General features: G+C 53.0%; 3 protein-coding genes across 3 annotated transcripts; 1 reads left to right on the top strand and 2 right to left on the bottom strand.

The window, feature by feature from the left end:
- Positions 1 to 22,790: 22,790 nt before the first annotated feature.
- Positions 22,791 to 24,659, bottom strand: TMEM270 (transmembrane protein 270). Its single transcript, XM_033192914.1, has 3 exons — positions 24,554 to 24,659; positions 23,260 to 23,688; positions 22,791 to 23,104 (listed from the first exon to the last, which is right to left on the bottom strand). Exons 1-3 carry the CDS (start codon positions 24,623 to 24,625, stop codon positions 22,808 to 22,810), a joined length of 798 nt encoding a protein of 265 aa, XP_033048805.1. The 5' UTR covers positions 24,626 to 24,659; the 3' UTR covers positions 22,791 to 22,807.
- A 44-nt stretch (positions 24,660 to 24,703) lies between these two features.
- On the top strand, positions 24,704 to 46,584 carry METTL27 (methyltransferase like 27). Its single transcript, XM_033192131.1, is given in 6 exon segments — positions 24,704 to 24,869; positions 29,310 to 29,409; positions 42,879 to 43,032; positions 43,321 to 43,414; positions 46,004 to 46,124; positions 46,126 to 46,584. Coding segments are annotated over 6 exon segments (762 nt in total). The 3' UTR covers positions 46,253 to 46,584.
- Positions 46,585 to 48,404: 1,820 nt separating this feature from the next.
- Positions 48,405 to 52,487, bottom strand: CLDN4 (claudin 4). Its single transcript, XM_033192844.1, has one exon. It carries the CDS (start codon positions 49,881 to 49,883, stop codon positions 49,254 to 49,256), a length of 630 nt encoding a protein of 209 aa, XP_033048735.1. The 5' UTR covers positions 49,884 to 52,487; the 3' UTR covers positions 48,405 to 49,253.
- Positions 52,488 to 69,682: the final 17,195 nt, after the last annotated feature.

The raw sequence follows: 69,682 nt of genomic DNA, 5'->3' as shown, positions 1-69,682 counted from the left end.
GAGGCTCTGTGCCAAAGAAGCCATCTTGATGCAGGGCAAGTGAGCCCCAGAATTGAGGCTTAGCCCGGGAGCACTCTTGGCTTCACCCAGGAAAGAATTCAAGGGTGGGCCAGGCGCGCTGGCTCACATCTGTACTCCCAGAACTTTGGGAGGCTGAGGCAGGCAGATCACTTGAGGTCAGGAGTTTGAGATCAGCCTGGCCAACATGGTGAAACCCCATCTCTACTAAAAATGCAAAAATCAGCCAGGTGTGGTGATGGACGGCCTGTAATCCCAGCTACTCGGGAGGCTAAGGCAGGAGAATTTCTTGAAACCAGGAGGTGGACGTTGCAGTGAGCTGAGATGGCACCACTGTATTCCAGCCTGGGTGACAGAGCAAGACTCTACCTCAAAAAAAAAAAAAAAAAAAAAAGGCTGGGTACAGTGGCTCACACCTGTAATCCCAGCACTTTGGGAGGCCGAAGCAGGTGGATTACTTGAGGTCAGGAGTTTGAGACCAGCCTGGCCAACATGGTGAAACCCCGTCTCTACTAAAAATATAAAAATTAGCTGAGCATGGTGGTGCATGCCTGTAATCCCAGCTACTCAGGAGGCTGAGGCAGGAGAATCGCTTGAACCTAGGAAGCGGAGGTTGCAGTGAGCTGAGATCACACCACTGTACTCCAGCCTGAGCGACAGAGTAAGACTCTGTCTCAATTAAAAAAAAAAAAAAAAAAGGAATTCAAGGGTGGAGCTGGTGGTGTTAAACAGCACCTTTCACTGAAGCAGCAGTGTACAGAGACAGCAGGGCTGCTGCTCCTTGCAGAGCAGGGTTATCCTATAAGCAGTGTGTCCAGAGGCAGGCCTGCACTCTATTTATACCCACTTTCAATTATATGCAAATTAAGGGGTGGTTCACGCAGGTATTTCTAGGATGAGGGTGGTAACTTCCAGGTTGCTGGGTCATTGCCATGGAAAGGGGCGGGAACTTTCAGGTGTTGCCACGGCAATGGCGAACTGACATGGCACAGGGGTGGGCGTGTCTTAGGGGAGGTTCTGCCTCCGACATGCTTTAGCTAGTCCTCAATTTGGTCTGGTGTCTAAGCCCCGCCTCTGGAATCAAGTCCCACCTCCTACCTCATTTTGAGGTAGAGGTGGCACTATCTGCCACTAAGGGATAGTAGATGCCTCTTTGGCGAAGACCTTCATCTCAGGGTTCCCAAGACCTGTCCACCTGCCTGCCCCTCCCTCCCCCTGCCCAGTCCAGCCACCTAGCTCCAGGCCAGAGCTCCTGCAGTGGCCCCCTGGCAGCCCTTCACATTCCAATCCTCTTGACACGGCTGCCAGTCCAGGTTTCGGGAGTTCAGCCCAGCTCCCAGGCACTGAGCTTCTCAGATAGGGAAACTGAGACCCAGAGAGGGCCCAGGTGCTCTCTGGCACACCCTGTGTCCTCAGGCCCTGCACAGGCATCAAGGCACATTTTGCTGGAGAGAGAAAGCGACTGAAGCCATCTCTTCACCCACCACGCCCACCCAGTCCCAGCCGGTTGTAGGGGCTGGGGGTGCAAATATAGGAGGGACAAAGATCGCCTTCAACACACACCTGCCCCCGTCAGCTCCACACAAGTAGCCTGTCCCAACACACGCTGATGTCCTAGTCTGACACCATCTGAGCCTTGAACCCAAACCCAGAGCGATACCAACATCCAAGCCAGCTAAGCTCAACTACAACCCCAGACAGAGCACCAGCCATGGCCCCTGCAACCCCAGACTAAACCTGACCCTGACCCCAGACTCAAGGCTAACCTCTACCCTGGACTGAATCCCGATTCCAGCTCCTCTCGGAAACCATCACCTGTCCCACACTGCAGTCCAGCCATGGCTCCAGGCTGAGCCCTGACCCGACCCCAATCTTAGATCCAGTCCTGACCCCTACCCCAGACTGAGCCCTGACTCTGGCTCTAAACTAACCTTGGCCCCGACCCTCGACCAAACCCAGTCCCTGCCCTGGACAGAGCCCTGAGCTCCACACCAAACCAAACCCCAACTCTCCACTCAGACTGAGCTCCAACCTGGAAATAGTCTGGTTCCTGAGCCCACAATAGGCTGAGCTCTGACTCCAGTGCCAAGCCCTGATCCTCACCGTGACCTCAAACTAAATCTGACCCCAAGGCAGAGCCCTGACCTAGCACAGACAGCCCAGGAAAGGCTCTGAGGACAGCAGACACGAGCCCATCCCCTCTGCTGCCAGCAGGACTGGGGCCACCAGGTACTGGGGAGGAAGAGAGGATACAGGCCACTCATGTGCTGTCACCCTGGCCAGCCCCGCCCTCCCTGGCTCAGGCTTATCAAATTGTGGGGTGGGGGCTGCACAGCCTGCCTGCCTCTGTGTGGATGAATGAAAGGCTGGCAGAGGGGATCTGGATCCTTCCACGCTGCTGCAGACGGGTCTTTCAAGGAAGAGAGATGGACCCAGGGGAAGGTCCTGGCCCAGATGGGACCAAGGAAAGCCTGGCATTGGACCACTGACCCCAAGAGAAGCAGAAAATGTCCTGAGCCTACTGGACAGGGGCCATGCTCTGCAGAGGATACAGCCAATGCAGCCACCACACCAGGGCACAGGGCTAGGAGGCTTAGCAGTGCAGGACCCCCGACCTCCTAATATCAGGAGATGAAGGACTGGAGGGGAAATGGTCCAAATCCTCAGGGCTAGCTGGGTCTTGGGGAACTCTGAGCCTCAGGGGCTACTGCTCCTTCCCATCCAGGTGCCCTCTGGTCTCCAGACACGGGGCCAAGGCCCCCAGGAAGGCCACCTGAGCCCCCCTTCCTCATGGCCCCAGTCCCTGGCCCCAGTCCCCTCCTTGCTGTGAGAACGTGCACTCGCAGCCGCCGGGAAGAGATCAGCCTGAAGGAATGTGCTGTCTGGGGGCCAGCGGACAGGATGGGCCGCCGGAGAGGGAGCGAGTGAGGAGAGCCGGGGAAGATCGGAGCTGGGAAGGAAAACTGAGATGAACGGGGGCAGCAAGCCAGGCCGCGCCGGCCCAGCCATTGTTCCCAGCCCCGCAGGTCAGGTGCACCGGGCCCGCGGCCCGATCCCAGCCTCTGCTCAGCACCAGCTGCCCAGACTTCCCCAGGCCTGCCTGCCTCCCTCCTGTCCCAGAGCCTAACCTCTGGGGTCCTGCCCAGCCTAGGAAAAAGACAAAGCCTGTCCTCTGTGCCCCTAGACAGCCCTCTGGGCCTCTGTCTGCTTCTTGGCAATGTTTCCTCTCTCACCCCCAAGGCCCTGGTCCTTCCACAAGCCTTACTCTGTCCAGACCTCCCTTGTGGGAGGAAGTCTTTGGTTTCCATGGTCTGATAAGCTAATCCACACACTGGTGTTAATAGCTGATAATGACTGAGATCAGCTCTCAAGTGTGGTCCCGGACCAGTAGCTAGCTCCATATCACCTGGAAACTTGTTAGAAAGGCAAATTATCAGGCCCAGCCCAGACCTACTGGATCAGAAACTCTGGAAATGACACCCGGTGGTCTGTTTTATGTTTTTGTAGCTTTTGTTTTGGAGACAGGGTCTTGCTCTGTCTTCCAGGCTGGAGTGCAGTGGTGCAATCATAGCTCACTGCAGCCTCAAACTCCTGGGCTCAAGCAGTCCTCCTGCCTCAGCCTCCCAAGCAGCTGGGGCTACAGGCATGCACCATATTTGGCTAATTTTTTTAACAGCTTGTAGAGACAGGGTCTCTCTATGTTGCCGAGACTGGCCTCAAACTCCTGGCCTCAAGCCATCCTCCCACCTCAGCCTCCCAAAGTGCTGGGATTGAGTCGCCATTCCTAGCCTCAGTGGTCTGTTTTAACAAGCCTTCTAGGAGATTATCATGCACATTCAGGTTTGAGAACTACTGACTTAGAACTCAACATATGTCCATAGAAATAACAACAGGCCAGGCATGGTGGCTTACACCTGTAATCCTAACACGTCAGGAGGCTGAGGCCAGAGGATCACCTGAGGCTGGGAGTTTGAGACCAGCCTGGGCAACATAGTGAGACCCCATCTGTACAAAAAATTTTAAAAATTAGCCAGGCGTGGTGGCGCATACCTGTTCTCTCAGCTACTTAGGAAGCTGTGGCGGGAGGATTACTTGAGCCTGGAAGGTGGAGATTGCAGTGAGCTATCATTGCACCACGGCACTCCAGCCTGGGTGACTGAGTGAGACCCTATCTCTATTTAAAAAAAAAAAAAGAAAAGAAAAATTAAAAAAGAGGCCAGGCATGGTGGCTAGTGCCTATAATCCCAGCACTTTGGGAGGCCGATGCAGGTGGATCACTTGAAGTCTTGGCCAAGAGTTCAAGACCGGCCTGGGCAACATGGAGAAAATCCATCTCTACTAAAAATACAAAAATTAGCCAGGCATGGTGGCACATGCCTGTAGTCCCAGCTACTCAGAAGGCTGAAGCAGGAGAATCTTTTGAGCTCAGGAGGCGGAGGGGGCAATGAGCTGAGATTAAGCCACTGCACTCCAGCCTAGGTGACAGAGTGAGACTGAGAAAGAAGGAAGGAGAGAAAGGAAAGAAAGAGGGAAGAGGGAGAGAGAGGAAGGAAGGAAGGAAGGAAGGAAGGAAGGGAAAGGAAAGAAAGAGAGAGGAAGGAAGGAAGGAGAGAAAGAAAAAGAAGAAAGAGAGAGAGAGAAAGAAAGAGGAAAGAAACAGGAAAGAAGGAGAGGAAGGAAGGAAGGAGAGAAAGAAAAAAGAAAGAGGGAGAGAAAGAAAAAAGAAAGAGAGAGAGAAAGAAAGAAAGAGGAAAGAAGAGGAAGGAAGGAAGGAAAAAAGAAAGAAAGAAAGAAGGAAAGAGAGAAAGGAAAGAGGAAAGAAGGAGAGAGAGGAAGGAAGGAAGGAGAGAGAGAAAGAGAGAGAGAGAAAGAAAGAAAGAAAAAAAGAAAAAAGAAAGAAGGAGAGAGAGGAAGGAAGGAGAGAGAAAGAAGAAAGAAAGAAAAAGAAAGAAAGAAAGAAAGAAAGAAAGAAAGAAAGAAAAGAAAGTTGAATGAATGAATGAACAAGTGAGTGAATGGGTTTTAAGAAAGCCCAGTCTTATCCCCAGACTTGAGTAGAATGGTTTCTTCTTGTCCATCTGGTGTCCAAGTCCTGTGGATAGTTGAGAGCTACAGACTAGAACAGAGAAAGACTGACAGCTGACTCCCTCAGAGACACAGCAGGTCTCAGCAACTTCACCTGCCAAGAGCCCACTCAGCAGGTGGGGCCTGAGCCAGACTCAAAGAGGCCCAGTGAAAGCTGATGGGAGGAGGTGGTCTACCAAGCCAATAGGAAGTAGTGACAACAGTCTGGGACTGGGGGCTCATGCCTGTAATCCTGTAATCCCAGCACTTTGGGAGGCTGAGGTGAGCCCAGGAGTTTGAAACCAGCCTGCCAACATGGTGACACCCCATCTCTACTAAAAACACAAAAATTAGCTGGGCGTGGTAGCACATGCCTGTAACCCCAGTTACTCAGGAGGCTGAGGCAAAAGAATTGTTTGAACCCAGGAGGTAGAAGTTACAGTGAGCCCAGATCGCACCACTGCACTCTCAGCCTGGGCAACAGAGTGAGACTCCATCTCAAAAACAAACAAACAGGACGGGCGCAGTGGCTCACGCCTGTAGTCCCATCACTTTGGAAGGCCACGGTGGGCGGATCACGAGGTCAGGAGATCGAGACCATCCTGGCTAACACAGTGAAACCCTGTCTCTACTAAAAATACAAAACAATTAGCGGGGCGTGGTGGTGGGCACCTGTAGTCCCAGCTACTTGGGAGGCTGAGGCAGGAGAATGGTGTGAACCCAGGAGGCGGAGCTTGCAGTGAGCCAAGATCGCACCGCTGCACTCCAGCCTGGACAGAGCAAGACTCCATCTTAAAAAAAAAAAAAAAAAAAATGGACCCAAACTCGGATTGCCAGTCCCCTGAACATTGAACTTGGCTCCTTCAGAAATCTCCTAAGATCAGGCTGAACCTCAGGGACGGGGACAGAGCTGAGCCCAGCAGTGGGGTCCGGGGACTTCTGCTGCAGGGAGGGGACCAGAAGCTGCAGGGTGAGAACCCAGCATGGTCTGAATCTTGTGAACTCATCCCTGAATCTAGCGCTTTTTTTGTTTTTGTTTTTTGTTTTTTTTTTGAGACAGAGTCTCACTCTGTTGCCAGGCTAGAGTGTACTGGCGCCATCTCGGCTCACTGCAACCTCTACCCCCTGGGTTCAAGTGATTCTCCTGCCTCAGCCTCCTGAATAACTGGGACTACAGGCACATGCCACCATGCTCGGCTAATTTTTGTATTTTTAGTAGAGACGGGGTTTCACCATGTTGGCCAGGATGGTCTCGATCTCTTGACATCATGATCCACCAGCCTCGACCTCCCAAAGTGCTGGGTTTACAAGCGTGAACCATGGCACCTGGCCTGAATCTGACCTTTGAATCAGGTCTCTCCTGAAGCTGGCATTGCCCTTTCCAGAACTTCAGAGCAACGTGATGCCTACAGTCCTCTTGGCTTTCCCAGCTGCCTGGGTCTTACCCAGGCTTGGCCACCTGTGACTTAATTGTAGCTCCTGTCTCCAGAATAAATTAGAGAGATGGACAAGACCTGTCTTAACCTCCTTTTGCTTTGTTTTGTTTTTCTTTTTCTTTGAGACAGAGTCTCGCTCTGTTGCCCAGGCTGGAGTGCAGTGGTGCAATCTCGGCTCACTGCAACCTCCACCTCCCAGGTTCAAGCCATTCTCCTGCCTCAGCCTCCCCAGTAGCTGGAATTACAGGCACCCACCACCACACCCAGCTAATTTTTGTATTTCAAAGCCCCTATTAACAATTCAAGATAGCCAGGCATGGTGTCATACACCTGTAGTCCCAGCTACTCTGAAGGCTGAGGCAGGAGGATCGCTTGAGCCCAGGAATTCCAGGCTGTAGTTTGCTATAATCCCACCGCTTCATTCCAGCCTAGGTGACAGAGCAAGACCCTGTCTCTAAAAAAATAAAAATAAAAATAAAAAATAAAAAATAAAAAAAATTCAAGGCTCTGATAAGTCCTGCAAGATCATCGCCTGTCTGACTTGTGTTTCCTAGGCTTCTTGGATCCAGAAGATTTTCCCCCTCCCAAAGTAATAGTCGATGGAGCATCACTTGGGAAACACATCCGAAGTGCAGAGGGCATCCTTCCAGAGTTCTGAGGAGGAAAACAGGAGTTGGAGAAGCATCTTGCTAAGGAGGCATAGAAGGCAGGGCATACTGGAGATCCACAAAGGCTCAGCCTCTCTCAACCTCCAGAAGCCCCCATCTCCAGAGCCACTGTCCCCAGAAAAGGTGTCATTGAGCAGAAACCTCAGACAAGGGGCACGATCCCTTAGCTGTCTAAGAGACAGCCTCGGGTAGGCTGGTGCACCCAGCCAGCAAGGGAATGATGGGCATCTCCCAGCATGCCCAGGGGAAGGTACAGCCTGGTCCTCTGGTTGGACTTGAATTCTCAGACCAGCTCAACTGTCTACACCTGACTCCCCAGCTCTGCACAGCAGGACATCCGACATCTGTCCACTCCCCCTCCCCTGATTCTGTCCTCTCCTAGCTCTTCTGCATCTGCCTAGGGTGTGAGATGACCCCTTAACCCCCCACCTGGGGGCTTGGAGGCTCCCGTCCTCTTTGGAGTGGAGGGGAGAAAAAAAACTCCTGCTTCAGCTCCCTCCCGCCTGCTTAGACTCTTGGCTGCCTTCTGAAGCTAGACAATACAGGGAAATGTTTGCACCCAAACAACTTTGCTGCATCAGGAACTGCTTGACCCTGCCCAGGAAAGTAAACTCCTAGAGCTCCACCCTTCTGCTCCCTCGGTCTGCAAACCAGGGATCAAGGCCGGAGGGGCAGCCCAGCAAGGGGTTATCAGAGCCAAAGGGGTCACAGGTGTCCCAAGGTGGGCAAGAGGGGAAAGCTCAGGGGTTACCTCTCCCTAGGGACCCGGGCTTGCCTTCCTGGCTAATTCAGAAAAGGAGTTCTCTCCTTGACCGTGAAATATGCAAAAGCCAGATTGCCAGTATTTTTCTGGAGAGCTGTGGCTCTGAATTTAATCTGGCCTAAAGATAATGAAAATAGCACTTTGACTTGATTTGAAAAATGTATTAATTCATTCCACAAGCATTTGCTGCTCTTGGGTTCTGTGCCAAGCCTAGCATTGGGCACTGGAGATCCAGTGTGGGTCAGCTAAACGCTGCCCTGGAGAGACCCACGGTCTAATGGGGGGAAGAGACACACAGTGGAATCGGAGGGCAGGGGGCTCTGCTTGGTCCCCAGCTGAAGTTCCCCCTGGGAAATGCCAACCTTGGCTAAACTAAAGGTTCGGGAGATTGGCACACACATGGCTGGGACAGGTTAGGGGGCCTGTCACCAAATGCACCTGCAGCCGTGTGACCACCCTACCATGGAAACTATAGGGTCAGTGCATAGTTTGCAAAACCGGAGGTCCTGTCCCCATATTTGATAAAGACTCCAATGCCCTCCAGGGTCCCCTCCCGGCAGCCCTTCCCTTCCTCTCCGACGGGAAGTCCCTTTGCCAACCTCAACACAGCCCTGAGGTGATGAACATCAGCTGTGAGCCAACAGACCATTGAGAAAAGTAACATGGGGTAAGAGAAGATCGGCTTCTCCTGGCTTGTGGGCACAAACACAAATACGTGGACACTCCCAGAGGATGACCTCCGGGCATTCCTGTGCATTGACCTTTGGGACATGTCAACTTCCTGTTTCCAGCAGCGTGGTGTGGAGGGGAGGGAGAACCAGTGAAACAGTCAAACAATGACTGCCCACCCCACCCAGGCTTCCAACTCAATCCTAGTGGAGCTCGGACCGTCTTAACCTTTGGGGACATCAAGCATGAGGTGGAAGGGGCCAGGAAGATGGAGAGCAGGAGGCCAGGGGCGGCTAAGGTCAAGACAGTCAGTCTGTTTGTCACGGCCCCTCACGCCCACCTTGCCCGTGTGCCAGAGACTGTGTGTTTTCATCTTTTTCTTGGAGGGGGAGGGCTGCGGCTCAGAGCTTTGAGTGATGAGTTAAGTGACAATGAATTTGAACCACATGGAGCCCGGGCTTAAGGGGAAAGTGTTTTGGTGAAATGCAGCTGGGATTTCATCAGCCCCCACCCCCCAGACAGTACAAAAATAGTCCAGGCCAGGCAGGCTGTGACCCACAGGCCTGGCCCAATTTCGCCACCCCCTGTCCCAGAGAAAGGCTCGGAGTGGCCTCTTTCCCTCGATCTGGGTTTCGTAATCTGCCTTGTTGTTTTGGTTGCCGGTTTGTTGATGGGCTGGGTTTGTCTGGGAGAATTTGCTCCCTCTGGAAGAGAGGGTGACGCCAGGAGACCCTCTCTTACTGTTTGTAACAAGTCCCCTTGGGGTGTCGGGGAGGGGCCAGAGCTGGGCTTGCTGGCCCCAGGCGGGGAAAGAGTGACATAGTCAACAGCTTGGGACCAAGACCAGCTCAGGGAGCCCTGCAACTTTGGGGATGTGGGTGGGTCATGCGTGACGGGGCAAGAGGTGGACTTCACTCAAGCAAGAGCTGAAAGGTATATCACCCTCTCAAAGCCAGCGCCACCCTTCAGAGGGGGAAACTGAGGCAGAGGCAGGGTATGAGTGATCCCAGGCACTGGAATCTGTTAACAGCACAGAGGAGGCATCCGGAAGTGTTTGTGGGTTGAGAAAATGACAAAAGCCCTTTGCACCCATCCCTCTCAGCTGAGCCCAGGAAGGAAAGGAAGGCAGGGTTCCCTGAAACCCCCACCCCAGGGCACACCGGAAGGTGGACAGGCCCCACCTCCCTGAGCCCCACCTCCCATCATCTCCTTCCCTCCTTCCCCAGATGTGAACGGTGGTAGCCACTCCTGAAGCCACCTCCCCGGCTTGGGATGAGGGGAGGAACCGTGCCCTTGCAGGCTGGTGGCAGCAGGACCACAGAGCGGCAGCTCCCAGAGGGAAAGAGAAGCATCCGCTGTGAGGCCAGGGGCTGCTGGGATGGGGAGCGAGCCTAGGGTACAGGGCCACTGATTTGATAGTCAAAAGTCACATCCAGGCGGGGCGTGGTGGCTCACACCTATAATCCCAGCACTTTGGGAGGCAGAAGTGGGCAGATCATCTGAGGCCAGCAGTTCGAGATCAGCCTGGCCAACATGGCGAAATCCCATCTCTACTAAAAATAGGAAAAATTAGCAAGGCGTGGTGGTGGGCACCTGCAATCCCGGTTACTCTGGAGGCTGAGGCAGGAGAATCGCTTGAATCAGGGAGGCAGAGGTTGCCGTGAACCAAGATCACACCATTGCACTCCAGCCTGGGCAACAAGAGCGAGACTCCGACTTAAAAAAAAAAAAAAAGGAAGAAGAGGAAGAGTCACATCCAGAAACTCGACCCATCCTGGCTACCTAGAACAAGGCTGAGGCTTGCCATTTTGTCCGTTGGTATCATGTGTGACAATCCCCAAGTGAGCGCAGCCGCAGGGACACAGGTGTTCAAGGCCACTTTGAGAACTAGTCTCCCATCTCACAGGACTCAGGCAGGACACATCCTCCCGGGTGACCGACCAGAGCACCGAGGCCCAGAGACACACACTCCTGGGGACCAGGGGTGGAACAGGGCAAGTGGCCCTTAAACACTGCTGGACATGTGCCTTAGGACCATAGCAAGGGACATCAAGGATGACCCAGACTGACCCGGGTTGCCCATCTGTACTCAGGCCCTCAGGGTGGGGCGAGGGACCAGGAACGGCCACCCTGAGAGACTGTGGGGGTAGCCAGACTGGCCGGGGGTAAAACCAGAGCCTTCTGTCCAGCACCAGGCAGGGGTACTGAACCCATCACTCCAACTCCCTGCCCAGGGGCTGAACCAGCAGCTTCCCCCTCATGCCAAGTTCAACAGTGTAAAGTCAAGTTAATCTCAGCCTTATCAGAGTCACAACACTTTGGGAGGCCAAGGTGGGAGAATCGCTTGAGGCCAAGAGTTCAAGACCAGCCTGGGCAACATAGCAAGACTGCATCTCTACCAAAAAAAAAAAAAATTAGCCAGGCGTGGTGGTATGTACCTGTAGTCCTAGCTACTTAGGAGGCTGAGGCCAGAGGATCACTTGAGCCCATGAGTTGGAAGCTGCAGTGAACTATGATCATGCCACTGCACTCCAGCCTGGGTGACAGAATAAGACCCTGTTTCCAAAAAGAAAAAAAGAAAAATAAAGAGGCCGGGCATGGTGGCTCATGACTGTAATCCCAGCACTTTGGGAGGTCGAGGCAGGCAGATCACCTGAGGTCAGGAGTTCAAGACCAGCCTGGCCAACATGGTGAAACCCCGTCTCTAATAAAAATACAAAAATTAGCTGAGTGTGGTGGTACATACCTGTAATCCCAGCTACCTGGAGAGCTGGGGCACGAGAATCTCTTAAACCTGGGAGGCGTAGGTTGCAGTGAGCCAAGATCGTGCCACTGAACTCCAGCCTGAGTGACAGAGCAAGACTCTGTCTCAAAAACAAAACAGAAAAAAGAAAAAGAAAAAAACCGTCTCCACTGACCCCGTCAGGCCATAGCTCCCCAGGGAGAGCCAGGCCCCTAGGACTTCAAGACAGGGCCCATGTTGGTCCTTCCTGCCTCAGTCTCCCCGTGCAGGGCAGGGCCAGAGCACCTCAAAAGCACACAGGAAGCATGGCCGGGGCGCCCCCTTTCTCCCCGCCTCTGCCCCCTGCCCCAGGGACCCGAGGACCCAGTCTGTATGGAAAGCCCTGCTGGCCTGGCCTCCTTCCCTGCTCTTGCTACCCGGAGAGTTTCTGCTCCCTCCACTCCATTGTTCTCCCAGCACTGCTGATCCCCTCCACTGACCTTGGCCCTGGGCCAGCCCCCACAGGCCAGATTGAGCCCAGCTGAGGCACAGGGACATCACGCCAAGGCTCTGGGAAGCCTGATCCCACACCCGGAGTTTGGGGAATGCGGGAAGTTGCCTCTCGGCCCTCTTGGCTGAGCTGTGAATTAGGGGCTCAGTGGGGCAGCACCACAGAGACACACCAATGGAATCGGAGGGCAGGGGGCTCTGCTTGGTCCCCAGCTGAAGCTCCCCCTGGGAAATGCCAACCTTGGCTAAACTAAAGGCTCGGGAGATTGGCACACACATGACTGGCATGGGCTAGGGGACCTGTCACCAAATGTACCTGCAGCCGTGTGGCCGCCCACCATGGAAACTAGAGGATCGGTGCATAGTTTGCAAAACCAGAGGTCCTGTCCCCATGTTCGATAAAGACTCCAATGCCTCCTGGGGTCCCCTCCCGGCAGCCCTTCCCATCCCCTCTAATGGGACGTCCCTTTGCCAACCTCAACACAGCCCTGAGGTGATGAAGTCACCTGCACTGGAGTCCCGGCTCTGCCACTTCTCAGCTATGTAGATACATGACTTTGCCTCTCTGAGCCTCAGTTTCCTCATCTGTAAAATGGGGATGACACCGGGGCCTTCCAGCCAAGGGTGTTGTGGGGAGTATGTGGGTTATCACATCATGTAGACGTCCTCTCTGTGTGCCTGGCACAAAGAAAGGAAGGGCCTCGTGAAGGGCACCTCTCATGCTTCCTAGAGAAGATTGGGGACTCTGGGTGACGAGAGAAGTTGCTAGAGCATACCTGCGGATGGAATGAGATGGGAAGGTCCATCAGGGTGGTCCAAGGATGATGCCAATGGCCCCGGAAATGCTCGTTCTGTCTCTGTAGGTCTGCTAGCAGGTCAGACAGCTACAGACACAGAGGGAAGCCCCCTCACACACACCAGGGGAGACCCCTAACCCCAGCCTTGGAAGCCCTGGTGATCATAAAAACAATTAGCAGGTGTGGTGGCACATACCTTTAGCCCCAGGTACTCAGGAGACTGAGATGAGAGGATCACTTGAGCCCAGGGGTTTGAGACTAGCCCTGGGCAACATAGCAGGACCCAATCTCTATAAAAATTTAAAAATTAGACAGGCATGGTGATGTGCACCTGTAGTCCCAGCTACTTGGGAGGCTGAGGTGGGAGAACCGCTTGAGCCTAGGAGTTTGAGGCTGCAGTGAGCGGTTGCAGTGAGCTATGACTGTGCCACTGCACTCCAGCCTGGGCAACAGAGCAAGACCCTGTCTCAGAAAAAAAAAAAAAAAAAAAAGGCATGGGCCAGGCACAGTGGCTCACGCCTGTAATCCCAACACTTTGGGAGGCTGAGGCAGGTAGATCACCTGAGGTCAAGAGTTCGAGACCAACCTGAGCAACATGGTGAAACCCCGTCTCTACTAAAAATACAAAAATCAGCCAGGCGTGGTGGCGCGTGCCGATAATCCCAGCTACTCCAGAGGCTGAGGCAGAAGAATTGCTTGAACCCGGGAGGTGGAAGTTGCAGTGAACCGAGATCGCACCACTTCACTCCAGCCTGGGCAACAAGAGTAAAACTCCATCTCAAAACAAAACAAAACAAACAAAAACGTGGAGGTACCCAGGCTTTGAAGTCAGACTCTGTGGTTTGAATCCCAGGCAGCACCCTCACCTCAGGATCAGCTGTTCCCCCAGGAGACTGGGCCACAGTGGGTGGGTTCTCCAAGGTTGACCTCTTGGCCCTGCGCAGCCTCAAACTCCCACCTTTAGAAGAGCCAGGGGAACCCAGCTCCATCCCTGGCCATCGGGACCAGATCATGCAAAGCCCATCTTTGTTTGACTTTGGAAGGCTTGATAAGGCAGGGCACTGCCCTTCCACACCTGGACACCTCGTCTGATGGCCTGGGGGAGATAGGACAGATGGCCCTGGTAACTCAGCCAGTTCTGCTTCTCCTCCTGGGCAGAGCCCAGGGACATCACCTCTGAGGGCCTCAGTGCCATCCCTCTCGCTGTCTGGCTCTGTCTACCTCCGTCTCTGCTCTTTCTGTCTCCCCCACCCCACCCCAACACTCAGAGAGTTCGAAGGAGCAGCAGTCAAGGACACAGATTTGACCAGGCATGGCGGTTCATATCCGTGATCCCAGCACTTTGGGAGGCCAAGGCAGGAGGATCGCTTAAGTCCAGGAATTTGAGACCAGCCTGGGCAACATAGTGAGACCCCACCTCTACTTTTTTTTTTTTTTTTTTTTTGAGATGGAGTCTCACTATGTCACCCAGGCTGGAGAGCAGAGGTGTGATCTCGGCTCGCTGCAACCTTTGCCTCCCAGGTTCCAGTGATTCTCCTGCCTCAGCCTCCTGAATAGCTGTCGCTACAGGCATCCATCCGCCACCACACCCAGCTAATTTTTGTATCTTTAGGAGTTTCACCATGTTGCCCAGGCTGGTCTTGAACTCCTGAGCTCAAGTGATTTGCCCACCTCAGCCTCCCAAAGTGCTGGGATTACAGGCATAAGCCACCGCATCCAGCCAAGAGATTCCATCTCTTAAAAAAAATCATATATATATATATAAAAGCCAGGTGTGGCAGCTTGCACCTGTAGTCCCAGCTAATCAGGAAGCTGAGGCAGGCGGATTGCTTGAGTCCAGAAGTTCAAGGCTACGGTGAGCTATGATCATGCCACTGCACTCTAGCCTGGGCAACAGAGACTTTGTCTAACAAAAGGAGGTGGGGGACACAGACTTTGGAGCCAGACTTCCCAGTTTGCATCCCAGCTCTGCTACCCAATAACCAAGCAGAACTTAAGCCTCAGGTTCCCCATCTGTAAAATGGGTTACATGGTAACAACAGTGCCTCCCTCCCAGGGAGACTGGAAGGAGTTAGCACAAGCAAAGTCCTCAGAACAGTATCTGGCCCATAGCGAATATTTAATAAATGCTAGCCCTCATTATTTTTTATTTGTGTCTTCATCCTGCATGTTTGCTGACTCAAATTTTCCATGGGTAAGGAGGTACAGGAGAAGGCATGGGGCTCTGTGGTTTGAATTGCCTGTTGCTCCAGGCCTCCGGGCTGCAGGCTAAAACAATAAAGAACTTCTTTCAATCAGAGCCAATGATGCCTCGATAAAGCTTGACCACAGAATGCAGGATTGCCAGGCTCTGCAAACACACCCCAGGTCTCGGAGGCTGGGCCAGCACCAGAGCTGAGACCATTCCGGCAAGCAGGCAGCAAGGTCCCTAGTTCCAGGCCACGGGCTGTGGCCGTCCCCTGCTTCCCTCCTTACCCCCACTCACCCCAGCCCTGCACGCCAACTCTCCGGCCTTCACCCCAAGGCTATTCACGTCCCCTATCCTAGGAGACTGAGAATCTGGGAAGGCAGCGTTACAGAATCCTTGAATCTTGGAGTTACAATGCTTTAGCGTAGTGCTAGGAGGTTGCCTCACACAGCCTCAGGCTCCTTGCAAGAATAACCTCTGCCGGCCACGTTCAGTGGCTCACGCCTGTAATCCTAGCACTTCGGGAGGTCGAGGCAGGCAGATCACCTGAGGTCAGGAGTTCAAGACCAGCCTGGCCAACATGGTGAAACCCTGTCTCTACAAAAAATTAACCGGGCGTGGTGGCGTGCGCCTGTAATCCCAGCTACTCTGGAGGCTGAGGCAGTAGAATTGCTTGAACCTGGGAGGCAGAGGCTGCAGTGAGCTGAGATCGTGCCATTGCGCTCCAGCCTGGGCGACAAGAGTGAGACTCCATCTTAAAAAAAAAAGAAGAAGAAAAAAAGAAAAGAAGAGAAAAGAAAAAAAATAACCTCTGCCATTGCCATGTTCCTAACAGAGAGCAGTCCCACCAGCTTGGATCCCTCCATGACGGGGAGCTCACTACCACAATTGTGACTTAAGACTCCCACATGCTTTTAGCTCACATGCTTTAGCTCACATGTCCCTAGTGAGGTCAGAGGGGCCTACAACCCCACTGAAGAGGAACCTGTCCATGCCACCACCAGGCAGTTCCCATGGGTGTCTCTGCCCTGGCAGTCCTTTGTGCCTGAGATGTTCATTTCTTCCAGATGCCCTTGGGTGATCTCATCCTCAGGCTTTCGTCTCTGAGTCTGGGGCCCCTGGGGGCACATCCAGCCTCTACCCTGCCGAGCACGGGTGTTGGCAGGGAAGCGGGGAGGAGAAGAGAGGAGTCCTGGCAAGGGACAGCAGGGCTGGTTGTGTGAAGTGAGTTTCGTGATGGGGACCCAGTGCAGTGCCCCGCCCTCCAACAGTTGGTGGCACCCCCTGCCGTGCCTGAGGCATCCCAGGAGGGCATGGGCAACCAGGCGATCCAGGGGGGTTCGGAGGCTTTTTCAAGTGCTGCCAAGGGGCTGCCAGGTGTGTTGGTGCAAAGTGACTGCTGTCACCACCCCTGGGAGGGGACATGTGTCCAGATTATGTCTAAACTAACCTGGTCCCCAGGCAGCACCCAGGAGAAGCCGCATGAGCCCTCTGCACATAGGACCGTGCCTCAGGACAGGGAACCCAGGCAGCACCGACTCCAGACCCAGCTAGGCACTGGAAGAGGCTGGGTGACCGCAGGGCCCCAGCTGTCCAGATGTGCAGCCAGCATTCTGCCGTGGAGACGGGGCGGAGCTGCCGCGAGGGGCCCAGATGGGCCGCGTTAACCTGGGAACAGGCTCTTCGGGGCCCAGATGCTCTATGTTTAGCCGGCTAGCTGGTTTTGGTCTCCAGATGTGGGCCTGGGGTGAGGGGCGGGACATAGATCCAGATGCATGCACTATGTGCAGACGAAGCTGCAGGGCCCAGCTGCAGCACCCAGGCCCAGGGGCTCCCCCATCGGGCACTTCTCCAGCACCCCAATCCACACTTACTGGCCCCTAGGCTAAGAGGGCAAGGTTCACTCAGGCTCAGAAGCTGGCAGAGCCCACAGGCACCCTCATGGCAGGAACAGGGACAGAGCCCAGACACCTGCCCAATGCCACACAAGCCAGGGACAGGCAGGACCCCCAACAAGAGTAGAGAGTCTGGGGTCCCTCCAGTCACAGGCAGCTGCAGATGAGGGGTCTGCAGAAATGCCTTCCTCTCCCTAACCCACACAGGCACTCTCAGACACTCACAATTAAGTAATCTGGACAGCCATGGCCAAGCAGTGGGAGGAGGGGCTGCATTCACGGTGGAGGAGAATTCCCAGGGGACATAGTCCTGCCCCAGAGGGATCTCAAAGAATCCAACCTTGTCCTGGGGGCCCCACCCCTCAGCCTCCTACTGTTCCACCCAGAGAGTGCAAGAGCCCCGCTAGGTGGAGGACTTGGGGCTGCCATTGACCCCCCAATCCCAGGCACTTTTGGGGTCTCAAGTCCCCAACCCCAAGTCAAGGTGGTCAAAGGCGAAGAGGGGTGAAGGAAGAGAAGGCACTACCACTGCTAAGCAGGCACTGGACGGGGGCGCTGGAGAAAGCCTCCAGAGGGATCCCAGACACGACGGCTTCCCGGGTGCCCAGCCATCCTCACCCATCTAGCACGGATATGGGGAGCAGCTCGGGAAGCCCAGAGACCCCCTGCATTAGCCCCCAGCATGGTCCTGAGACCCTGTAGCCGCCCCCTCCTGCCACCCAGAGGGCTCCATCCTAGAGAACCCCAAGTCTCCTAGCAACCCTCTTCTCAATAACAACAGCTGCCCAAGGTCTGCAGCCTCTTCCCAGCACCCTCCATCGGCCCCTAGAAGTGCAGCCGAGAGTCCAGGCGCGGTGGCTCACGCCTGTAATCCCAGCAGTTTGAGAGGCCGAGGTGGGCGGATCACCTGAGATCAGGAGTTCGAGACTAGCCTGGCCAACATGGCGAAACCCCGTCTCTACTAAAAATACAAAAATTAGCCGGGCATGGTGGCGGGACACCTGTCATCCCAGCTACTTGAGAGGCTGAAGCGTGAGAATTGCTTGGACCCAGGAGGCGGAGGTTGCAGTGAGCCGAGATCATACCCCTGCACTCCAGCCTGGGGGGACAGAGCAAGACTCTGGTCTCTCCAAAAAAAAAAAAAAAAAAGCAGTGCAGCTGAGAAGGCAGAGACCCAGGCACAGGACAGGAATGCAAGAAAGCCCCTTGTCCTCTAAGTTTCAGTCCCATGACTGTCCAGCGGCCCCAGCTCTGGACTCTGAGACAGGAAGTCATCATGGCCACAGCAGTCACCCGTCAAGGTCAACGATCAAGTCCACCTGACCATAGGGCAGCCTAGCAGGGGAGGGGCGAACAGGCACAGCTATTCTTGGGGCCGTCGGGCATCTTGCCAGCTCCTTCTCACCCTGTCGGGGCAAAGCAGCTCAGGAGAGAGGCAACAGGACCGGCACAGTCTGGCCTGGGTGGGAAGGCTGGCTGGGGGAGCTGGATTGAGGCGAGAAGCACTAATAGGTTATGTCAGGCGAGCGCTCTGGGGAAGGGGCCGCGCCTCTCAGCTCTGGCAGCCCCACCTGGGGCCTGAGCCCAAGAGCTAGGGCCTGGAGAGAGGCGCTGGCTCGGTGCTGAACCCAGCGTGCAGACCGGGGAGCAGGGAGGCAGGACAGAAGTGAGCCCCCCATCCCCTGCCAGGCCTGGGGCAGTAGGGTGGCTGGTGATAGACACAGAGACCCCTCTGGTGGGCTAGGCAGGTCCCAGGTGACAGAGGCCACCCATGCTTACACGATGGGCCTGGGTTTGGTGGAGAGCGAAGCTCCAGGGATGGGACCTGCTCAGGAGAACCCTCTTACTATGTATCCCCTCATTTCCTCTTCTGTCCAGTCCCCCCATCCTGGGCGCCAGGATCCCATCCCCAAACCCTCCCGACCCTGATCTCTCCCCTAAGCTCCTGCTGCTCTGGGTGGACTTTGCCAGCCCCTCCCCCATCCTCCAGTGTGCACTTTGACAGCCCCTAACACCACAGCCTTTCCTGGGGTTGGGATGAGGTCAGGATGAACCGGGGGATAGGGAGAGGCCTGCAAATGAACCCCTCTCCAGGGAACGTGGGTTCCAGGAGCTCTGGGAGGTAGAGAAGGTCTCAGAACAAAGGGGGGTCAGGGAAGGGCCAGGGCCTGCGGGCAGACTGAGGAGGGGGCCCCTTACAACCATAGCAGGGCAGCCAGGGCCTTGTGTGTCTTGGCGAAGCGGGACCCCTGGCCCGCCAGGTATGTAACAATTCCAGCCATTTCCTGCCCTATTAATGAAAAAGGGACTGATATAAATACACGCTCAGCATAAATAAATACAGGCCAGGCCCGGGACTGCATAGCAGACAGATTGCGTGAAGCTGCTGGCCGGCCTTGCAGCCAGCTCCCCCCACCCTGCCCGTGCCCCCTCCACCCCCTGACACCGGCCACCACTTGTTTTCCTCCAGCAGGCCAGGGCCCCTCCATGCTCACAGGCCTGAGACAGACGGACTGACTGCTCCCACCCCAGGCCCCAGAAGCTGCAGCCCCCGGGAAGGCGGCAGGCCTGAGAAATGGGGAGCCAGGGAATGGGGTTCCAAGAGCCTCCCATAGGTGCCCTGAGCGGGGACCGCACGTGCACAGACCAGGCAACAGCCCTGTGACATCTGGGGTGCTGTGATTATACCCTGATCACAGGAGGGGAAACTGAGGCTCTCAGGGTTCAGTAACTCACCAAAGGTTACACAGCTGAGAGGTTGTGGATCCAGCATCCAAATCCAACGCTCTCTGATCCCAAGGCCTCTCCTGTGCCTACCATTGTGAGTGGCAGCTGAGGGGAGATTCTGGCCTTCTCCCTTTTCCCCAGGATGCCAGGGACCTTGGAAGGCCGGGAAAACTTCAAATCCTAGAAGAGACTGCAAAAGCAGCAATAACTCCAGGACAGGGGACTCGGGGAGCCAGAAGTCAGCCAGTGTAGGGCCTTATCGGCAGGCTGCGTAGACAGAGGGCCTGCTCCTCTCCTGCCCCACCCCACCTCCTACCTGGGCATTCAGAAACAAGGCCTGGCATCGAGGAACCCCAAATGCTGACTCTCGGCCAGGCACAGTGGCTCACATGTGTAATCCCAGAACTTTGGGAGACCAAGGTGGGCAGATCACCTGAGGTCAGGAGTTTGAGACCAGCCTAGCCAATATGGTGAAACCCCGTCTCTACTTAAAATACAAAAATTAGCCGGGCATGGTGGTGCACACATGTTGTCCCAGCTACTCGAGAGATCAAGGCATAAGAATCGTTTGAACCCGGGAGGCGGAGGCTGCAGTGAGCCGAGATCATGCCACCACACTCCAGCCTGAGACCCTGTCTCAAAAAACAAAACAAAAACAAACCAAATGCTGACTCCCTTATCAGGGATCACCCCACCCATCCCGCATTGCACAGACATAGGAACCAAAGCCCAGAGCAGGCAAAGAGAGCCTCATCCAAGGTCACACCCAGTGACCTCGGCAGGGCAGAGGCAGAGGCACAGAATCCAAGCTTCTGTCTCCAAGCCCGGATCTTCTCCGTGGGGCTTGGGCCACATCCTTGTCTGTCCCCACCTTGGCCCCAGACTGTTCTGGGGCCTCTTCTTTTCCTCCAGTCCCCACCTCAGCAATGGGCTGACATCACCTACTCCTGCACTCACACTTCCCGGAAAGTTATGTGTATGTCCTAGAATTCTAGTCGTGTTACCCCTCTGACCAGGCGCTTATAGGTCCTTCCGGGTACATGTTCTGCCTCGTTGGCCAGATGGGACCTCTCAGATGTACCTCCTAGGGCAGGACAGGCTTGCTGCTCAGACTTGGATGAAGGGTCTAAAGTTCACCCCACATCTACCCTGGGCTATAAGGAAGGCCCTCACTGAGCTGGGAACCTGAGTGGAGAAGGGCCACGTTCACACCACCACCCTCTGGCTTGGGAGTGGGTGAGAGGTGACTGCAAACACTCAAGAAACCATCCCTTCCCCTCTCAGCAGAATCACTCACCTGAAGGCTGAGTCTTGGGGATTGGAAGCACCACAGCTTGAGCTGGCACAGCAGCATGAGCCACTCCTGCAGCAGGACCCTGTGTCCTTACTCACAGGTTAGGGGAGTGCTGAGATACTGGATAGGTTTCCCCTTTCCCCAGGGAGACAGATGGCTCTTCAACAGACTGGGTGGGTGAGTGTGGTTGGTTCTGCGAATGAATGGATGGGTGGGTGGGTGGGTGGATGGATGGATGCATGAATGAATGTGTGAATGGGTGGATGAATAGGTGAGTGGATGGGTAGGCAGATGAGTGGGTGAATGGATGGGTGGTTGGGTGGATGGATGGGTAAATGGATCAGTGGATGGGTAGATGGATAGATGGATGGATGGATGGATGGATGGATGGATGAATGGATGGATGGGTAAATGGATCAGTGGATGGGTAGATGGATGGATGGATGGATGGATAGATGGATGGATGGATGGATGGATGGATGGATGAGTAAATGGATCAGTGGATGGGTAGATGGATAGATGGATGGATGGATGGATGGATGGATGGATGGGTAAATGGATCAGTGGATGGGTAGATGGATGGATGGATGAATGGATGGATGGATGGATGGATGGATGGATGGGTAAATGGATCAGTGGATGGGTAGATGGATAGATGGATGGATGGATGGATGGATGGATGGATGATGAATGGATGGATGGGTAAATGGATCAGTGGATGGGTAGATGGATGGATGGATGAATGGATGGATAGATGGGTGGATGGATGAGTGGGTGGGTGGATGGATGCATAAATGGGTTGATGAATGGGTAAATGAATGGGCGAGTGGATGGGTAGACAGGTGGGTGGGTGAATGGATAGGTGGGTGGGTGGGTGGATAGATGGATGGGTAAATGGATCACTGGTTGGATAGATGGATGGATGGATGAATGGGTGAATGGATGGGCGGGTGGGTAGGTGGATAGATAGATGCATGAATGGGTTGATGAATGGATAGATGAATGGGTGAGTGGATGAATAGGTAGATGGGTGGGTGAATGGATGTGTGGGTGGGTGGATAAATGGATAGGTAAATGGATCAGTGGGTGGGTAGATGGATGGATGGGTGGGTATGTGGATGTATGGGTGGATGGATGGATGGATGGATGGATGCACAAATGGGTGGATGAATGCATAGATGAATGGGTGATTAAACGGGTAGGTAGATGGGTGGGTGAATGGATGGGTGGTTGGGTGGATGGATGGGTGGATGGATAAATGGATCAGTGGGTGGGTGGTTGGAGGGATGGATGGATGAATGTATGGGTTGGTGGGTGGATGATGTATGGATGGATGGATGGATGGATGGATGAGTGGATGAGTGGCTGGATGGATGGGTGGAGGGATGGATGGATGGATGTGTGGGTAGATGGGCAGGTGAATGGATGAGTGGATGATTGGATTGGTGGGTGGGTGGATGGATGGCTCTGTGGATGCCTTTGTGGGCAGGTGGATAGGTGGATGGATGAATGGCCAAGTGCATGAATGAATGGGTTCCTTGAAGCCTGGCTCACAACTGTTTCTCAAAGGAAGTTTCTAAATCTCTGAAATGTGAGGCCCTGGCACCCCCCAGAGGCCAAAGTCTCTAACTGCCCATCTCCCCTAAAACCCTGGGCACCAATACTTCTGAGAATCAGGGGCACGCACCTAGAGAAAGTTCAGGATTCTGGGAAGCAAAAAATCTAGAGACCCAGTGCTGGTTCTGACCTTGACAGACTGTGACCTTGGGAAAGTTCAACCTTCTGAGGCTCAATTTTCTCAGCTGTAAATGGTGCTAATCAAACCTGATGCCTGTGTTGCTAGGAGATTTAAACCAGATTATGAGTAAATTGTCTGAGATAGTTGATATCTGGCCCATAGAAGATGCTGACAGAATGTAATTTCCTTCCCAGAGGCAGTCCTGGGCTCACATGCACGACACACATGCACGTCATTCACACATCTCTCCAGCCCATTAGGGAAGAGGGAGTGAGACCGTAGGCCAGGCCAGACCAGGAGAGGCAGATGGGGATACATTTATGCTCTGGGAGTTTCTTGCTCTGACAAAACTAGTCCAGACTCCGAGTCCAAGGACCCAGATAGTGAGGGCAGCAAGGAAGACCCTGAGACCTCCTGGGGTTCAACCTCCTGGGCCTGGGCCAGCTGGGCCGTGTGTTCAAAGGCAGCCTGCAGCAGGTGGGAGGCCAGGCAGGTGGTCCAGGTGATGAGATAGGCCAGGTGCCAGGAGGTGAGGGCAGTCATAGTCTCCACCCACCAGTACAGACGTCTCAGCTGTGCCAGGAGCTTCCTCACCACGCAGTTCATTTGCAAGGCCTGGAACAGGGAGACAGATGGGCGGGTGGCCCTTAGGAGCTCATAGGGTTACACTGCTCGGCTGTGGCTCCCCCGCGCAAGCCCAACCAGCCCTGGCCACACACAACACCCCAGGTTTGCCCTTCATACCCCAGTCTCACCCCGAAACCACCCACCTTACTGAGCTGCCTGTCCGGTCGGAAGCAGTGGGCCTTCTGACACACCCTCCAGGTCACTATCACCAGGAGCAAGGCCACCAACATCAGGCCGTGCAGACATGACAAAAATAGGTCTGTCCAGATGGCCACAGACAGGCCCAGCTGCTCCCAGGCACTGAGCAAGGCCAGGCCCAGGGCCCTGGTGCCGCCCCACATGCCAGCCCACATCAGCCTGGGTCCCTGTAGCACGAGCCACACGGGGACCTGGATCAGAGCCAGCCCAGCCTGGAGAGCCCGGCCCAGCAGGCAGGCTGCAGCTCCCAGGGGTAGGTGGGCCTGCCAGTTACAGGACCCCCGGGCCTCCTGGGCCAGCCCTGATACCCAGTGGTTGAAGAGGTTGATCTTGAGGAGCAGGAAATTATAGAGGTGATCTCGGTTCTGAACCAGCTGCAGGAGAAGAGACAGCGACAATCATCACCTGGCCAGGATCCCCACTTTTATTGTAGAGGTGAAGCTGCTGGACCACCTTGAGTCAGATCCCCACCCCAAGGCCTCAGCTCCCTACATGTGCAAGGATGAACTCTGTCCACTTTGAAGGGCTCCCCTCTGAGAAGGGAACATTAGAAGGTGTTTCATGTTATATTTGGGTTCCTTTCCATTGGATTTGGATTTTTTTTTTTTTTTTTTAAGAAACATGATCTCAGGCAGGGCGCGGTGGCTCAAGCCTGTAATCCCAGCACTTTGGGAGGCCGAGACGGGCAGATCACGAGGTCAGGGGATCGAGACCAGCCTGACCAAGATGGTGAAACTCCATCTCTACTAAAAATAGAAAAACTAGCCAGGCGTGGTGGTGGGCACCTGTAATCCCAGCTACTCAGGAGGCTGAAGCAGGAGAATCACCCAAACCCGGGGAAGTAGAGACCAGCCTGGGCAACACAGTGAGACACCATCTCTACAAAATACAAAAATTAGTCAGGCGTAGTGGTGCACACCTATAGTCCTAGCTACTTGGAGGCTGAACGGGGAGGACTGCTGGAGACCGGGAGTTGGAGGCTGTAATGAGCTAAGCCGGCACCACTGTGCTCCAGGCTGGGTGATAGAGCGAGACCCTGTCTCTAAATAAAGAAAAGAAAATTTCAGCACTGTAGTTTGGAGTGGGGCTTCTGGGAGCTGTCAGATTATTCTGGAAGGCAAGCAGCTACCTAGTTCCACTGGATGGGACAGGCAGGGCTTGGGTCTGGCAGCTCTGAGGTGGCTTTGTAAAGGGCCTGGTGTGTGGTCCCCGCCCCACTTACCCCCAGCCCCCACTCACCAGCACTGTGAGCCTTACAACCTGCAACAGAATCCCCAAAAGGCTGGATCTGACTGGAGGAACAGCCTCCATGTCTGGCCTCCCACTCCTCCTATGACTGGAAAAAGCAGGGTGACCTCATAGATGCCACAGGGTGGGGGCCAAGTTACCATGGGGACCCAATTGCCACCAGAGACTCCCCGCCTTTACCTGGCTCCTGCTGCTCCACTGCTTCCTCTGAAACCTCAGTCCACGTCTGACCCCAACAAGGCCAAGGAGGTCTTAGAGCAAAGCTTTCTTCGGGTCAGATTTTCCCAGATCTTGGAACAGGAATCAAGTGCTGCCTAGGAACGGGGTTCATGCCTGTAATCCCAGTGCTTTGGGAGGCCAAGGTAAGAGGATCGCTTGAGGCCAGGAGTTTGAGACCAGCGTGGGCAACATAGCAAGACCCTGTCTCTACAAAAAAACAAAAAAATTAGCCAGTCATTGTGGTGCACACCTGTAGTCCCAACTACACAGGAGGCTAAAGTGGGAGAATCGCTTGAGCCCAGGATATAGAGGTTGCAGTGAGCCAGGATCACTCCAGCCTGGGTGACAGAGCAAAATCCTATCTCTAAACAAAGAAAAAAATTGAAGTGCAAGGAGTTTATTTGGGGAATGGACCCTGCAAGCATCCGTAGGAAGTCAGAAAGTGAGGCAAGTGGCCAGGCGCGGTGGCTCACGCCTGTAATTCCAGCACTTTGGGAGGCAAAGGTGGGTGGATCACGAGGTCAGGAGTTCGAAACCAGCCTGACCAACATGATGAAACCCCGTTCCTACTAAAAATACAATAAACAAACTAGCCAGGCGTGGTGGTGTGAGCCTGTAATCCCAGCTGCTTAGGAGGCTGAGGTAGGAGGTTTTTGGAACCTGGAAGGTGGAGGTTGCAGTGAGCTGAGATCACACCACTGCACTCCAGCCTGGGTGACAGAGCAAGACTCTGAGGAAGGAAGGAAGGAAGAAAGGAAGGAAGGAAGGAAGGAAGGAAGGAGGAAGGAAGGAAGGAAGGAGAGAGAGAGGAGAGAGAGAGAGAGGAAGGAAGGAAGGAACGAAGGAAGGAAGGAACGAAGGAACGAAGGAGGGAAAAGAGAGGGAAGAAGGAAGGAAGGGACAGATGAGTTCATGAGGAGGGTTTGGGTTCAGACAACTGGGGCTGACCCCCAAAATCCCCTGGAAAATGGTGCAGAACGCACCTCAGAGTCACCCCACCCAAGGAGCATGAATACTGGGGTATTTGTGTTCCATGACCTGTCTGCTTCCTGTTGGACATTAACTCCCCCTGAACCTCCGACCTCACCAGCACAAACACCAGAGAAAGCCCTCCAGCAGATGGTCAGGTGGGGGTCTTGCAGCAGGCGGCTCAAGCAATGTGCATGGAAACTGAGGCAGAGGACTCTGGGGTAGGGAGAGCAAAAAGGAATCCAGAACAAATAAACCCCTACACATGTAATGACGGGAGCTTTGGGCTGAGGAATGGAGACAACAAATGCCAGAAATCTGTAGCAGGTACAACAGATAGAATTGGAGGATGTCAAGACCCAAGATGATCTGAGACGATGCCCACTTGCATGCTAGCAAGTTAACCAGCCAGAGCTCCATGGCTGCCACAGGAAGACACGAGGCTCCCAGGTCAGAGATCAAAGACATGTTACTCATGGCAATAGCAGTGAACTAGAGTATAAGTACTTTCCATTCATTCCTTGAGCCCCAAATCCCACAGGGTGATGTGACAAGGGCCTGATGATGCCTGGCAGTATCTGAGGTGGGTGTGTTACAGGAGAGGTGGCCTGAGCTTAGGGAACCCAAATCTTTTTTTTTTTTTTTTTTGAGATGGAGTCTTGCTCTGTCACCCAGTGCAGCGGTATAATCTCAGCTCACCACAACCTCTGCCTCCCAGGTTCAAGTGATTCTCCTGCCTCAGCCTCCCAAGTAGCTGGGATTATAGGCGCCTACCACCATACCTGGCTAATATTTTGTTTTTTTAGTAGAGACAGGGTTTCTCCAGGTTGGCCAGGCTGGTCTCAAACCCCTGACCTCAGGTGATGTACCCGCCAATGCCTCCCAAAGTGCTGGGATTACAGACGGGAGACACCTTGCTCAGTCTTCTTTTTTTCTTTTTTTTGAGATGGAGCCTCACTCTGTTGCCCAGGCTGGAGTGCAGTGGCACCATCTCTGCTCACTGCAACCTCCACCTACCAGGTTCAAGCAATTCTCCTGCCTCAGCCTCCTGAGCAGCTGGGATTACAGGCACGCACCACCATGCCCAGTTAATTTTTGTATTTTCAGTTGGGACGGGGTTTCACCACATTGGCCAGGCTGGTCTTGAACTCCTGACCTCAGGTGATCCACCTGCCAGAGCCTCCCAAAGTGCTGGGATTATAGGCATGAGTCACCGCGCCTGGCCAGGGAACCCAAATCTTTTCTAATGAACAGTAAGCAGGGCTGCCTTTTGCCCCAGAAGGAGACACTATATCTTCCAAGGTTGTCTGATACACAGATATCCTAGAAAAGAAAGTCCAGGGCAAAAGGCAATCCATTAGTGCCTCACTCACAAGACATACAGAAACATGAAAGACTCATAGAGAGTTGCATCCCGACAGAGGAATGAACAGGAAAAGATGTAATGCAAGACATGAGTCAGGGATACGCCCAACCCAGAAGACTCAAGTGAAGGGCAGATAGTAGTGCTGCCCACCAAGTGGGGGTGGGAAAAGAAGGAGTAGGTTTGGGGAGAGAGGCAAAGGGATTGCTGGGGGTCAGAAGGTGGTGGCTAAGCCGGGTGCAGTGGCTCACGCCTGTAATCCTAGCACTTTCAGAGGCCAAGGTAGGCGGATCACTTGAGGCCAGGAGTTTAAGACCAGCCTGGGCAGCATGGTGAAACCCAGTCTCTACTAAAAATATAAAACTTAGCTGGGCATAGTGGTGCACGCTTGTAATCCCAGCTACTCAGGAGGCTGAGGCAAGAGAATCTCTTGAGCCCAGGAGGCAGAGGTTGCAGTGAGCCGAGATCAGGCCACTGCACTCCAGCCTGGGTGACAGAGCAAGACTCCATCTCAAAAAATAAAAAAGAAAGAAAGAAAGTGGTGGCTGAGACTGGGATTTGCAATTTGTTTTCCCTCCTGTCTTTGGTTTGCTGCCACCATCACCTGGCATCCCTGTCCCCAGAACTCCACCGCCACAGAGGCTGAGCTGATATCTCCAGCCTCATACTGACCACACTTCCCATGGTCAGGGTGGGAGCTAGAGCAGAAGAGACCTCAGTCTGCCCCACAGCCCCTACGGTGGCCCCATGGGAATGCTAGGCTCATGTCTCAGTCCTAGCTCTAGTCACCTGCCCTTCCCTACCCCCACCAAAGCCCTGGTCTTGGTCCCCAAGCTAGATTCTAGCCAGGGTTCTTTGTGGCTCTGTGGCTGCCCAGACCACAGGAACAGGTGCCCACAGAAGCCTGGATATCTAGTGTCAGAGGTCAGAAGCCTCTGCTGGGGAGTGAAACCAACTCAGGCTGTCCCCTAAGCTAACTGAGGGACAGCAGTCCCAACCACGCAGGCCCACAAGCCAGAAACCCCGGGATCGCCTTCTCATCTTCCTGCCTTCTCACCTTCCTGCCAAGCCACTTCTGAAGGCAAGGACCATGAACCTCCCTCACTGCTGCATCCCATGCCTAGAACGGTGCCAGGGGCACAGAAGGAGCTCTGTGTAAATTTTTTGAATTAAGAAATGAAAGCTGGCTGGGCACGGTGGCTCACGCCTGTAACCCCAACACCTTGGGAGGCTGAGGCCAGTGGATCACCTGAGATCAGGAATTCTAGACCAGCCTGGCCAACTTGGTGAAACCCCATCTCTACTAAAAATACAAAAAAATTAGCCGGGCATGGTGGCGGGTACCTGTAATCCCAGCTACTCGGGAGGTTGAGACAGGAAAATTGCTTGAAACCGGGAGGCAGAGGTTGCAAGCAATGAGCCAAGATCATGCCCACTGCACTCCAGCCCAGGTGACAGGGCGAGACTCTGTCTCAAAAAAAAGAAAAAGAAAAGAAGAAAAAAGAAGAAAAATATGACGGCTGGGTGCAGTGGCTCAAGTCTGCAATCCCAGCACTTTAGGAGGCGGAGGTGGAAGGATTGCTTGAGCCTAGGAGTTTTAGACCAGCCTGGGCAATATAGCAAGACCCCATCACTACAAAAAAACTCAAAAATTAGCCAGGCATGGTGACACATAACTGTGGTCCCAGCTACTCAGGAGGCTGAGGCAGAAGGATCACTTGAACCCATGAGGTCAAGTCTGCAGTGAGCCGTGATTCCACCACTGCACTCCAGTCTGGGTGACAAAGTAAGATCCTGTCCAAAAATAAGAAAGAAATGAATAACGGCCCTACCTACCAGGTTGTACCTGAAGGCAGCAGGACCTGCTGTGGGAGAAGCCTCCGATGTAGATGAACTGGGAGCCTTGAACCCTCAGTCCAAAGCTTCCCCCCGCTCGCGCCCTTCTCTTTCTTATTCAGCACCAGGTTCAAGGCCATCCATGCACTATTGCTCTGTGTGGCCTTGGAGTTTCACTTTGCAGGGGAGCAGGGAGGACCAGGCGGGAAACCCCAGTTATCAGTAGCCGCTGCCTTGCACAACGCCGGGAGGGCGCCATTCACCGGCCTTTGCCCTTCTCCGCCCCAGGACCCAGGGTGAGAGGAGAAGCAGGAAGCCCACCTCTGACTTTTGCCAGCCCTGGTACCCATCGGCTCTCAGGTGCGCCCCCTGAGGGTGCAGGACTGCAGGGCGGCCGCGCGGGGGCAGCAGACACCGGGGCGCGCCTGGGCGCCCCGCGCGAGTGGGTGGAGAGTTCCCAGTGACTCGCTTCGTCCGTCCCCAAGGCCTGCGAGGCCGGTTTCCTGGTAACAGCAAGGTCACGTCATCCCCAGGAGCTCGCCCTGTGCAGGTCTTGTCATGCCTGGGTTGCTGGAGGCAAAAATCACAAAGAAATGATCAGGACCAAAATCTATTTTTATGTCATGTTCCTAAGTTAAAACTTCATTTTGTTTCAAATCTTCACTTTTTTTTTTTGCCAGAAAATATGCAAAAAGGATAAATATGTCTGTATACTTATTGGAGCTTGGTATTTCTTCTTTCTGTTTTTTTTTTTTTTTTTTTAATATTTTAGAGAGGGGGATCTTGCTATGTTGCCCAGGTTGTTTTGAACTCTAGGCCTTAAATGGTCCTCCTGCCTCAGCCTCCTGAGTAGCTAAGCTACAGGCGTGCGCCACCATACCCGGCTATTTGTGTGTGTGTGTGTGTGTGTGTGTGTGTGTGTGTGTGCATGTAGAGATGGGGTTTCACTAAGTTGCCCAGGCTGACCTCAAACTCCTGATCTCAAGGGATCCTCTCACCTCAGCCTCCCAAAGTGCTGGAATTACAGGTGTAAGCCACCACTCCTGGCCTGTATTTTTTATTTCTAAAGATGGTTTTATCCAAGCCACTTACAGGCGAAAATAATAATTAAAAAGCAATGAAAGTATGAAGGACTGTATCCTGGTTAAACAAATTGATTCGGAGATGACAGACTTGGGTTTGAAGTGAGCTAGTACAAGAGCTCCTGCCCCACATTTCCTTATCTATAAAACTGGAGAATACTTAGAACCGGGCAAGGAAAGTTGTGGGGAGAAACCAATGAAATAGAGCCTGTGAGGGCCTTTGGCAGCGTGTGGAAGCTGATGAGTAATGAAGTCGGTATCTGTGAAGGAAAAGGAACTCAAGAATTTTTCAAAACAAAATAAGCTACAAATGGGACAAAATTACTTTCAAATAAGTGCAAATTTGTAAAAAGAAACCACTCAGGGTGCAAAAATTTTATTAATTCACAAACAAATGTGTGGAAATCATTATTGCAATCAAACTGTTTTCAGGCGATTCACTTGGAACCCGATATGATTTTGAAATTTAAATTTTAAAAAACCCACTGCCAAATGTAAAGAAAAATCTTTGCTACCTTAAAATGAATTCAAAAATGTTTAAAGAAAAACGAATGGAAATACTTTTAAAATGTTTTTAAAGGGATATAAAGTCGTCAAACCATCCCATGGTTTAAAAACATTATTCATCCCAAAATAAAAGTGCAAAATAAAATTAAACGGGCAAAAAAGCATAAATGCAGGCCGGACACAGTGGCTCGCGCCTGTAATCCCAGCACTTTGGGAGGCAGAGGAAGGAGGATCGATTAAGCCTAGGAGTTCAAAGCCAGCCTGAGCAACATAACAAGACCCCTGTCTCTACCAAAAAAAATACAAAAATTAGGCAGGAGTGGGAGTGAACACCTGTAGTCCCAGCTACTCAGGAGGCTGTGGTAGGAGGATCGCTTGAGCCCAGGAGGTGGAGGCTGCAGTGAGCTGTGTTTGCAACACTGCACTCCAGCCTGAGTGACAGAGCAAGGCTGTGTCTCAAAAATAAATAAATAAATATATTTAAAAATCATCAACATATTAAAAAAAAAGCAATGGAAATTATTCATAACATTTACCAATTCATTTATTGATCAATTTGTTCAGAACCAAACTTTTTAGACACTTGTTTTCTGCCAGCTCACCTAGACCTTTCTCTGGGACATTCTCCCAGCACCCCTGCCCCATCCTCATCCACTCCCTCTTTCTCTACTTGCTCTTTTTTTTTTTTTTTTTTTTTTGAGATGGAGTCTCGCTCTGTCGCCCAAGCTGGAGTGCAGTGGCCGGATCTCAGCTCACTGCAAGCTCCGCCTCCCGGGTTCACGCCATTCTCCTGCCTCAGCCTCCCGAGTAGCTGGGACTACAGGCGCCCGCCACCTCGCCCGGCTAGTTTTTTTTTGTACTTTTTAGTAGAGAAGGGGTTTCACCGTGTTAGCCAGGATGGTCTCGATCTCCTGACCTTGTGATCCGCCCGCCTCGGCCTCCCAAAGTGCTGGGATTACAGGCTTGAGCCACCGCGCCCGGCCTACTTGCTCTTTTTATTTTTGTTTTGTTTTGTTTTGTTTTGTTTTGTTTTTGAGACGGAGTCTCACTTTGTCGCCCAGGCTGGAGTGCAGTGGCACGGTCTCGGCTCACTGCCAGCTCCGCCTCCCGGGTTCATGCCATTCTCCTGCCTCAGCCTCCGAGTAGCTGGGACTACAGGCGTGCACCACCACGCCCGGCTAATTTTTTTGTATTTTTAGTAGAGACGGGGTTTCACCGTGTTAGCCAGGATGGTCTCGATCTCCTGACCTCGTGATCCGCCCGCCTCGGCCTCCCAAAGTGCTGGGATTACAGGCGTGAGCCACCGCGCCCGGCTTTGTTTTGTTTTTTTGAGACAGAGTCTCACTCTGTCACCCAGGCTGGAGTGCAGTGGAACATTCTCAGCTCACTGCAACCTTCGCCTCCCAGGTTCAAGCGATTCTCCCACCTCAGCCTCCCAAGTAGCTGGGACTACAGGCGCGCACCACCAGTCCCAGCTAATCTGTGTATTTTTAGTAGAGGTGGGATTTTACCATGTTGGTCAGGCTGGTCTTGAACTCCTGACCTCAGGTGATCCACCCACCTTGACCTCCCAAAGTGCTGGGATCACAGGCATTAGCCACCCTGCCCAGACTCGCCTCAGCTTCTTGAGTAGACTACAGATGCATGTCACCAAGCCTGGCTGATTGTTTAAAAAAATTTTTTTTTGTAGAGGCAGGGTCTTGCTAAGTTGCCCAGGCTGGTCTTCAACTTCTGGCCTCAAGCAATCCCACTTCTTCAGCCTCCCAAAGTGCTGGAATTACAGGTGTGAGCCACCACGCTGGCCTCTACTTGCTCTTATGTCTCATGTCCTAAAGCAGGTGTTTCTAGGACATTTCCTAGGGTTTCACAAAGTTAGAAATAAAATAAGAAAAAATAAAATGTTCCTCAGAGCCCCGTCACCTCTCTGTTTAAACCATACTGTGGGTCAGGCGTGGGGGCTCACATCTATAATCCCAGCACTTTGGGAAGCCAAGGCAGGTGGATCACCTGAAGTCAGGAGTTCGAGACCAGCCTGGTCAACATGGCAAAACCCAGTCTCTACTAAAAATACAAAAATTAGCCAGGTGTGGTGCCGCACGCCTGTAATCCCAGCTACCCAGGAGGCTGAGGCAGGAGAATCACTTGAACCCAGGAGGCGGAGGTTGCAGTGAGCCAAGGTCACGCCACTGCACTTTAGCCTGGGTGACAGAGCGAGCCTGTGTCTCAGAAAAATAAATAAATAAACCATAAACCATGTTGTTGAAAGAAGTCCTGCAGCCCCTCGCGGCCACCACCAGCCACCGCCACTGCCCTGGCCCGTCACCAAGCAAAGCCAAAAGCTGTGAGAGCCTGGCGGAAACGGTTGCAACCCCGCAAACAGTATCCACAATCTGAAGTATCTGAGGAACTCCTACAAACTAGTAAAGATAAAATTAAACGACCCACACGGAATTTTGGTTAGCCAGAGGAGTGAATTCAAGAGATGTGTTGTACATCACGCTACCTATAGTTGATAACAATCTCGTGTACACTTGAAAGCTGCTGGCTAGGCATGGTGGTTCACGCCTGTCATCTCGCTCAGCACTTTGGGAGGCCGAGGCAGGTGGATTGCTTGAGCTCAGGAGTTGGAGATCAGCCTGAGCAGCATATGGAGACCCTGTCTCTATTTAAAAAAAAATAAAATGCAAAAATTAGCCAGGCATGGTGGCATGCGCCTGTAGTCCCAACTACTTGGAAGGCTGAGGTAGGAGGATTGCTTAAGCCCAGAAGGCAGGGGTTACAGTGAGTCGAGATTGCACCACTGTACTCCAGCCTGGGCAACAGAACAAGATCCAGGCAGGAGGGAGGGGGGCAAGGAAAGAAGGAAAGAGGGAAGGAGGGAAGGTAGAGAGGGAGGGAGGGAGGGAAGGAAGGAGGAAAGGAGGGAGGGAGGAAAGGAGGGAGGGAGGGAAGGAAGGAAGGAGGAAAGGAAGGAGGGAGGGAAGGAAGGAGGGAGGGAGGGAAGGAAGGAAGGAGAGAGAGAAAGAAAGAAAGGAGGGAGGGAGGAAGGAAGGAAAAAAGAGAGAGAAAGAAAAAGAGAGAGAGAGGGAGGAAGGAAGGAAGGAAGGAAGGAGGGAGGGAGGGAGGGCGGGCGAGGTGGGTGGATCATAAGGTCAGCAGTTCAAGACCAGCCTGGCCGGTCTTGAATGGTGAAACCCCGTCTCTACTAAAAATACAAAACTTAGCCAGGTGTGGTGGTGGGCGCCTGTAATCCCAGGTACTCAGGAGACTGAGGCAGGAGAATTGCTGGAATTCAGGCAGCAGATGTTGCCGTGAGCTGAGATCGTGCCGTTGCACTCCAGCCTGGGCAACAGAGGGAGAGACTCTGAGAAAGAGAGAAAGAGAGAGAGAGAAAGAGAAAGAGAAAGGAAGGAGGGAGGGAGGAAGGAAGGAAGGAAGGAAGGAAGGAAGTTAGTTTGCCAAGAGAGTAGATTTTTTTTTTTTTTTTTTTTGAGGCAGAGTCTCACTCTGTCGCCAGGGCTGGAGTGCAGTGGCCGGATCTCAGCTCACTGCAAGCTCCGCCTCCGGGTTTACGCCATTCTCCTGCCTCAGCCTCCCGAGTAGCTGGGACTACAGGCGCCCACCACTTCGCCCGACTAGTTTTTGTATTTTTAGTAGAGACGGGGTTTCACCGTGTTAGCCAGGATGGTCTCGATCTCATGACCTCGTGATCCACCCGTCTCGGCCTCCCAAAGTGCTGGGATTACAGGCTTGAGCCACCGCGCCCGGCCGAGAGTAGATTTGAAATGTTCTCACTGCAAACTAATGATGTAAGTATGTGAGGTGATGCATATGTTAAGTCATTCGACAATACATCCATATATCAAAACACCATGTCATACACCATAAATATGTATGGTTGTTCCTTGTCAGTTAAAAATAGGGAAAGGGAAAAAAATCAAATGACCCAGTGGAATACAAGAGCAAAGCCATCCACAGAAAAGGAAACTCCAGGAGCCAATAAAATGATGGAAAGGGGTTCAACCTCATTAGTCATTAGGGAGGAATGCACATTGAAACCACAGTGAGATATGATCTCACCCTCATTTGCAAAAACAAAAAAAAGTCTACAGCACACGTGCATTGATGACTCTGTAGGATAACCAGAGCCTCAGACACTGCCTGTACCCTGACTCAATAGTGCCCTGCTGGTTTTTAGTCTCAGGGTGCCACCCATGGTAAGAATTGTATTAAAGAGACTGGGCGCAGTGACTCACATCTGTAATCCCAGCCCTTTGGGAGGCCAAAGTGGGAAGATCGCTTGAGGCCAGGAGTTGGAGACCAGCCTGGACCACAGAGACCCTGTCTCTAGGAAATATTTTTAAGAATTAGCTAAGCGTGATAGTGCATGCCTATAATCTCAGCCACTCAGGAGGCTGAGGCAGGTGGATCACTTGAGCCCAGAAGGTTGAGACTGTAGTGAGCTAGGATTGTGCCACTGCACTCCAGCCTGGGCGACAGAGTGAGACCTTGTCTCTAAAAAGGAAAAAAAAAAAAAAAAAAAAAGTATTGCACAAAGCTGCTCATTAAACACGCATGTGAAACTGAAGCAAGAGCCTAGCAAAACAATAATTACTCTTACTACATGCAATGTGCTCTTCTAATTTCTACTCATTCTATTTCACAACCAGCTGAATTGTTTTCACTACCCTCCAGTGGGTTAAAGCATTTCTTCCAGAAACTTCCACTTGTGAACAAAGAGACACGTGCATGGCAACGTTATTTCCTATCCCCAGGAAAGGGGAGATGTATCAACTGGGTGTGTCAGCTTGAGGCTTGAGGGATGACTAAGCGGTGGTGAAAATGAACCCAGTCCACAAGCATCAACACAGAAAGAGCTTGTAAAGGGCAGGGCATGGGGACTCACGCCCGTCATCCCAGCACTTTGGGAGGCCAAGGCGGGCAGATCACTTGAAGTCAGGAGTTTGAGACCAGCTGGGTAACTTGTTGAAACCCTGTCTCCACTAAAAAGACAAAAAATTAGCCAGGCTTGGTGGTGCACGCCTGTAATCTCAGCTACTCGGGAGGCCGAGGCGGGAGAATCGCTTGAACCCAGGAGGTGGAGATTGTAGTGAGCCGAGATCATACCACTTCACTCCAGCCTGGGCAACAGAGCAAGACTCCATCTCAAAAAAAAAGAAAAAGCCACTGAAGCAGAGTTGAAGGAAGAGTGGGCAACGTGGCAAAACCCCACCTCTACGAAAAATACAAAAAAAAAAAAAAATTAGCTGGGTGTGATGGTGCACACCTGTAGTCCCAGCTGCTCGGGAGGCTAAGGTGAGAGGATTTTCCTGGCTGGAAAATAGTTCAAAGGCCCTGTGATAGCCTTGGCACTCTCCAGGAACAGCAGAGGCCAGAGTGGCAGAGCAAGGAAAAGAGATGCTACAGACGAGGAGAGGAGAGAACTTGGATTTCAGGTTTTAAGCAGGGGGGTAAGCTCAATTAGATGGATACTGTGGAAACGCCCCTCTGGCTGGGCACAGTGTGTTAACTATTGAAACGCTCGTGAAGAAATACATGGGGAGTTATTACACTAGTCTCTTCTTTTGTGTGTGTGTTTGGGATTTTCTTCTTTTTTTCCTTTTAATTTTTTCAGACCGAGTCTCACTCTGTTGCCAGGCTGGAGTGCAATGGCACGATCTCGGCTCACTGCAATCTCTGCCTCCTGGGTTCAAGCGATTCTCCTACCTCAGCCTCCCAAGTAGCTGGGATTACAGGCACCCACCACCACACCCAGATAATTTTTGTATTTTTGGGAGAGACAGGGTTTCACCATGTTGGCCAGGCTGGTCTCGAACTCCTGACCTCATTCAGGGCCATTTGCAGAGATGGGCCCTGAGGAGGAGCAGATTTGGGAGTGGAAAGAATCACTCTCGCATTGGGCTTATTACCAGACCTGTGGCCTCCAAGGAGATGTCAGTTTCATGGCTGGGTGAACAAGTTCAGAGTTCGGGGGAGAGCCAAGACTAGGAGTCATCAATTTGGGAGTCACCCACAAATAAGCGGTATATAAAACCATGGGACTAGATGAGATCACCTAGGAAGTGGGTGTAGACAGAGAAGGAGGAAGACCCAGGACAGAGCCGGGGGCCTCTCCTAAGCTTAGAGGTAGGAGAAGAGCGAGGAGGAGGCGGTGAAGAAGATGAGGTAGGATGAAAACTCCAAGGAAGGGAAGTTGCCATCTGGTCCTCAACAGCCCCACACCCCATCAGCACCAAGGTCACCCCCTCCTCCGCAGCCCCTGACTCTTGACACTCCAGCTCTTGCCAAGTAATTGCAACAGCCTCGGAACTTGCAGTTCACCCAGCCGGCTCTCCCCGCCACCTTCTGGAGCCATTTTGGTAAAATGCAAATCTGAAGCCACAACTCCCATTGCACATTCAGGGTTAGAAAGCGTGTCCATAAGCCAGGCGCAGTGGCTCATGCCTGTAATCCCAGCACTTTGGGAGGCCGAGGCAGGCGGATCACCTGAGGTCAGGAGTTTGAAACCAGCCTGGCCAACATGGCAAAACCCCATCTCTACTAAAAAAAAAAAAAAAAATTAGCTGGGCATGGTGGTGCATGCCTGTAGTTCCAGTTACTTGGGAGGCTGAAGCAGGAGAATTGCTTGAACCCAGAAGACAAAGGTTGCAGTGAGCCAAGATTGCACCACTGCATTCCAGCCTGGGCGACAGAGCGAGACTCCGTCTCACACACACACAAAAAAGAAGAAAGAGAGAAAAGAAGGAAGGGAAGGGAAGGGGAAGGGGAGAAAGAAGGAAGGAAGGAAGGAAGGAAAGAAAGAAGGAAGGAAGGAAGGAAGGAAAGAAGAGAGAAGAGGGGAAAAGAAAGGAAAGGAAGGAAAGAAAGAAGGAAGGAAAGAAGGAAGGAAGGAAGGGGAGAGAGAGAGAAAGGAAGAAAGGAGGGAGGGAGAGAAGAAGGAAGGAAGGAAGGAAAGAAGGAAGGAAGGAGAAAGGGAGGAAGTAAGGGAGGGAGGAAGGGAGGAAGGAAGGAAGGAAGGAAGGAAGGAAGGAAGGAAGCCCGTAGCCTGGGGACCAAGCTCTCCACAGCCTGGGTCCTGCACACATCAAAATGGACACCTGTAACATTCCCTGCTCATCACACAGGTGCACATGAAGGAACACACACCCTCACACCCCAGGAGCAGCACGGGAACCCACGCTGTGGCAGCCAGGTCTCCCTAACAACTGTTTCAGTACTGACTGAGTTAAGTTAAATATTAAAAGCCAGTGCCCTTATACAAAGGCTGGGATGTAACAAAAGCCCACCAAGAGTTTTGCCCAGGCCTTTCCTGGGCCTTAAAGCATGACAAAATAATGAAGGAATGCTTAACAGGACCATTTAGAATTAAGGAAGTTTTACTGTGGGTCTGAAGAAACTCCCCAGGCCTCCGCAAACAAACGTATTGGCAGTCTGAAGGAACTCCTCAAACCTCCATGATTTAGCAGGAGATAATGGTAATCGCCCCAGCACCTGGACCCATTTAGAGAAGTAAATTTACTGAGGCTCCAGAGGAAGAGCTTCGGGACTCAGACCTTAGTTACGGATTAAAATAAGTTAATCAATTATGTCTTTAGATGAATGCACACTTACACATAGACGTGTAGCTTAGAAGATATATAAGCTCTGGAAAACTTTGTAATTTTGGGTTGGTCTGATGATAATTTCCAGGCTTTCTCCCTGTAACCACTGACAGAAATAAAAACTCTCTTCCTCCCCCGTTTATGTGCATCTCATTATTGGGCCGCGAGAAGTAGCAGCCCGACCCTCAGTTTGGTCCAGGAATAGTACCACAAGCCATTCTCCCCTCCCTCCTTCCTGGATGGAAAGCTCACCCCCGACACCTGAGCCTCAAAGTGCCGGATCACACTTCCCAGCTTCTGCGGCTTCTGGAAATATCCTCCCCACGTAGAAAGACAGAAAGGCCAGGTAAATTCCTCACGCCTGTAATCTCAACATTTTGAATGCCAAGGAGGGAGGATGGCTTGAGCCCAGGAATTGGAGATCAGCCTAGGCAACATAGTGAGACCCCATCTCTACAAAAATTTTTTTTTTTTTTTTTTTCTTGAGACGGAGTCTCGCTCTGTCGCCCAGGCTGGAGTGCAGTGGCCGGATCTCAGCTCACTGCAAGCTCCGCCTCCCGGGTTCACGCCATTCTCCTGCCTCAGCCTCCCGAGTACCTGGGACTACAGGCACCCGCCACCTCGCCGGCTAGTTTTTTTTTTTTAATTTTTTAGTAGAGACGGGGTTTCACCATGTTAGCCAGGATGGTCTCGATCTCCTAACCTTGTGATCCGCCCGTCTTGGCCTCCCAAAGTGCTGGGATTACAGGCTTGAGCCACCGCGCCCGGCCAAAAAAATTTTTTTAATTAGCCAGACTTGGTGGCAAGCATCTGTGGTCCCAGCTACCCAGGAGGCTGAGGTGGAAGGATTGCTTGAGCCCAGGAAGTAGAGGCTGCAGTGAGCTAGGATTGTGCCACTGCACTCCAGCCTGGAAACAGAGCAAGACTCCTCTCAAAAAAACACACACACACACACACACACACACACATTAAAATTAAAAATATAAATGAAAAAAGGGAGAGAGGGAAGGAGGAAGGGAGGGAGAGAGTGAGGGAGGAGGGAAGGAGAAACAAGGAAAAGCTCCTGCCATTCCTAGCCTGCCTTGGGCTTTGTTTTGTTTGTTTTTATTATTTGAGGTGGACTTGCTCTGTCGCCAGTCTGGAGTGCAATGGCACGATCCTGGCTCACTGCAACTTCCACCTCCCAGGTTGAAGCAATTCTCCTGCCTCAGTCTCCCGAGTAGCTGGGACTACAGGCGCCCACCACCATGCCCAGCTAATTTTTGTATTTTTAGTAGAGACAGGTTTTCACCATGTTGGCCAGGCTGGTCTCAAACTCCTGACTTCAACTGATCCACCCACCTCGGCCTCCCAAAGTACTGGGATTACAGGCATGAGCCTCCGCACCTGGCCTGCCTTGGGATTTGAATGTAAGGATGCAAGGAATGTTCAAGCTGCTGCCACCACTTGTGACCAGAAGGAGCCAACAGTGCAAACACACAGTGTGGTAAGTGAGAGGTGGGCACCAGGGTCCTTGTGAGATCAGTGGGCCCCTGGGCTGGCCCCTGTGCTGCTGACCACTGGCCTTCTTGCTGTAAGAAAAATACCAAACCCCTAATATTTAAACCACTTGGGGTTGGTTTTCGTCGTGTGGGGGGGGGTGTTTTTTTGTTGTTTTTTTGTTTTGTTTTGTTTGAGATAGGGTCTGCTCTGTTGCTCAGGCTAGAGTGCAGTGGCACAATCCTAGCTCACTGCAGCCTCAACCTCCTGGGTTCAAGCAATCCACCTCAGCCTCCTGAGTAGTTGGGACCACAGGCACATACCACCACACCCAGGTAATTTTTGAAGTTTTTTGTAGAGATGGGGTCTTGCTATGTTGCCCAGGCTGGCCTCAAACTCCTGGGCTCAAGCGATCCTCCAGCCTCGGCCTCCCAAAGGGCTGGGATTACAGGTATGAGCCACTGCACCCAGCCAATGGATTCTTTTAATACATCTCCCACCCCAAACTGTTTTCTCTTCCCCAAGTCCCCAAGCTCCCCCCATCACTTTGGCAGGAGCTGGACTTGGCGGGAGGGGAAGCTTGATATCCACTGCCGGGAGTGAGAGGGTCATTTTCAGCAAAAGACACAGAAAAGGCTTTGAGGCTCCAAAAACTTAAGACTTGAGGGGAGTAAAGGATTAGAGGAAAAAAATAAATAAAACTTGATGAGTCAGAGAAAGGCCTTCCAGCCCCAAGGCTAGAACAGGTTTCTGGGCCAGAGAGGAGAAAAACTGGAGAAGGCTTGCATTTTGGGATATTTCAAGATGTTTCGGGCATATCTCATACTTTTCCTGCCCCAAGCATTTCAGTCATTTTTTTTAGTGTCTCTATTTTTTTTAGTCTCGCTGTGTTGCCCAGGCTGGAGTGCTGTGGTGCAATCTCTGCTCACTGCAAACTTCGCCTCCCAGGTTCAAGCGATTCTCCTGCCTCAGCCTCCTGAGTGGCCGGATTACAGGTGCACACCACCACTCCTATCTAATTTTTGTATTTTCAGTAGAGACAGGGTTTCTCCATGTTGGCCAGGCTCATCTTGAACTCCTGACCTCAAGTGATCTGCCCGCCTCGGCCTCCCAAAGTGCTAGAATTACACACATGAGCCACCGCACCCGGCAAGAATGCATTTTTAGAACAAGATCTGGATGTGCAGTGTGGTGATTACTACTGCAGTGTTACTGTGTTTAGGTAATTTTGGCAGACAAAGCTAGGAAATTCACAAATACACACAGATATACGTATGTCTACTTATATATCTTCCCATCTATTTATGTTAAAACCCATGAGTTGGCCGGGCGCGGTAGCTCACGCCTGTAATCCCAGCACTTTGGGAGGCTGAGGCGGGCGGATCATGAGGTCAGGAGATCAAGGCCACCCTGGCTAACACAGTGAACCCCTGTCTCTACTAAAAATACAAAAAAAAAAAAAAAATTAGCTAGGTGTGGCGGCGGGCACCTGTAGTCCCAGCTACTGGGGAGGCAGGAGAATGGTGTGAACCTGGGAGGTGGAGCTTGCAGTGAGCCAAGATCGCGCCACTGCACTCCAGCCTGGGCGACAGAGCGGGACTCGGTCTCAAAAAAAAAAAAACGAAACAAAACAAAACAAAAAACCATGAGCTTACTCTAATATCTCCCACCCTCCTCCAACGCTAGAGGGTTCGTTCTACTCTTCATCCCATAAACCCAGAAAATCTGAGATGGGTCTCAGTTAATTTAGAGAGTTTATTTTGCCAGGGTTGAGGACCCACGCCCGTGACACAGCCTCAGGAGGTCCTGGAGACATGTATCCAAGGTGGTCGGGGCACAGCTTGGTTTTATACATTTTAGGGAGACATGAGACATCAATCGATATATGTAAGAGGTACATTGGTTTCGTCTAGAAAGGCGGGGACAACTCAAAGCAGGGAGAGGGCTCTAGGTCACAGGAAGGTGAGAGACAAATGGCCGTATTCTTTGAGTTTCTGATAAGCCTTTCCCCTGAAATCCCAGCTACTCAGGAGGCTGAGGCAGGAGGTGGAGGTTGCAGTGAGCTGAGAGCGAGTCACTGCACTCCTGTCTGGGTGACAGAGCGAGACCCTGTCAAAGAAGAATGCCTTCACCATCTGGGAATGCAGTCCAGTAAGTCTCAGTCTCATTTTATTCAGCTGCTATTCAAGATGGAGTTGCTCTGGTTCAAACATCTCTGACACTACTGCCCCCTAAACATCTCTGAAGTTCATCTGTTCCTCTCCCCAGTCATGACCTCTACCCAAGGTCATGCAACCATCACCTCTCACCAGGACAGCTGCGACAGCCTGCCAAATTCTGCCTGCCCAAACCTTTGCTTCCTACACAGTTCCTCTAGACCAGAGCTTCTGAACCTTCAGCTGCCTAGAAATTGCCTGCAGAGTTTGTAGAAACCCAGAAACTCTGGCTCCCATTCCCAGCAATCTAATCCGATTCAGAAGGTCCCAGGTCAACTGAGAATTTTCACTTTTTTTTTTTTTTTTTTTTGAGATGGAGTCTTGCTCTGTCACCCAGGCTGGAGTGCAGTGGTGCAATCTCTGCTCACTGCAATCTGTGCCTCCCAAGTTCAAGCTATTCTCCCGCCTCAGCCTCCTGAGTAGCTGGAATTACAGATGCCTGCCACCATGCCCGGCTAATTTTTGTATTTTTAGTAGAGATGAGGTTCTGTCATGTTGGCCAGGCTGGTTTCAAAGTCCTGACCTCAAGTGACCCACCTGCCTCAGCCTCCCTAAGTGCTGAGATTTAAGGTGTGAGCCACCACGCCCGGCCTAGTTTTTGCATTTCTAACAAGCTTCCCTAGGGCATCTCCTAGAGGAACCCAAGATGTTGCGGAGGCTGAGACTGCACATCTTCAGGTTATACTTCCAGCAGCAAGACTCTCTGTGCTGTCCAATACAGTAGCCACTAGCCACATGTGGCTATTTAACTTACTAAAATAAAATTTGCCGGGTGCGGTGGCTCACGCCTGTAATCCCAGCACTTTGGGAGGCCGAGGCGGGTGGATCACAAGGTCAGGAGTTTGAGACCAACCTGGCCAACATGGTGAAACCCCCGTCGCTACTAAAAGTACAAACATTAGCTGGGCATGGCTCAAAATTTTTTGAAAAGCAAATGCATGGGCCACATTCAGTGCAGAATCCACTGCCCTCCCAAGGCACAGGGACCCAGTCGGGAAGTGGCAGGTGTGAACCATGACTGAGTCTCCCACCCCTACCCCAGCTGCGGGCTCGAGGCTTCCTCCAGCTACGTGGGGTGAATGGGAGCCTAGGGATGCTGGAACAGGCCAGGGCCCGTGGCCTCTATCAGCGCCTCAGCCTCTGCACCCTGGGCCAGGAGCCTCTGCCTGGTCCCGAAGGTACTTCCTCTCCCATCCCAACACCCCACGGCCCCCCCTCATAAAGCCCTTTCCCTTGCAGATCCTCCATCCCCCTCCCACACTAAGCCCCAGTCCCTCACTCAATCCTGCACCCCAAGATCTGACTGCAGCCCAGAACTGGGCTATACTTACCTTATCCTCCAGGGGACCTGGGTCCTGCAGATGCGGGTGGTAGCTTCGTCCCCTCTAGGGTGGTCTGAGGCCACACCATAGACAAAGCACCTTCCAAGCGTCACACCATGTCCCCACCCCTCCCCACGCACACTGGGACCTTCGACGTGGTACTGATAGTTGGCGCCCCCAGTGACGGCCAGGTGCCCTGCAATGCGATACCTGAGCTCCTATGTGTCACCAAGCCAGGTGAGGAGCAGCCCAGCCAACCACCCCCAATCCCCGTCACCATACACCTTCCCCTCTGCACAGCACAGACACAGGCCCCAGAGTCCCTCATGCTAAGTGAGGGGCAGCGTTCTGCCCATCGCCACATACAGCCTAGCCTAACATCCCAGCCACCAACGGCAGACCCACGCAAACAGGCGGGGCAGACAGGTGGCCAGCTTGGCTCTTATCCATGGGTAACCAGGAGCAACTCCACCGTCCTCTGCAGCCTCCATTTCCTAGCCTGGGAGCCAGGTGGTCCCCATAGGACTAAAGTGAGAATCAGGTAAAATCCTGTCTCTGAAGCTTTTGCTTTGGTCCCGGCCCACAGTGAGGGCTTAGTTCTGTTCCCTCCTCTGCCTGCTTCCTCACTCATTCGTGGACTGCCTTCGGGTGTCCCTTTCTCTTTCCTGATCTGTTTCCTCATCTGGGAAATGGGGCTGCTTAGGGGAGATGAGAGCTGTGAGCACTGTTGGTAAACTCCACACATCGCGCTGCCCAGGCAGGTGTATCTCCCGTCTCCTGCTGTGTTCTTGCTCGGGGCTTTGCTCTGCTCTGGGCACAGGGCTCAGACCCTGCCCTCTGGGCCTTGATCTCCAACCCACTGGGGCCCAGCGATCACAGGGTCTGGTCAGAGGTGGCCCCACCAGAGCCGTGAGTGCTCATTGCTCCCAGAATGTATTTACTTATTTTGTATTTATCTAATTTGAGACAGAGTCTTACTCTGTCGCCAAGGCTGGAGTATAGCGGCACGATCTCAGTTCACTGCAACCTTCAAGAGATTCTCCTGCCTCAGGCTCCCAAGTAGCTGGGATTACAGGAGCCCACCACTGCGCCCAGCTGATTTTTGCATTTTTAATAGAGATGGGGTTTCATCATGTTGGTCAGGCTGGTCTCGAACTCCTGACTTGAAGTGATCCACCCGCCTTGGCCTCCCAAAGTACTGGAATTACAGACTTGAGCCACCACGCCCGGCCCTGCTCCGAGAATGTAGAGAAGAGAGGCATTTCTGAGACCAGGTGAGGAATCCATGTAGGGCACAGCCTGAGGCGGAAAGGAGAGGGGCTGAGCATGAGAACCAGGAGGCACAGGACAGGAAATCACAGAGGGGAAAATGCTTCCTCTCTCTCCTCTCTCCGCACCCCTTGCCAGGCCCAGCAGAGACTGGCTAAGCCTGGACAGGTCTGGGCAGGCATCCAGGGGAGCCCTGAAGGCTGACAAATGCAGGGACATGGATGGGGTCATCCGGAAAGGTCGAAGTTGGGCCAAAGAAGACAGGAACTTTCTACTGGGTGAAGCAGCCAGGATCGGACATCCTAGACCAACCTGTGCTTGCTAAGCCCCTCAGCCCCATCGGGCTGCCCGCGGGTGACGGTCTCCCCTGCTCCAGAGCCTCTCCTCTCACCGCACTCCCTTCTACCAGCAACGCCCTGCTTGTCCTTACTCCCTCCTCCAGGAAAGCTTCCCAGACCAGTCATTGGGTCTTCCCTATCTCTCCTTCTCAGTGCACCTGAGGCCACCCTGGGCACACTATAGGTGCCTGGACCTGAGGTGACAAGGTCATTCAGCCAGCACTTACTGTCAGGCACTTCAAACACACATACCAGCCTTCCTGTGATGTTAATCATCCTCTGTGCCAGCTGGGAAACGAGGCCCAGAGAGGTGAAGGGACTAGCCCAAGATCCAAAGCCCACATGCGGGCTTTCTTCCTGTCCATTCAGACACGGTCACGTCCTCCGGCAGAGGCGTGGGTGAGTGGTGAGGAGGGCGTCTCCTCAATCCAGGAGATTAAGTCAAGAATTCCCCACCAGGCATAGCAGCTCACCCCCATAATCCCAGCACTTTGGGAAGCCGAGGCAGGAGGACCCCTTGAGCCCAGGAGTTCAAGAGCAGCCTGGACAACATAGCAAGACCCCATCTCTAAAAAAAAAAAAATTAAATAGCTAGGCGTGGTGGTGAGCCCCTATGGTCCCAGTTACTCAGGAGACTGAGATGGGAGGATTGCTTGAGCCCATGAGTTGGAGGCTACAGTGAGCTATGATTGGGCCACTGCACTCCAGCCTGAGAAATAGGGTGAGATTCTATCTCAAGAAAGAAAAAAAAGCGGGGAGCCAGGCACAGTGGCTCACGCCTGTAATCCCAGCACTTTGGGAGGCCAAGGCAGGCAGATTGCCTGAGGTCAAGAGTTCGAGACCAGCCTGGTCAACATGGCAAAACTCCATCTCTACTAAAAATACAAAATAGCTGGGTGTGGTGGCACATGCCTGTAATCCCAGCTACAAGGGAGGCTGAGACAGGAGAATCACTTGAACCCGGGAGGCGGAGGTTGCATTGAGCTAAGAGCATGCCATTGCACTCCAGCCTGGGTGACAGAGCAAGACTTGGTCTCAAAAAAAAAAAAAAAACAAGAAAGAAAGAAAAAGGAATTCCCGATGTAAAAGACACAGAAAGACTGTCCTGGGAAGGAAACTGAAAAAATGTATTGCCTTGAAGGTACAACCCTCCCCAGCAGAGATGGCCTGGGACTGTGGCTCCTGTCCCTCCCCCACCTCATCTACCCCTCTCCCCCAGGTGGGCTGGCGTGTCTGACCACCAGGACCAACTTGTCCAACCTTCAAAACAAGGAGGCTCTGGAGGCCACCCTGGGAAGGCTGGAGCAGGCTGGGGCATGGGAGCACCTGGTGGGCTGGCCTGTGGACTGCTGGGAGCTGCCTACCTCCGAGCTGGAGGTGGTATCCGGCATCTCTGCCAAGGATGGCTTCATCTTCGGCATTGTCTACCTGTACCGAAAGCAGAAGGCGGCCCAGGTTGAGGAAGTAAGATCCAGCCCCCAGCTCCTAGCTGGCCCCTAACTCCATGTGGCCTTAGGTGGGCCCATCTGCTGGGCCTCCTCTGCCTCCCCTGCAAAATGGGACCTCCGAACCAACCCTGCCCCTCAGAACGCCCTGCCTATTAAATGAGCTCCCGGGAGGGACAAAAGGACTCATGCTGCTGCAGTTCTCTCGCCCCAGAAAAGAGTGACATCTGTTCCTGTGGGTTCCAGAATCGAGACGTGGCAGGGTGTGGTGGCAGACGTGGCACCTGTAATCGCAACACTTGGGAGGCCAAAGCAGGAGGATCACTTGAGGTCAGGAGTTCGAGACCAGCCTGGCCAACATGGCAAAACCGTGTCTCTACTAAAAACACAACAATTAGCCAGGCATGGTAGCACATGCATGTAATCCCAGCTACTTGGGAGGCTGAGGCAGGAGAATTGCTTGAACCCAGGAGGCGGAGGTTGCAGTGAGCTGAGATGGAACCGTTGGGTAACAGAGCAAGATTCTGTCTCAAAAAAAAAAAAATTGTACAAATTAGCCAGGTGCTGTGGGTGCATGCCTGTAGTGCCAGCTATTCGGGAGGCTGAGACAGGAGAATCACTTGAACTCGGGAGGCAGAGGTTGCAGTGAGCCTAGAGCGTACCAGTGCACTCCAGCCTGGGCAACAGAGCAAGACTCTGTCAAGAAAGAAAAAGAAAGAAAGAAAGAGAGAAAGAGAGAGAGGAGAGGAGAAGGACAGAGAGAGGGAGGGAGGAGGGAGGGGGGTAGGGAGGGAGGGAGGCGGGGGGAGTGAGGGAGAGAAGAAGGGAGGGAGAGAGGAAGGGAGGGAAGGAAGGAAGGAAGGAAGGAAGGAAGGAAGGAAGGAAGGAAGGAAGGAAGGAAGAAAGAAGAAGTGATGGAGAAGACCCCTCCCGGGGGTCTCCCGGGGTCACTCCTTCCAGGGTGCTAGGTCCGCTCACCTCTAACTTACTGACAAGAAAATGAGAAGATGAAGCCCAAGCAACCTTGGAACATCCTTTCCGCAACAGCAGCAGGGCAGACCCAAGGCCAAGGCCAAGCCCAAGTGGTTGCTGAGGCCCAAGCTCTGTCCTGGACAGCTTCCCCACCCAAATTCGGAGTCCAAAGTCCCAAGCGGTAGGTCTGGGCCTGGGCCACACTCCGTTCCCTCATCGATCAATGGATCAGAATGCCGAGCTCTGGACGTGGCTTGGAGGCTGCCCTCCAGGTGAAAGGCATTTGGTGACCCTCAGCACCTCAGGGATGTGAACAGGGCTGATAATAATTTCTCCATCCAAGAGAGTGGGAAGACTTCATGGGGGAGGCGGCTGGGAGCTGGGCTTTCAGGACAAGCAGGATCCAGAAGGGTGGAGAAGGGAAAAGGGACATTCCAGGCTGGCAGCAGGGGCCGGCTATGCAGAGGCTGGGAAGGGGAACCTGGGTGACTCAGCAAAGAGGAACAGACCAGCCTGGCTGCCCAGACAAAGCTGGAGCAACAGCAGGGTGGGGGTGGCTGATGGCCCATACCTCAGAGCTGGAAGCCCATGCGGGGACCTCCCTCCTAGGGTCCCCAACACTTCACTGGGGTCCCAGGCATACACTGTTTCCTGTATACGGGTTTACCCTCCAACCAATGAAGGGCCCCCATCTGGACAAGGTGATACCTTGGAGGCCCATTTAATTTATTTTTTAAGGTGACACCTTGGAGGCCCGTTTCATGTTTTTTTTTCATTAAGAGATAAGGTCTCGCCCCGTCACCCAGGCTAAAGTGCAGTGGTGCGATCAAAGCTCACTGCAGCCTCAAACTCCTGGGCTCAAGCAATTCGCTTACCTCAACCTCCCCAAGTACAGGCATGGCCCAGCTCATTTTTTAAACTTTCTGGAGAGATGGCGCCACGAGGTTGCCCAGGCTGGTCTCAAACTCCTGCCTCAAGCGACCCTCCCACCTCGACCTAGTAAAATGCTGGGATTACAGGTGCTCACCACCACACCCATCCCAGCTCCAGTTTTTCACGGTTCCCTGGATCTCATTTTTTTTTTTTTAAGTGTTCATGTACTGGCCAAAACACAGTGGCCTTGCCCCTCACCTCCCCCATGCCCAGGCCTCCAGCCCTGCCCCACCCACCTCCACAGCTGAAATCAGAGACAATACAAGTTCCTCCTGTGCACAGGTTCCATTTATTGTAGAAAATAATAATAATTACAGTGATGAATAGATCTTCTTAAATTACAAAACAGAAACCATGAAAAAGGAGGAGGAAAAACCCCAGGACTCCTGAGGGTGAAGCCGTCCCCTCCTCCCTGCCACCCTCCCAGGCTGGTTAGTGTCCTTGGCAGGGGCAGAGGACTCAGAGGGGATCAGTCTCCAGTGGCCCAGGGCTGAAGTGGGTGAGGCAGAGTCCTGAGGCCACAGAGCTGGGCAGCCTGAACGGCCTCTCTGGCCCCCTCCCCCACTGCTGCCCAAACCTGTTTACAAAGCCTTCACCCCTCCCCTCCAAACTCGTCCATCCACTCTGCACTCCTCAGGCAAGTGGGTGGGCAAGGCCTCAGCCATACTGCTGGGTGCGGGTTTCGGTGAGCAAGGCACAGTCCTAGAGGTGACATCAAGGCCTGCCCGGAACAGAGGAGATGCAGGCAGACAGAGTGGGGAAAATGTAAATGGGGACAGTGTCTAACACCGATGCAGGCAGAGCCCGAAGTCACGGTTGAGCCATCCTGGCCAGCAGAAGCCAGCTCCCCACTCCACCATCACACCCTGTCACTTCCGTCCCTCCACAATATCCAGAGGGTGAACTCTGTTCTTGCTAGCAGGAGGCGGCCTTGGGAAGGTGTCTGAATGGGCCAGAGAGGCTGAAGGCTGCTGCCTTCCTGCCTGGCTCAATCTCTGCCCAGTCCCCAGTCCCCAGCAGCCAGTGGCCCGTGGCAGGGCCCTCCTGGGGTCACAGCCTGTGCTGAGCTCAGTCCAGGGAAGAGCAAAGCAGAGAGGGACAGAATGGAGCCGTGGCACCTTACACGTAGTTGCTGGCAGCAGCAGAGCGGGCGGCAGAATACTTGGCAGAGTAAGGCTTGTCTGTGCGGGGTGGGCAGTTGCAGCAAAGCAGCCCCCCGCCAAGCAGCAGCAGGCCGGAGGCGGCCCAGCCGACGTAGAGCGAGGCACCCATCTCCCGCTTCTGCCCCGAGGCCACCAGTGGGTTGTAGAAGTCTCGGATGATGTTGTGGGCCGTCCAGGACACGGGCACTATCACCAGCAGGCCGGCCAACAGGAACACCACGCCCGCCACAATCATGGTCTTGGCCTTGGCACTCTCATCCTCCAGGCAGTTGGTACACTTGCCCCCCACCACGGACAGCAGCACGCCCAGAGCGGCCACGATGATGCTGATGATGACAAGGGCACGGGCCGCCTGCAGGTCTTGCGGCAGCGCCAGCAGCGAGTCGTACACCTTGCACTGCATCTGGCCGGTGCTCTGCACCACGCAGTTCATCCACAGGCCCTCCCAGATGGTCTGCGACGTGACGATGTTGCTGCCGATGAAGGCCGTCACGCGCCACATGGGCAGCGCGCAGCACAGCATGACGGCCAGCCAGCCCAGCACGGCCAGCGCGATGCCAGTCACCTGTAGCCCCATGGAGGCCATTGCTTAGAGTCCGCGGAGGTTGAGGACCTGGAAGGCTGAGGGGATCCGGCTGTGGAGGCTGTAGGATTCCAAGCGTTGGGGACGGACTTAACGTTCGCAGAGAGCTCCTTTGCACCGTGAGTCAGGAGATAAAGCCAGTCCTGATGCGCAAGCCAGCGAGTGTGAGCAGACCAGTTCCTTCCAGCCGACAGCTGCCAGGGCACTTTCTCACTAGGGACAGGTTGAGCGGTTATATGGCTCTGGCAGAGGGGCGGGGGCAGAGGGAGGAGTTTTCGTCACTGGGACCTCCTCCTAACCAGTTTCTCTGGATTCCTGAGCCCAGGCCAACAAAGGCACTTTTGAGGCCCCTGTCCCTGGTCCCTGAGTCACTATCCAGTCTCAGAAGAAACTACCCTCTCCCCTTCCTCAAAGCCCATGCTGAGGTCACCCGGGAGACAGACACTGAATCACAGCCCAGGGACAGCTGGATATTCACAGGGCAAGGCCAGGGGGCAGCCAGACCCAGCCAGGTTTGGGAGCCTGAAGACCAGGGTCCCCACAGGCCAGGACCCCCTCATTCTAGGTTTAGGTGGGAGGACAGGGTGGAGACCCTCAGGGAGAGAGTTTGAGGATGCAGTCTCGGAAACATCCATGAGAAACCGCACCTTGATTACTGTCCTTTCTTGTCCTTATCAGTTTCATCACTGGCAGTTTCACTGCTGTTGTGATTATGATCATTCATGCACCTGGCCTCACCAGCAGCCTCTGCGGCACTGGCCGGATAAAGTTACGTGTAGGGGAGTGAGGAGCCGGGAAGCCGGGACTCCTGGGTACATCACCCACTCTCACCCATCTCTATCACCTGGCTTCTCCGTTTGGCTAGAAGAGGGGCCTTGGACATGATGACCTTTAGCCAAAAAGAGACAGAAGCCTGCCCCTCTCTACCTCCACAGAAGTTTAGTCTGGTGGGCTCTGTCCCTGCCAGGGGCCACCCTGCTTGCCCAGAACTGGGTGGGGCTGGTCACAAACGATGACAAACATTAACTAGATCCTGGAGACATCATCACCCCAGTAAATGGATGTTTACCCTGTGGAGACATACAAAGCCTTCTAATAAAGCCAGGGTGGATGCAAAGTCCCATGAGATTTCAAAGGGAAGGGGAACTCTTCGGGGGTGGGGAGGTGTGGTGCTGGGGGAGCTTGACTACAAAGGGGTACTGTGGGGCACAACTCCAGGGGGCACTGGATTCTTGGATTATGACACAGAAGGCATCATGAACGGGTCCCCCAGAAAAGTTTTGCAAGGCAACGGGACTGGCTGAAGGAGGACATTCTGGTAGACGGTGGGCCAGGCTGAACAAATGCAGCTCATTCTGGGAATACAGCCCTTAGGAGAGATGTGCAAGGCAGCGAGACTGGTGAAGGAGGACATTCGGGCAGAGAGAACAAGGGCAGAGGTGGCAAGGTGGGGAAAGGCAGCTTGTTCTGGGAACAGCCAGGAATCCAGTTAGACCAGAGACTGGGCTGGGGAGGGAGGTTCCAGAGTAAAAGGGTCAGAAATTTCTGCCCGGAATGTCACCGAGCCCTGGGAGATAGAGGGAGGGAGGAGGGTCTAGGATCAGGAAGATCTTGGTTCAGGGCAGATGACTGAGGGGACCTCTGGGAAGGGGTCATCGTGGGGGTGATCAAGAGTGTCTAGGGCTCATTCCAGCAGCACCGAGGGAGCCCCTCCTCACCCGCCGTGTGGTCATTTTGCATCTCTCATCCCAACCCTGCTGGGAACTCCAGTGTGTCCCTGAGCCGCCACCATTGTCCAGCACTGGTGGCTGTGTGCCCAGTTCGGACCCAGAAGGATGCATAGTCCTTGAGCTTCCTGAGGGAAAGTCATCAAGGGTGCCATGGTTTGGGTTGAAGCAATCAGTGAGTACCCACGGAAGGTATTTGAGATGGATCTGTTGACCGGCTAATGAAGCACCGGACAGGCTGGAACAATCTAGCATGATCCACCCATGTTACAGACGGGAAGTTGAGGCCTGGTATTGTGGTTAACTCTATACACATCTATCTCCCCTGCTAGCCTGGGGCTCCTAGAAGACCGGAACAATGCCTTCTGCAACCTCAGTGCCCAGCACCGGGCTTGATACATCACAGATGCTCAAGAAATGTTAGAAGTGGTTGCTGCGACTCATGCCTATAATGCCGGCACTTTGGGAGGCCAAGATGGGAGGATTGCTTGAGGCCAAGAGTTTGAGGCCGCAGTGAGCTATAATCACACCATTGCACTCCAGCCTTGGGCAACAGAGCAAGACCCTGTCTCAAAAAAAAAAAAACAAAAAACAAAAAGAAATGTTTGGGCAGGGTGCGGTGGCTCATGCCTGTAATCTCAGTACCTTGGGAGGCCAAGATGGGCGGAACATGAGGTCAAGAGTTCGAGACCAGCCCGGCCAACATGGTGAAACCCCATCTCTACTAAAAATACAAAAATGAGCTGGGTGTGGTGGTGCACACCTGTAATCACAACAACTCAGGAGATTGAGGCAGGAGAATCGCTTTAACCTGGGAGGCGGAGGTTGTGGTGAGCCGAGATCACGCCATTGCATTCCAGCCTGGGTGATAGCGCGAGACTCCGTCTAAAAAGAAAAGAAAAAAAAAGAATGTTTGATGATGGAAAGAATGAAGCATTCTCCAGTTTCAAACCACACTCCCACACCTTGACCCCCATCATAAGCACACTCACCAAAACAAACAGGGATGGTTTCTGCCCGGACCACGCCTCCGTGGGGCTTTCTTTACAAGGCTCTCTCCGCACACAGAGCCTATGGGCTAAATAACACCAGAGATAAGTAACCATCATGACTGACGATAAGTGCTTTCCTGGAATGACCTCATCACAGCCTCCAGCCAGTCAGCAGGGCAGGGACTTTTATTGCCTTGGCTCAAAGGAGTAAACTGAAGCCCAGAGAAGGCCAGGGGCTTGCCTAGGATGGGTGGGCACTCCAGCATGGGTGCCTCCTTCCCCAGGTGCCTCTTACCTGTGGTTCCAGCCAGGTAGCCTTTAGCAAGCTTTCTGAGTAGACACATGACTTGGCCAGATGGCCAGAACCTGCCCCCCGCCTCCCCCCTACCTCCTGCCCCACCCCGCCACTTCCTGCCCTTGCTTTCCTGGGACACAGCCAACTGGCAGTTGGAGAAGCAGGCATGGGGGAGGGGGACATGCAAGTCCTACAACAGTCCACCTGTGGCCCTACAGAAGTGACTTAAGAAGCTGTCCTTTCCTGCCAGGCACAGCCACGCGTATCGGGAGCAGAGAGCAGGGAGGGGTTGGAGGTTGAGGGGAGGGCAGGTGCAGGAGGGCCTCCAGGTATAGAGCAGACACAAGGCAGGGGAAGAAGCACGGAGCTCACACAGGGCTAGAGGACCCAGGTGTGAAGGAGAAGCCAGAAGGATGCCCTTGGGGATCAGCCAGTAGCTCAGCACAAGTGGAGCTAGGGAGAGATTTGTTGATGCTTTGTGGATGCCAAGAGACCGTTGGCTCAGTCCCACCCACCTGCTGCAGGAAAAACACCAGCAAAGGCAAGAGGTGCTTCTCTCCTCCCCGCTCTGGCTCCCACAGCCCTAAGGCAGAGGAAAACAAGGAAATGTACCTCCAGGCCTGCATCTGGCCCTCTTCCCAAAGCCCAGAGATCTTTTACAGGAACACCTTATAAGACATCTGTTGTTATCACCTTGGCTTTGGGGTCAGAGAGTGCAGGGTTGCCACTCATTTATTTTCTTTTTCTTTTTTGTAACTTGCACTGTGTGATTTTGTGCTGACAGAATTGGATCACGTGCTGGTTTCTAACTTTCGTTGTTGTTGTTTTGGTTTTGAGATGACGCAATCTCTGCTCACTGCAGTCTCCGTTTCTTGGGTTCAAGCAATTCTCATGCCTCAGCCTCCTGAGTAGCTGGGACTACAGGTGCACACCACCACGCCCAGCTGATTTTTGTAGTTTTAGTACAGACAGGGTTTCAGCATGTTGGCCAGGCTGGTCTTGAACTTCCAGCCTCAGGTGATCTGCCCACCTCGGCCTCCCAAAGTGCTGGGATTGCAGGCGTAAGCCACCGTGCCCAGCCACACGTGCTGGTTTCTATCAAGGATAAAAATCACCAGATCAGCTCACCCATCTCTGCCCACCCCCATAAACCATCTTTCCAACCCAGGGACCATCTCTGAGCCACAGCTTCCTCCTTTGTAAAAACGAGGATGTTGCACCCCTTCCAGTATCAAAAACAAAAACAGTGAAATGAGATGGGGATGTGAAAATGCTTCGCGAGCCAAAAAGGACAAAAGCTGGGAAGCTGTGTATCCATGAGCCATCCTACCAGCACTGTGACCTTGAAGAAGCCAATTCCATCTCTGAACCCCAACTTCCTCCTTTGTAGAGAACACTGGGGCCCACTCCCCAATCTGAGACACACGTGAAATGTCAGAAGGACGTAAAAATGCTTCGTGAGCCGAAAAGTATAATACCAAGAGGAGGGGAGCCAAGTTCTGGACGCAAAGCAGCTGCTGCTCAGTTCGGATCCTGATCATATCAGGTGGGAGCTAGGCCTTTTCAGACCCCTGTCCCCAGAGTTCCAGGGGCTTGGCCAAGTCCCCAGTTTTTTTTGTTTGTTTGTTTGTTTTTGAGAAGGAATGTCGCTCTGTCACCCAGGCTATAGTGCAGTGGTACAATCTCGGTTCACTGCAACCTCTGCCTCCCAGGTTCAAGCGATTCTCCTGCCTCAGCCTCCCAAGTAGCTGGGACTATAGGTGTCCGCCACCGCACCCGGATAATTTTTGTATTTTTAGTAGAGACGGGGTTTCGCCATGTTGGCCAGGCTGGTCTCGAACTTCTGACCTGAAGTGATCCACCTGTCTCAACCTCCCAAAGTGCTGGGATTACAGGCATGAGCCCCAAGTCCCCAGTTGTAACACACACACATGCAGCTTGCCCTGAGCTCAGCTCCCTGGGAGTCCTTAGCAAAGGGGCAAAAACAAAGTCTCCCTTCTAACCCCAAGCTCCTGCTGGCTTCTGAGCCCTAGGGCCAGTAATGGATGACTGTCCTGCAGCCAAAAAGATCTCAGTGAGCTGAGAAGTCTAGCTTCCAGAGCCTGTACTCCATGCCTTCTGGGAACAGGAAGACTAAAGCCAGGGAAGCCAGTGTATATTAAATTGATTCCTAGGGCGGAAACTAGCTGCTGTAATCTCAGCCTGGGAGGCGAGGCGGAGAACCTTGAGCCAAGAGTTCTGACTAGTGCCAACATAATGCCTGTCTGTACTAAAAATTAGTGGTGGCGTGTGCCTATGGTCCCAGCTGCTAGGGAGATGGAGGTGGGAGAATTGCTTGACTGGAGACAGTTCAGTGAGCTGAGTCACGCACTGCACTCCAGCCGAGCAACAGACCAGATCTGTCTCTTAAAAAATAAAAAACAGTAGGTTGGCGTGGGCTCACGTCTGTAATCCAGCCTGGGACGAGTGGGCACTACAAGGTCGGAGATCGAGACCACCCTGGCTAACACGGTGTGAACCCCATCTCTACTAAAAATACAAAAATTAGCCAGTGAGCCTGTGGTCCCAGCTACCTGAGGCAGGAGAATGGCGGAACCGAGGTAGCTTCCATTGAGCTGATTGCGCCACTCACTCCAGTCTGCGGGCAGAGTAGACTCCGTCTCAAAAAAATAGTAATAAAAAAAGTAAAGGATGGATTTTTTTTTTTTTCTTTAGGCAACAAGATCCTATTGCTTTCTGAAGTCCTTGAGCTCAGATTGGAGTCTTGGCACCAGGCAGAAAGGGAGAGTCCCTGGCCCTCAGCCTGACTGCCCACAACAGCCGACCATCCACCCCCTCGGCCTGGTGCTAGGTGATGGCAGGCATGGCTGATCAGTCTGGCCAGACTGGCTGAGCGGGTGCTGCCCCCAGGTTGGGCACCACGTGGCCGTGGGTGGGGGCGGTGGCCACGTCTGGGGGTTCTTCTAAGGAAGAGAAGAAAGACCATACTGATGCCTCCTGGCTGGAGTCCCAGGGTCGGGCACTTCTGGTGGCAGAGATGGGAAGATGGGCTGAGCAAAGGGAGGGGACTCAGTGAGACAGCTTAGTTAGAGAGACTCGGAGGAGATGACTGTGTGAAGGGGAGGAGGCTTACACAGGGAACAGGACCGAGAGGACCGTTGTTAAATTACTGTCCTCCAAATCGGTGCATCGATTTCAGTTTATGTCCGTCGGTTTCAAAACATCTGGCCAGGCATGGTGGCTCATGCCTGTAATCTCAGAACTTTGGGAGGCTGAGGCAGGAGGATCGTTTGAGGCCAGGAATTCAAGACCTACCTGGGCAACATAGTGAGACCCTTTTTCTATTAAAAAAAAATTTTTTTTTTAATTAGCCAGGCATGGTCGCATACACCTGTAAATCCCAGCTATTAGGGAGGCCGAGGCAGGAAGATCCCTTAAACCCAGGAATTGGAGGCTACAGTGAGCCATGATCATGCCACTGCACTCCAACCTGGGTGACAGAGCAAGACCTCATCTCTAATAAATAAATAATTAGCAAGCTCCATATTTACCATGACCTTCGGCATTCCCACCGTCCTACCCAGCTGTCCAGCCTCTCACAGGCCACTCCCCCACTTCACAGAGAGGTCCATCCAGGTCCTAGGCATAAACCTCCCTCCCACCCTCCTCCACCCCTCCCTCTGGCTCCCCCCATCTCACTTCAGGGCAGTCCTGTCTCTACTGGACTTTACTCCAATTTCCCAGAGGCGGGGGAGGGAGAGGACCTAAGGGCTGTGGAATTCCTGAAAACCCTCTAATCTGATGGAGGAGTCAGTCCTCCCCAACCCCACCCCTCCCTCTCCCCATCCAGGGCAGCCTCCTCTTGCTCTGGCCTCTCAGGGAGCAAGCCAGCCAGTAAACCATATTTTGATCGTCAGCTTCAGGGACAGGCACTATGCTAAGTGCCTTCGAATAACATTGAATAACAGGAAATCATTTTATCTCACTGCAAAACAGTATAGGGGCATCATTGTCGTTCTCTTGTTTTCGTTTTTAAGACATGAAGCCTTGCTCTGTCACCCAGGCTGGAGTGCAGTGGCACAGTCATAGCTCACTGAAGCCTCGAACTCCTGAGCTCAAGCAAACCTCCACCTTCAGCCTCTGGTCTAGCTGGGACTACGGGTGTGCACCCCCACACCCAGCTAACTTTTTGTTTTTCTGTAGAGACAGGGTCTCCTGATGATGCCCAGGCTGGCCTTGAACTCCTGGCCCCAAGTGATCCTCATACCTCAGCCTCTCAAAGTGCTGGGATTCCAGGTGTGAGCCACCATGCCGAGCCCATTCCCATTTTACAGATGAGAAAACTAAGGCTCTGGGAGCTGATGTGACATTCCAGGGCCCCCAGAATAATGGCAAAACCGGTATTCACACCCTGCCCGATGTCTGATTCTGGGGCTTATCCTCTACCTCTCCTCTTCTATTGCCCAGGGCTGGCATGGAGCTCATCAGGGTGTAATCAGCCCAGCCTGTATTGAAATAAACAACTCCCACGCAGGGAAAACCAGCTCTGTGTGAGCACTGGAGAGGGAAAAATCAACTCTACCTGGGGCACACCAGGCAGGCTTCCTGGAGGAGGTGGCAGGTGGAGAGGAAACCTGAAGGGTGAGTAAAAGCTTAGAGACCTATGAAAAGGAGAGAGTTCTCCCAAAAGGAGAGTAGCAGGGACAAAAACAGGAGTGTGTGTGGGGAGGGAGTATCTGTGGAAAACTGAACTTGAGGAGTCGGAAGCCAGGCAGGTGAGGGAGTAGGGCTGGGAAATAAGTTGGGAGCATCAGTGTGGGCCTTAAGGGCGCAACCCAGGAGCTTGGGTCAGTTGGAGGGAGAGTCAGGAGGGCGGTCTTGCTTTGGGCTGGGTGATGGAGGACAGAGGAGGCGGGGCTTCACTGAGAGGGTGCCTCTGTCTCAGGACCAGCCAGGACTCCCAGAGAAGCGCCCCCTGGTCCCAGGCCAGGACAGTCCTTGTCACCAGTCAGCAGAGCAAGGAGCTGGGATCATCCCATCCTGCTCCGTCTTGGAAGATCAGAGGATGCCAGAACACAGAACCCAGAAGCCGGGCACACCCCGATGACGACGGTTTACAGAGAAGCTGTCTGCTTCTGTGACACACCAAGAGGCTGAGCGAAACCCGCACGCCGACCAGGAGAATCCTAGGTTGGCAGCCCATGAGTCAGCAGTGACAAAGCCAGGGACAAAACCCAGGAGTCCGGGATCATCAGCACCATCTCGCCCCATTTCCAGGTGACTCAGAGATCATATTATCCCTCCCGGCACAGAGGCCCCAGGCCTGGCCTCTCTCCTGCCCTGTGTCCCCTGCTCGATCTCTCCCACATCTCCTCCCAGCGTGGATGGGCAGACACCAGCCACGCCCTCTCCTGTCACACACAAATACTAATGTCTTGCCTTCTCAGGGCCGAAGAAGTCCAGCTGCCAGATCTTTGCCCTATCGCCAGGTGCACCTACTGACCCAGCCCTGCTGGAGTCCTCATTCCCTGCCAGCTCCCATGTCTGGATCATCTCAGGCCCCTAGAAGGGCACATCCTTGTCTGAACTGTCCCCTCCCCTGGGGATTAGGAGGCAGGGTGGGGCCAGGAGCAGCCACACTGGTGATTAGGTTTGTGCTTTGTAATTTTTCAATTTTTTTTTTTTTTTTTTTTTGAGACAGAGTCTTACTCTGTCACCCAGCCTGGAGTGCAATGGTACAGTCTCAGATCGCTGCAAGCTCCGCCTCCCAAGTTCAAGGGATCCTCTTGCCTCAGCCTCCCGAGTAGCTACAGGCGTGCACCACGCCCAGCTAACTTTTGTATTTTTAGTACAGACGGGGTTTTGCCATGTTGGCCAGGCTGGTCTCGAACTCCTGACTTCAACTGATCCACCCGCCTCGGCTTCCCAAAGTGCTGGGATTACAGGTGTGAGCCACCATGCTCAACTCAATGCTCTTTTTATATCAGGGCATAAGCATCGTGGCTTGAGCCTTTGAAGTGTGCCTCAGTGCTCACCCACAGCACTCCACTCCCACTTCTTTTCCTTCCTCCCTCCCTCCCTTAATGCTTTCTTGCTTCTCGCCAACTGAGCAGGGGCAGTGTGGATGCCCAGGGGCCTGCTAGCGGCCACCCAGTTGGTGTCACTACCTCCCAGCATCAGTCTCCATCCCCATGTCCCCATACAGGCTGGCTCTCCTCACCCACAGCCGTGCAACAAGCATCCATGTTTATTTTCTTTCAGGCAATTTTATTCCCATTCTTTGCCATCTCAGCAGGCTGGCAGAGAACTCACAGTCAGTCCCTCCTGTAGCTCCCGCTCTGACCTAGATCTATGCGGTCCCAGGACATCGGGAATGGAAGGCCCTCACTTGTCCCATCAGCCATTGCCAAGCTTTGGGTGCCATGGAAACCTCCAGGCTTCAGCCTGTGTGGTCTCTTCAGGGCCTGGGTCTAAGTGGCCTTGCAGCCACACTGAGGAATCAGAAATCACTGGTGGGACCGGACGAGGTGGCTCACGCCTGTAATCCCAACACTTTGGGAGGTCCAGGTGAGAGGATCACTTGAGGCCAGGAGTTCCAGACCACCCTGGGCAACATGGCAAGACCCTGTCTCTACAAAAAATAAAAAAATTATTTTAAAGATTTTAGGCCGGGCATGGTGCCACACACCTGTAATCTCAGCACGTTGGGAGGCCCAGGTGGGTGGGTCACTTGAGGTCAGGAGTTCGAGACCAGCCTGACCAACATGGCGAAACCCCGTCTCTACTAAAAGTACAAAAATTAGCTGGGCATAGTTGTGCACGCCTGTAATCCCAGCTACTTGGGAGGCTGAAGCAGGAGAAATGCTTGAACCCAGGAGGCAGGGGTTGCAGTGAGCCAAGATCGGGCCATTGTACTCCAGCCTGGGCGACAAGAGCAAAACTCTGTCTGAAAAAAAAAAGTTTTTTTTAGTTTTAAAAAAAATGTTTAACTCCAAAAAATGTAGGCAGATACTTCTGCCCTCTTGGAGGGGAGAATAACGTGAGTATGGGCTGTGCACAGTGACTTAGTTCCAAGGGTACAGTACAGGAAGGGTAACCTTACAGTGGAGAAAGCCGGCAATCACTGCCCCAGCCAGGAGATCAAAGTCAACATCAGTAGTTATTTGTCATGTTGATAATCTACACTCGTGATAGAATGTAAAGCAAATGGCACTTTACCTGAGATCTTTCTCCTGCAAACCCATAATTCTAATCTAATCATGAGAAAAACATCAGACAAATCCCAAGACAGGAGCATCTGCGATATAGCTGACCAGCACTCCTAAAACCTGAACATTGTCCTAACAAGGAAAGTGTGAGACACTGTGGCAGCCAAGAGGAGCGTCATTACGTGATGACTAAATGTCACCTGGTGTCCTGGGTGGGATCCTAAAGCAGAAACAGGACATTGGGGAAGGGCCATGGAAATCAATATATGTAAACAAATGCAAATATGTGTAAATAAATGTAAATGGTATATAAACAAATGTAAATAGTATGTAAACAAATGTGATATGGGATCCCAGATGAGATGCTGGAACAGAAAAAGGCCATTAGATAAAAACTGTGTGGCTGGGCAAAGTGGCTCACGCCTGTAATCCCAACACTTTGGGAGGCCGAGGCGGGTGGATCACCTGAGGTCAGGAGTTTGAGACCAGCCTGGGCAATATGGTGAAACCCCGTCTCTACTAAAAATATAAACATTAGCTGGACGTGGTGGCAGGCGCCTGTAGTCCCAGCTACTCAAGAGGCTGAGGCAGGAGAATCTTTTAAACACAGGAGGCGGAGGTTGCAGTGAGCTAAGATCACACCACTGCACTCTAGTCTGGGCCACCGAGCCAGACTCTGTCTAGAAAAAAAAAAAACCTGTGGAAATCCATATAAAGCAACATTGGTTCATTAACTGAAACAAATAGGCAGTATTAATGTAAGATTTTAATAGTAGGAGAAAGTGTGGGGATATACAGAACCCTGTACGATCTTCTCAATTTTTCTGTAAATCTGAAACTGTTCTTAAAAATAAAGCTTGTAGGCCGGGCCCAGTGGCTCATGCCTCTAATCCCAGCACTTTGGGAGGCAGAGGCAGGAGGGTCACCTGAGGTCAGGAGTTCGAGACCAGCCTGGCCAACATGATGAAAACCAGTCTCTACTTAAAATACAAAAAAAGTTAGCTGGACATGGTGGTAGGCTTCTGTAATCCCAGCTACTCAGGAGGTTGGGGCAGGAGAATTGCTTGAAACTGAGAGGTAGAGGTTGCAGTGAACCAAGATCATGCCACCGCACTCCAGCCTGGGCGACAGTGAGACCCAGTCTCAAAATAATACATGAATAAAAATTTTAAAAATAAATAAATAAAAAATAAGGGCTGGAAGAAAGAAAGAAGATGCCAGGAACAGTGGCTCGAGTCTGTAATCTCCCAGCACTTTGGGAGGCTGAGGCAGGAGGACCTTCTGAGGTCAAGAGTTTCAGACCAGCCTGGCCAACGTGGTGAAACCCCGTCTCTACTAAAAATACAAAAATTAGCCAGGCATGGTGGCGCTCAACATAGTTGCAACTACTCAGGAGGCTGAAGCACAAGAATCACTTGAACCTGTGGGGGTGAAGGTTGCAGTGAGCCAAGATCATGACACTGCACTCCAGCCTGGGCAACACAGCAAGAGTCCATCTCAAAAACAAAAGAAAGGAAGAAACAAAGGAGTGTGGAAGGGATGAAGGAAGGAGAAAGAGAAGGAAGGAAAAAGGGAGGGAGGGAGGGAGGAGGGAGAAAGCAAGGGAGGGAGACAGAAAGGAAAGAAGGAAGGAAGGGAAGGAGGGAGGGAGGAAATCAAAGGAAGAAAGGAGGGAAACTGAGCCCGAGTCTCACCTCCTTCAGGGAGCCTTCCTGGCTTCTGCTTGGGCCGTGAAGGGGCATTGAAGGAGCCAGCAGGCAGGACTCAGTACTCAACATTGCTCAAGTTCCAGAACCTCTGGTGGAGAATGTCCTGTTCATAGGAGACGCATGCTGAAGTTCTGAGCAGTCAATTGTCATGATATATTCATCTTTCAATGGTTCAGGAAAAAGCAAAGTGCGTGTATATAGGGAGAGAAAAGACAGACAGCAACCATAGCAATGTTAGCATTTGGTGAACCGGAGTAGAGTGCATCTGAAAGTTCATCGGACTATTTCTGCAACTTTTCCGTAGATTTTTTTTGTTTTTTATTTTTTTGAGATGGAGTCTCACTCTGTTGCCCAGGCTGGAGCACAGTGGCATGATCTCGGCTCACTACAACTTCTGCCTCCCAGGTTCAAGCGATTCTCCTGCCTCAGCCTCCCGAGTAGCTAGGATTACAGGTGTGCACCACCACGCCCAGCTAATTTTTGTATTTTTAGTAGAGACGGGGTTTCACCATGTTGGCCAGGCTGGTCTTGAACAATTGGCCTCAAGTGATCCGCCCTCTTCAGCCTCCCAAAGTGCTGGGATTACAGGCTCAAGCCACTGCACTCAGACTTCTGTAGCTTTTCAGTTTTTCTTTTCTTTCTTTCTTTTTTTTTTTTTTTTGATACAGGGTCTCACTGTGTTGCCCAGGCTGGAGTGCAGTAGCACCATCTTGCCTCACTGCAGCCTCAACCTCCCCGGGCCCAGGTGGCCCTCCCACCTCAGGCTCCTAACTGAGACTACAGGCACATACCACCACACCCAGCTAATTTCTGTATTATTTGTAGAGATGAGGTTTTGCCGGCCAGGCGCGGTGGCTCAAGCCTGTAATCCCAGCACTTTGGGAGGCCGAGACAGGCGGATCACGAGGTCAGGAGATCGAGACCACCCTGGCTAACACGGTGAAACCCTGTCTCTACTAAAAAATGCAAAAAAACTAGCCAGGAGAGGTGGCAGGCGCCTGTAGTCCCAGCTACTCAGGAGGCTGAGGCAGGAGAATGGCGTGAACCCGGGAGGCGGAGCTTGCAGTGAGCTGAGATCGGCCACTGCAGTCCAGCCTGGGCCACAGAGCAAGACTCCGTCTCAAAAAAAAAAAAAAGAAAAAAGAGATGAGGTTTTGCCATGTTGGCCAGGCTGGTCTTGAACTCTTGAGCTCAAGCAATCCACCCACCTTGGCCTCCCAATGTGCTAGGATTACAGGTGTGAGCCACCGCGCCCAGCCAGCCTGGTTTTAAGTTTGCAAAATAAAAACTGGAGAGAAAACTTAAGAAGGGGCGAGTCAGGTGAGTGGGTGGGAGGAACTCACCTTCCAGGTGGAAAACTACCTGTGCAAAGGCCCAGAGGCATGGGAGAGCCGGGGTAGGACCTTGGGCTGGGAGGTGTGGCTGAAAGAAGGTGAGGGAGGGCGACTGGAGGTGGAGGGGCTGGTGCTATGGTTTATGGTTTCCATGTTTGTCCACTTGAAATCTCACGTTGAATTTTTTTTTTTTTTCCTGAGACGGAGTTTTGCTCTTGTTGCTCAGGCTGGAGTGCAGTGGTGCAATCTCGACTCACTGCAACCTCTGCCTCCCGGGTTCAAGCGATTCTCCTGACCCAGCCTCCTGAGTAGCTGGGATTACAGGCATGTGCCACCACACCTGGCTAATTTTTGTATTTTTAGTACAGACGGGGTTTCACCATGTTGGTCAGGCTGGTCTTGAACTCCTGACCTCAGGTAATCCACCTGCCTCGTCCTCCCAAAGTGCTGGGATTACAGATTTGAGTCACCTCGCCCGGCCCAGTGTTGAAAATAGATCCCCAGTGTTGGAGTTGTATCTGGTGGGAGGTGTTTGGGTTCTGGGGACAGATCCCTCATGAACGGCTTGGTGCCATTCTTGCAGAAGGGAGCGAGTTCTCACTCTTAGTTCCTACAAGAACTGGTTGTTGAAAATAGCCTGACGGCCGGGCGCAGTGGCTCACGCCTGTAATCCCAGCACTTTGGGAGGCCAAGGTGGGCGGATCACGAGGTCAGGAGATTTTTTTTTTTTTTTTTTTTTTGAGACGGAGTCTCGCTCTGTCACCCAGGCTGGAGTGCTGTGGCTGGATCTCAGCTCACTGCAAGCTCCGCCTCCCGGGTTCACGCCATTCTCCTGCCTCAGCCTCCCGGGTAGCTGGGACTACAGGCGCTGCCACCTCGCCCGGCTAGTTTTTTTTTTGTAGTTTTTAGTGGAGACGGGGTTTCACCGTGTTAGCCAGGATGGTCTCGATCTCCTAACCTCGTGATCCGCCCGTCTCGGCCTCCCAAAGTGCTGGGATTACAGGCTTGAGCCACCGCGCCCGGCCGAGGTCAGGAGATTAAGACCATCCTGGCTAACACAGTGAAACCCCATCTCTACTGAAAAAAATACAAAAAATTAGCCGGGCGTGGTGGTGGGCGCCTGTAGTCCCAGCTACTCAGGAGGCTGAGGCAGGAGAATGGCGTGAATGTAGGAGGTGGAGCTTGCAGTGAGCCGAGATCGCGCTACTGCACTCCAGCCTGGGCCACAGAGTGAGACTCCATCTCAAAAAAAAGAAAAAAAAGGGAAAGAAAAGAGCCTGACACCTGCTTTCCCCCACTCCCCACCAACTCTCTCTACTTTCTTCTGTCATCATGTGATCTACAAACACCTCTGGAAACTTCCCGAGGTTCTCACCATAAACAGGTGCTGGCTGGGTGAGGTGGCTCATGCCTGTGAATCCAACGCTTTGGGAGCCCAAGGCTAGGGAGGATTACTTGAGCCCAGAAGTTCAAGACCATCCAGAGCAACACTATGAGATTCCATCTCAAAAAAAGGACGTTTTCTTACTGGTGCACACCTATAGTCCCAGTTACTTGGAAGGCTGAGGTGGGAGGATCACTCGAGCCAAGAAGTTGGAGGCAGCAGTGAGCTAGGATCTCACCACTACACTCCCATTGGGCAGCAGAGTGAGACCTTGTCTCTTATAAAGAGGCAGATTTCGAGACCAGCCTGGACAACATAGAGAAACCCTGTCTCTACCAAAAATACAAAAATTAGCTGGGCGTGGTGGTGCACACCTGTATTCCCAGCTACTCGGGAGGATGAGGCAGGAGAATCGCTTGAACCCAAGAGGTGGAGGTTGCAGTGAGCCCAGATTGCACCACTGCACTCCAGCTGGGGGGATAGAATGAGACTCCGTTTCTTAAAAAAAGAAGAAGCAGGTACTGGCACCATGCTTCCTGTACAGCCTGCAGAGCCATGAGCCAAATAAACCTCTTTCCTTATAAATTTATCCAACCTTGGGGGAAGTGGGGGACAGATAGCATTAGTAGAAATACCTAACGTACATGACAAGTTAATGGGTATAGCACACCAACATGGCACATGTATACATATGTAATAAACCTGCACGTTGTGCACATGTGCCCTAGAACTTAAAGTATATATAAAAAAATTATCCAGCCTCAAATATTCCTTTATAGCAGCACGAAAGGAACTAAGACATCCAGACAGGCCAGAATCAGAATCTTCAGGGTGAGATGCTGAGAAGAGCTTTGGTGCAGGTGTGCCAGCCCAGGGACAGTGCAGGGACAGCATGGTGGCTTGTGCCTGTGGTCCCAGCTACTCGGGAAGCTGAGATAAGAGGATTGTTTGAACCCAGGAGGTGGCGGCTGCAGTGAGCCATGATTGTGCCACTGCAATCCAGCCTGGGTGACAGAACAAGACCTTGTATAATAAATAAATAAATAAATAAATAAATAAATAAATAAAATTTAAATAAAGTTTAGAACTAAACAATGTAATAACCACAATAATAAAACAAAGCCAGGCTGGGCATAGTGGCTCACGTCTGTAATCCCAGCACTTTGGAGGCCAAGGCAGGTGGATCACCTGAGGTTAGGAGTTCAAGACCAGACTAGCCAACATGGTGAAACCCCGTCTCTACTTAAAATATAAAAATTAGCCGGGCAGGTCGGGCACGGTGGTTCAAGCCTGTAATCCCAGCACTTTGAGGCCGAGAAGGGTGGATCACGAGGTCAGGAGATCGAGACCATCCTGGCTAACACCGTGAAACCCTGTCTCTACTAAAAAATACAAAAAACTAGCCGGGCGAGGTGGCAGGCGCCTGTAGTCCCAGCTACTCCGGAGGCTGAGGCAGGAGAATGGCGTAAACCCGGGAGGCGAAGCTTGCAGTGAGCTGAGATCCGGCCACTGCACTCCAGCCTGGGCGATAGAGCGAGACTCCGTCTCAAAAAAAAAAAAAAAAAAAAAATTAGCCGGGCATGGTGGTGTGCGCCTGTAATCCCAGCTATTCAGGAGGCTGAGGCAGGAGAATCACTTGAACCAGGGAGGCAGATGTTGCAGAGCTGAGGTCACACCACTGCACTCCAGCCTGGACGACAGAGTGAGATTCCCTCTAAAATAATAATAATAATAATAATACAAAACCTTGAATGAGCTCAAAAGTAGAACAGAGATAATGAAGTCAGTGAATGTGACATAGATGGGGAAAAAGCAAAAAACCAAAAAGTCAGTCAAATGGTTAGTTAATTCCTATTCTAAGCAATGCACCCTACCCCCAACCACAAATCCCTGTCCAGAAGGAGCAGGGACCACCAGCAAGAAGGCAGCATCCCGGCCGTGGTGCTGGCAAACTCTGTGTCACTGCTCTCCCCAAGGCTAGGCCAGCCCACTGCCGCGGTGAGTCTCCCTAGAGTCGCCCTCGCCTGTTTGCTTGTGAGAACTGCAACCTCCAGGGTATCCCACAACGGTTGATGGAAATTTTGAAAATCGCACCTGTGCTAGTGGCAGGTGGCGGGGTGGAGAGGGAGAATTGTAACCGGTTGCCCCAGACACCCCCAAATTGGCTGTTTTAATGGTGAGCCAGAGGTAGGATTTATAATTTCTTCTTCTCCTTCTTCTCCTTCTTACTCTTCTTCCCCTTCTTCCTCTTCTTCCTCTTCTTCCTCCTCTTCTTCTTCTTCTTCTTCTTTTTTGAGATGGAGTCTCGCTTTTTCGCCCAGTCTGGAGTGCAGTGGCGTGATCTTGGCTCACTGCAAGCTCCGCCTCCTGGGTTCACACCATTCTCCTGCCTCAGCCTCCCGAGTAGCTTGGGACTACAGGCGCGCACCACCACGCCCAGCTAATTTTTTGTATTTTTAGTAGAGATGGGGTTTCACTGTGTAGCCAGGATGGTCTCGATCTCCTGATCTCATGATCTGCCCGCCTCGGCCTCCCAAAGTGCTAGGATTACAGGCGTGAGCCACCGCGCCTGGCTTTTTTTTTTTTTTTTTTATGAGACGGAGTCTTGCTCTGTCATCCAGGCTAGAGTGCAGTGGCAAGCTCTCAGTTCACTGCAGCCTTTGCCTCCTGGGTGCAAGTGATTCTCCTGCCTCAGCCTCCCGAGTAGCTAGGATTACAGGCACACGCCACCACGCCTGGCTAATGTTTGCATTTTTAGTAGAGATAGGGCTTCACCATGTTGGCCAGGCTGGTCTCAAACTTCTTTTTTGTTTGTTTTGTTTTTTTTGTTTTCGAGATGGAGTCTCTCTCTGTCGCCCAGGCTGGAGTGCAGTGGCCGGATCTTAGCTCACTACAAGCTCTGCCTCCCGGGTTTACGCCATTCTCCTGCCTCAGCCTCCCGAGTAGCTAGGACTACAGGCGCCCGCCACCTCGCCCGGCTAGTTTTTTGTATTTTTTAGTAGAGACGAGGTTTCACCGTGTTAGCCAGGATGGTCTCCATCTCCTGACCTCATGATCCACCCGTCTCGGCCTCCCAAAGTGCTGGGATTACAGGCTTGAGCCACCGCGCCCAGCCTCGAACTTCTGACCTCAGGTGATCCCCCCCTCCCGCCTTGGCCTCCCAAAGTGCTGGGATTATAGGCGGGAGCCACCGCGCCTGTCCATTTGCAGATTCTTTGGACAAGTTGCTTATCATGATGAAAAGTAAAAGCTGTCCAGTGCCCTGTGTATGGCTAAGGCTGTGGGTCTGTCCTTCCCAGGGTCTGGCTGGGCAGGTGATGGCTACCTGGTTCCTGGACTGGGCATGGTGCCCCCTTGGGTGTTTGCAGAGGGCACCGCAAGTGTGGCCAAGGCTCTGGGGGAGGCTGAGGAGGTGGCCACCCTGGGGCAGGACTGCCAGGTCCCTGGGAAGATCAAAAGGCAAGAGGGTAACCCACCCTTGGGGGAACAGCTATGGCCCCAGGAGTAGGGGAGGGTCTCTAGTGGTGGCGGGCATCATTGCAGCCCTGGGCTAACTGACTCTGAAAGGTGGGGAGGGGAGTGGGGGCGAGAAAGAAGGGGAGGAGGAGGAGAGGTGGGAGGTGTTCCTAACCCCTGGGGTGATGTGATTGGAGTTGCAGCCCCTTCCTCCTCCCCTCCCCATCACCTTCTCAGTCCCAGCCACCCCACCAGGGCCTGGGCGGATGGCAGAAACCCCGGCCACATGTTCATAATGGAATGGAGAGCCAGCCAGGCCAAGACAACCTGGCTAGCCCCCAGACACGCCCTGCCCCCACCCTGAGCCCCTTCCCCTCTTTTAGCCCCCTCGCCAAGCCCCCTCTCCTTCCTCCCCACCCAGGCCTTCCCAGCCCAGGGAGCGAGAGCTCCAGGAAGCGACAGGACACAGAGGGGCAGGGGACTTAAGAGGGAGAGGCAGTGGAGGGAGGGGGTGCAGGGGGACTGGAAGGGGAGGGGTCTCCAGGAGAAGAGGGGCTTCAGATAGGGGAGGGGACTCTTGGAGGGGAGTGGGGTTTAGGGGAAAAAGGGGAGCTTAGAGAGGGGAGTCTGGGAGTGGAGGGGGCCTGGGGCATAGTCCTGCAGGGGAAGGATGGGCAGAGAGGCTTAAGATATAAACTAGACGTGGCCAGACACAGTGGCTCATGCCTATAATCCCAGCACTTTGGGAGGCCAAGGCCGGTGCATCACCTGAGGTCAGGAGTTTGAGACCTGGCCAAAATGGTGAAAACCCGTCTCTGTTAAAAATACAAAAATTAGCCGGGCATGGTGGTACATGCCTGTAGTCCCAGCTACTCAGGAGGCTGAGGCAGGAGCATCACTTGAACCTGGGAGGCGGAGGTTGCGGGAAGCCAAGATTATGCCACTGCACCCCAGCCTGGGTGACAGAGCTCGACACGGTCTCAAAAAAAAAAAAAAAGATACAAACCAGAGGAGACCAGGAACAGAACAGCCCCCAAGGGTGGGCTCTGGTTCCTGGTCTTAGCTGGTGATGGGTCCCAGCTGGGCTGGTTTCCCTCTGGGCTGGGCCCCATCTGGGCTGCTCCCAGGCAGCCTCCAGGCTTGGTTTTAGCAGCGGAAGAAACCAAGCTTGGGCAGGGCCTTTTTATGGCTCCCAGTGAAACCGGGCCCTGGGGACAGGGAAGAAGCTTCTTCAGGGCAGTGGTGGAATGGTGGGGGTGACTCACTCCTCCCTTCCTGGCTCTGTGACATCTCGGAGCCTGGGAATTACCCAAAAGCAGCCAACCCAGACGGGCGAGAGAAAAGAGTTCCACCCCGCCCTGGCCACTCTCACCTCACCTTCCCACCGCCACTCACAGGGAGGGACAGGCCACGCCCGGAACTGAGAACACCGGGAATGAGAAACACACAGCCTCTCACACAAGCACGAATCCACCTCGAAAGCCAAACACGGCCGGGCGCGGTGGCTCACGCCTGTAATCCCAGCACTTTGGGAGGCCGAGACGGGCGGATCACTAGGACAGGAAATCGAGACCATCCTGGCTAACACGATGAAACCCTGTCTCTACTAAAAACTACAAAAAACTAGCCAGGCGAGGTGGCGGCGCCTGTAGTCCCAGCTACCCGGGAGGCTGAAGCAGGAGAATGGCGTGAACCCG

Source organism: Trachypithecus francoisi, unplaced genomic scaffold, assembly GCF_009764315.1.
Source record: "Trachypithecus francoisi isolate TF-2019V2 unplaced genomic scaffold, Tfra_2.0 Lachesis_group4, whole genome shotgun sequence".
Classification (NCBI taxonomy): domain Eukaryota; kingdom Metazoa; phylum Chordata; class Mammalia; order Primates; family Cercopithecidae; genus Trachypithecus; species Trachypithecus francoisi.
The sequence above is the reverse complement of the archived record's forward strand: the minus strand, read 5'-3'. Positions and strand labels throughout refer to the sequence as shown.

Excerpts from the sequence above, each read along its gene's own strand:
- TMEM270 (XM_033192914.1), bottom strand. The coding sequence starts at position 24,625 with ATGGAGGCTGTTCCTCCAGTCAGATCCAGCCTTTTGGGGATTCTGTTG. Across the intron at positions 23,689-24,553 it reads TTGTAAGGCTCACAGTGCTG|CTGGTTCAGAACCGAGATCA; the intron begins GTGAGTGGGGGC and ends CTTCTCCTGCAG. Across the intron at positions 23,105-23,259 it reads CGGACAGGCAGCTCAGTAAG|GCCTTGCAAATGAACTGCGT; the intron begins GTGGGTGGTTTC and ends TCCCTGTTCCAG.
- CLDN4 (XM_033192844.1), bottom strand. The coding sequence starts at position 49,883 with ATGGCCTCCATGGGGCTACAGGTGACTGGCATCGCGCTGGCCGTGCTG.